The 69,260-nt window shown below is 34.7% G+C and overlaps 10 protein-coding genes and 1 non-coding gene across 15 annotated transcripts; 4 read left to right on the top strand and 7 right to left on the bottom strand.

The window, feature by feature from the left end:
* Positions 1–1,239: 1,239 nt before the first annotated feature.
* LOC133315095 (filament-like plant protein) lies at positions 1,240–4,411 on the top strand. Its single transcript, XM_061516658.1, has 6 exons — positions 1,240–1,350; positions 1,763–1,882; positions 1,964–2,087; positions 2,448–3,150; positions 3,187–3,736; positions 4,025–4,411. Exons 1-6 carry the CDS (start codon positions 1,240–1,242, stop codon positions 4,409–4,411), a joined length of 1,995 nt encoding a protein of 664 aa, XP_061372642.1.
* A 179-nt stretch (positions 4,412–4,590) lies between these two features.
* Positions 4,591–4,675, bottom strand: TRNAM-CAU (transfer RNA methionine (anticodon CAU)). Its single transcript is given in 2 exon segments — positions 4,591–4,626; positions 4,638–4,675. It is a non-coding gene; the product is annotated as a tRNA-Met (tRNA).
* Positions 4,676–5,557: 882 nt separating this feature from the next.
* LOC133315078 (uncharacterized) lies at positions 5,558–7,745 on the bottom strand. Its single transcript, XM_061516631.1, has 3 exons — positions 7,386–7,745; positions 6,400–6,677; positions 5,558–6,191 (listed from the first exon to the last, which is right to left on the bottom strand). Exons 1-3 carry the CDS (start codon positions 7,621–7,623, stop codon positions 5,874–5,876), a joined length of 834 nt encoding a protein of 277 aa, XP_061372615.1. The 5' UTR covers positions 7,624–7,745; the 3' UTR covers positions 5,558–5,873.
* Positions 7,746–13,656: 5,911 nt separating this feature from the next.
* LOC133315065 (uncharacterized) lies at positions 13,657–16,429 on the top strand. The gene is made up of 3 exons (XM_061516609.1): positions 13,657–13,686; positions 14,247–14,483; positions 16,068–16,429. The coding sequence occupies exons 1-3, from the start codon at positions 13,669–13,671 to the stop codon at positions 16,113–16,115; spliced, it is 303 nt and encodes a 100-aa protein (XP_061372593.1). The 5' UTR covers positions 13,657–13,668; the 3' UTR covers positions 16,116–16,429.
* Positions 16,430–17,125: 696 nt separating this feature from the next.
* LOC133315064 (developmentally-regulated G-protein 3) lies at positions 17,126–25,308 on the bottom strand. Its single transcript, XM_061516608.1, has 10 exons — positions 25,114–25,308; positions 24,620–24,673; positions 23,828–24,001; positions 21,970–22,041; positions 21,043–21,102; positions 20,299–20,408; positions 19,177–19,476; positions 18,389–18,580; positions 17,966–18,017; positions 17,126–17,831 (listed from the first exon to the last, which is right to left on the bottom strand). The coding sequence occupies exons 1-10, from the start codon at positions 25,153–25,155 to the stop codon at positions 17,781–17,783; spliced, it is 1,107 nt and encodes a 368-aa protein (XP_061372592.1). The 5' UTR covers positions 25,156–25,308; the 3' UTR covers positions 17,126–17,780.
* A 1,435-nt stretch (positions 25,309–26,743) lies between these two features.
* LOC133315070 (large ribosomal subunit protein eL6z-like) lies at positions 26,744–28,509 on the bottom strand. Its single transcript, XM_061516619.1, has 4 exons — positions 28,217–28,509; positions 27,879–27,985; positions 27,175–27,356; positions 26,744–27,078 (listed from the first exon to the last, which is right to left on the bottom strand). The coding sequence occupies exons 1-4, from the start codon at positions 28,471–28,473 to the stop codon at positions 26,923–26,925; spliced, it is 702 nt and encodes a 233-aa protein (XP_061372603.1). The 5' UTR covers positions 28,474–28,509; the 3' UTR covers positions 26,744–26,922.
* An 11,491-nt stretch (positions 28,510–40,000) lies between these two features.
* Positions 40,001–45,317, top strand: LOC133315069 (shikimate kinase, chloroplastic-like). Of its 5 annotated transcripts, none has more exons than XM_061516617.1 (11): positions 40,001–40,081; positions 40,448–40,690; positions 42,235–42,293; positions 42,463–42,517; positions 42,611–42,683; positions 42,974–43,061; positions 43,603–43,685; positions 43,787–43,916; positions 44,341–44,419; positions 44,818–44,882; positions 45,022–45,317. In XM_061516617.1, the coding sequence occupies exons 2-11, from the start codon at positions 40,465–40,467 to the stop codon at positions 45,067–45,069; spliced, it is 906 nt and encodes a 301-aa protein (XP_061372601.1). In that variant the 5' UTR covers positions 40,001–40,081; positions 40,448–40,464; the 3' UTR covers positions 45,070–45,317. The 5 variants fall into 5 exon arrangements, with proteins under 5 accessions (XP_061372601.1, XP_061372600.1, XP_061372599.1 ...); XM_061516616.1 differs by having other exon boundaries at positions 40,005–40,081; positions 40,445–40,690; XM_061516615.1 differs by having other exon boundaries at positions 40,029–40,081; positions 40,418–40,690.
* A 515-nt stretch (positions 45,318–45,832) lies between these two features.
* On the bottom strand, positions 45,833–46,576 carry LOC133315061 (protein MIZU-KUSSEI 1). The gene has a single exon (XM_061516604.1). It carries the CDS (start codon positions 46,574–46,576, stop codon positions 45,833–45,835), a length of 744 nt encoding a protein of 247 aa, XP_061372588.1.
* Positions 46,577–52,181: 5,605 nt separating this feature from the next.
* On the bottom strand, positions 52,182–54,688 carry LOC133315062 (F-box/kelch-repeat protein SKIP6). Its single transcript, XM_061516605.1, has 2 exons — positions 53,396–54,688; positions 52,182–52,728 (listed from the first exon to the last, which is right to left on the bottom strand). The coding sequence occupies exon 1, from the start codon at positions 54,502–54,504 to the stop codon at positions 53,422–53,424; it is 1,083 nt and encodes a 360-aa protein (XP_061372589.1). The 5' UTR covers positions 54,505–54,688; the 3' UTR covers positions 52,182–52,728; positions 53,396–53,421.
* Positions 54,689–55,169: 481 nt separating this feature from the next.
* On the bottom strand, positions 55,170–60,528 carry LOC133315074 (4-alpha-glucanotransferase, chloroplastic/amyloplastic). Its single transcript, XM_061516626.1, has 16 exons — positions 60,081–60,528; positions 59,930–59,992; positions 59,750–59,838; positions 59,588–59,648; positions 58,716–58,794; positions 57,908–58,044; positions 57,638–57,796; positions 57,475–57,551; positions 56,966–57,105; positions 56,854–56,885; positions 56,702–56,776; positions 56,495–56,567; positions 56,304–56,392; positions 55,981–56,025; positions 55,740–55,892; positions 55,170–55,565 (listed from the first exon to the last, which is right to left on the bottom strand). The coding sequence occupies exons 1-16, from the start codon at positions 60,414–60,416 to the stop codon at positions 55,461–55,463; spliced, it is 1,713 nt and encodes a 570-aa protein (XP_061372610.1). The 5' UTR covers positions 60,417–60,528; the 3' UTR covers positions 55,170–55,460.
* A 4,645-nt stretch (positions 60,529–65,173) lies between these two features.
* Positions 65,174–67,502, top strand: LOC133315087 (uncharacterized). Its single transcript, XM_061516642.1, has 2 exons — positions 65,174–65,611; positions 67,260–67,502. The coding sequence occupies exons 1-2, from the start codon at positions 65,333–65,335 to the stop codon at positions 67,467–67,469; spliced, it is 489 nt and encodes a 162-aa protein (XP_061372626.1). The 5' UTR covers positions 65,174–65,332; the 3' UTR covers positions 67,470–67,502.
* The last annotated feature ends 1,758 nt before the right edge of the window (positions 67,503–69,260 follow it).

Raw genomic sequence — 69,260 nt, forward strand, 5'->3', positions numbered from 1 at the left:
GCTTTTTTTTTTTTTCTTGAACATTGACTGGATTACTTGCAAAAGACTTTGCGTCCTTTGCGCATGAACCCATAAAATTTATCACGTAAACTTGTGTTTTATTCATATCTCTCAATTAATTTATCTTAATTTTAAACATTATTTATTAATCTATATTATTTTTAAAATTATTTACGAATATACTCTATTTTGAGTAGAAAAATTAATTATTTTTGACCATATGAATCCCACAAATATGACACGTATTATTATATAATTGACACATACTATGTTTATGAGTTTCACATAATAAATGATAATAAACTCTGATCATGATAGATTGGTAAATAATTTTGAAACTAGAATAAATTATGATATGTTTAAAAAAAGAATAACTAGGTTAAATGAAATAATGCAGAGCATGTTGATTTTAGAATATAGACAAATGAAACTGGACGGTGACCGGCATTTATGCGTGGCGCATACAATGTCCCCATCCATGGCGGGAATAAAGAGAAGCTCATTTTCAAACTATCAAATAAGATTCAAAATTAATTTTTTTCTCAAAAAGCTGAAAAAAGTGATCGTGGTCATTACTCATTAGCACACAAGACCCTTGACCCTTGAATTCCACAACTCAACATGTACAGTCACATGGCCATCTATTTTTATATTTGAAAAAAGAAAAGAAAAAAAGGCAACAAAAAATACAAGAAATAGAAACCTCCATAACCTGCCACTTGTTTTATTTGTCAGTAGTTATGTTAATGTGGATGCTAACTGGCACTCTACAGATTTTTTGCCGGGTCTTTTTATTACTACTATTTATGTTTTGTTTTATTATTGTCATTTTCTACCTTTGTTTGCTTTTCATTTTATAGTCTTAAACTTTGAGTCTATACTCTGAACTCATTCATTGCTTCCAATTTTTCTTCATTTATTCGCTTCCAGTTATTCAGTAGGTTGTTTACCAAGTCAAAGGTATTCGATCCTTTTTTTTTTCTCTGCATTTTTCTTTTCTGTTTAGAAGAAGTTCATAGAGATATGTAGTTTTGCTATATAAGAAGTAACTTTTTTCTTCCTTTTTTAGATTTTTGGGAATGTTGGGGACATTTTGTGTTCTATCGCTGAAATGAGTCACGCATATTTTACATTGATTAACAGTTACTGTTTCATTACCTATGGCCTGAACAATTAGGTAATGTCTGCAGATGAACTCCCTGAGCTTTTGAAGTTGATGTGAGGTTATTAGACCTGATGATGGAGAAAAAAAGATGGTTATGGAAGCGGAAATCTTCTGAGAAGAGCCCTGGTGAAACTGAAAGTTCAGAGTCTGCATCGTCTCATTCTGAGAGGCACTCTGATGAACAGGTAAGCTGTCCAATGTCATGATAGCAAACTGAAACAAAAAGTAACACCTCTAGAATCCTGGCACATTTCCTGAAAGATAAGAGCTACATTGTTATTCTTGTAACATGAATAAATTTCCTGAAATATAAGAGCTACAAGACTGAACGAGTTTCATGAATTATATGAGTTCATCCAATAGAACCAGGTTCCACAGATATTTCTCCCTAGGATTTGCATATTTTTTTTATTTTTTGTTTCTTGTGAGGAGGAGATCTAGACTTGGATGAGGGTTCTCATTTGCACGGGCAGCATTAGTTTAATTCAAGGATAAATACCATATATTATTAGCCGTTCTTGTCATGGAAGTTGATTTGTTATCCTGGTAGTTTCATCTTTTAGTTTATGATAAGTCTAGTTTTTCTTGTCTCTGCAGCATGAGGCATTGAATGAATCTCCTATTGGACACAATCAGTTACCTGATCTCACCTCGAAAGCTGTGGCAATTGCTGAAGATGTTAACGATATGTCATTTATCAATGCACAATCACCCGAAGTCACCTCACATACAACAGACAATGTAAATGATGGTTTATTGGATGAAGATGCAAATGGAGCAAAAGATAATATAATAAAGGATGGAGATGTAACTGATGGATTGAGGAATATGTCAGAAAAGCTATCTGCAGCGCTTGTGAATGTCAGTGCCAAAGAAGACTTGGTTAAGCAACATGCCAAAGTCGCTGAAGAAGCCATTGCAGGTACATATTATGTTTTCAATGATCAATACATATTTTCCATTATTGCTTCGTACATATTTTGCAATAACCACGGGTTATACTCTATTGGTTGATCACCTCTTCACTCTTCCTTGAATATGCTTGGTTAATGTTGTCATCAACGAAAGGAGTGTTTGGTGAGTTTTTATATAAATTTTTAGAGAAATTGCATGAGTTATGTCATTAGTATATATGTTCAGCGGCTTATAAGTGATCTATCTGAAGGATTACACACTGACCCTTGCATAATAGTTGCCACCTTGTATGATTCTTGAGTATATATTTTTCACTTTCTTCCACTTTTAGATTTTCTCTTGATTGGACCATTTCCATAACTTTTAGGCTGGGAAAAGGCTGAAAATGAAGTGGCACGTTTAAAGAAGCAACTTGAGGCACTGTCTCTCAGAAATTCAGCACTGGAAGATCGAGTGACCCATCTAGACGGTGCACTTAAGGAGTGTGTTAAGCAGCTAAGACAAACCAGAGAAGAGCAAGAGCTAAATATTCATGATGTTGTGCTAAAGAAAACGCACGAGTTGGAATCAGCCAAAATTAAACTTGAGAATCAGCTCATTGAACTCCAGAGCAAATTAGATGCTTCTAATAATAGATCTCCTTTATCAATTGATTTTGATATTTACCATAAGGTCCAATATTTGGAGAAAGAGAACATGGTTCTCAAGCATGAGCTCCAAGCTCAATCAGAAGAGTTGGAAATCAGGACAATAGAGAGAGATTTAAGCACCCAAGCAGCTGAGACGGCCAGTAAGCAACATTTGAAAAGCATCAACAAAGTAGCCAAGCTTGAGGCTGAGTGCAGGAGATTGAAAAGCATGGCTTGTAGAGCTTCCTTACTTAATGATAATAAATCCATTACATCGTCCTCATTTTGTGTTGAATCTCTCACTGATAGTCAATCAGACAGTGGAGAGAAGCTTACTGCAGTGGATATTGATAGCCGCAGGAAGAGTGACTCAGAACCAGACAAGTGTGAACCAAGTTGTTCTGACTCATGGGCATCTGCACTAATTGCTGAGCTTGATCAGTTCAAGAATGAAAAATGTAGACAAATTCCATCCAGTTCTGTTAAAATTGATCTCATGGATGATTTTCTTGAAATGGAACGACTTGCTGCATTGCCCGAGACTAAAAATGGAAGCTTTATCCATGACTCAAGTTTTGTCAACGAATGCATTAGTGCAGACAGAACCCTCAGAGATGACTTTGACATTATGAATCAGCAAATGGACGAATTAAAAGAGAAGTTAGATAAGGCTAAATCAGAGAAAGCTGAACTGGAGATAGCTTTGATGAAAAGTGAGAAGTGCATTGAGGCATCACAACTTCAAATGAAGGAGGCAGAAACGAAATTGGAGGAGTTGCAAAGAGAGGTAGAAAAGGCCTACAAATCAAAGCAAATGTTAGAAAATGAACTAATGAGCATGGAGGCCGAGGCTCAATCAATAACCGCAAAAGTTCACTTATTAGAAGCAGAGGTTGATAAGGAAAGGGCTATGACAGTTGAAATTGCATTCAAGTGTAAGAAATTGGAGGAAGAGCTAGGAAGCAAGAAGCAGGAAGAGAAACTCGGGTCAATAGCTAGCTCATACAATGACATGAAGATAAAGCAGGTTGATCATCATTGACATCTGTATTAAATGTTCTAACTTTCATGAACTAATTCTCCCAAAACTTAAAATGACAAGCAAAAATACATCAACAATTTTACATTATATCTCTATCATGTTTCCTCTATCACGCAAGAATTTTTTAGGCTTAAGGCTTGAATGATACATGAATAGTTTATACCTTGCAATCAACTATTTCTCGTAAAAACTTACATCTCCAACTAACAGTTAGGGATAATTTACACGTTTTCTGCACAAATCATTTAATGCATGTAACATCTTCTATGCCAGGAGGACCTAGCACTAGCTGCAGGAAAGCTTGTTGAGTGCCAGAAAACAGTAGTATCTTTGGGGAATCAATTAAGTTCCCTAGCAACACTAGAAGATTTTCTGATTGACACTGTGAGCATTCCAGAGTTCTGTGCAAGTCCATCACTCATTGCTAGAGTAGGTGGAGAGATGTGGAAGTTGCATTCAACTGACACATTTTCACCTAAAAGTGATTCCAGTTCTTCAAGGTCGGCTGATGGGAGCTCTGTTCCACCCTTAAACAAAAACGAAAAAAGCTCACCACCTTCATCAATCAATTTGCCAAATCATGTCAGTTCTGACAAGAGTGAAAAGGGCTTTGCAAAATTTCTCTCTCAAACTGAGAGTGGGATCCCGCTAGAAATTTAGTGAGGAAATAGCGAACTTACTATGTTTGTGTTGAACTAACGCTCAAATTTTTCATATCTTTGATATGTATCTCTGATCTACCAGTATTGTCAAGGCATTTTAGTTCAATGCCACTTATATTTTCCTTTATTAGTGTGTCCAACGAATGTATGAACCATCTACGTTTAAAAACATCATTTTGGGGTGAGAGAGGCTCGAACTCTCGACCTCAGGATAACTCGGAAGCTATGAGACCTACGCGCTAGCCAACTGCGCCACCACCCCTCAATGAAAGGCAAATCACCGATCTTTTTAAAACTTATTGTCTGAGTAAAGTTTCCAAGAGAGCCAAGAGTCAAGACTGCTATGTTATTTAACATCACCGTTATAATATAGAGAGGATCCACTGCGAAATACTTAAAAGTTCATTTCTTTGTGCTTTTTTTAAAAGAAAAAACAAGTTTCTAATCAAAATATATGTTTTATAAATGAGTTCGATTCTTCTAAAGTCAACGTAGATAACTTATCTATATTGAGCCCAAAACGATATTATTTTGAGGCAAAAATTAAGGTATTTTTATAATTATAATTTATTTTAGGATTGTAATAGTCTTTTTCATTATAATTTTTTAATTTTTCAACCCAAAACAACATCGTTTTGGGAGCGAATGTAGATAACTTATCTACATTTACTGTAAAAATATTAAAGCCTTTATAAATTGTATAATAATTAAATAATTTTTTTGACAATTCAAAAACCTAAAAAAGATAAAACTATTTTAGTACTTTTTCATAAATTAAAAATAATAACTTCTAAAAATAACTTAAAAACTATATTGCAAAATTAATTGGGAGATCATAGATTATAAACAATCTGTGTTGTATTTTAAAAAATATTTAAAAAAAGGTCAGAACTGAGATAATCTCAAGAAAATAAATTCTCATAGCCTATTTATTTGGGCCCTTATTTAAAAAATAATAATATTAAAAACATTTTAAAAAAATTATAACAATTAGATAATTTTTCAAAAATAAAAATTTAAAACCTTAAAAAAGCATTTTAGTGTTTATCTTAAAAATAAAAAATATTGTTATCAAAAAAAAAAAAAAAAAAAAAGAATAACTTCAAAAAATTATATCATAAAAAAAACATTTTTTCGAAGCTCATCCAAATACACCTTATTTATTACATAAGAATGAATTCTCATTACATTTCAGTTTGGAATAATCAAGGAGAACTTGGAAAATGACTAAATTAATCTGTTACATGCTTGCTCTTGATGCTTTAAAATAATTGGGGGAGCGGAGATTATAAATAATCTGTGTTGTATTTTTAAAAAACAAGAAACCGGACCAAATACACATCATTCCCCATGCATTTTGAGTCTTTTTTTTTTTTTTTTTTGGTGAAGGGGGAGGGACAACTTTGTGGTAGTACAATAAAGACGATAACTACAGAGTATTATTATGCTATTCTCTTCTATCATTCACGATGTTGATGAGGATTAGCCTGCTGGGGCTTCCTCTCTCTCTTAAAAGCTTTGAAGAGATCAATGCCAAGACCAATGTTCAGCAAATTCATCCCAGCCATGCCAACCAGAGCCAGTGGTAGCTCAATACCCTTTCCAAATTTGTCAGCATCCCTGATGAGCTTGGCTGTGATGAGAATGTGAGATGCACACCTTGCCACAAAGAAGGTGACCCAATTAAGAAACCATTCCAACTTAACAATAATGCCCTTTGCATTGCGAAAACCGGCCATTCGTCTCACTTTTCTCACATGCAGAAAGATGGAATGCAGCTGTACAATCACAGAAAAGTCCTCCTTAGTATAAATAATAACTGCTAGTCATTATGCAATACGGCTTAACAACACAAACACACAAATACACATTAGAAAAAGGTGTGGGGAACCATAGTGCCAAAATTCTAGTTTGCTTAAGCAAAAACGTTATTAGATGGAACACATACACACAAAAAGGAACACTTTCAAAGTAAGTGACACTTACCTCACAGATAAGAGTGAGAATAAGGTAGTTGATGGTGACATTTCGATACAAGGCAAGAGTGAAGCAAATAAGGAGAACCAGATGATGCACAAGGATAGAAGGGATCCAACCATTATATAAGCCGTAATGAAGCATATCCCACTGATCATATGCAAAGTAACCACATGAAAAGCACAGTGCTTGAAATGCCCATGGCCAAGTACCTTCAACCAACTGTGAGTGATCAAACATTCCACTCGACCCATTACTTAACCACTGTCTGAACAAGACGAAGATCACTGCAAGAGACAGACAATAGCAAGACTCCAATGACAAGATAAAACAAGAAAAATATTAAAAATGACAGGATTTTAGAAATTCATAGTCCAGTACAAAACAAGACTTCTAAACTGCTTGATTAAAGGAGATTATCCAAGCATGATTCCTTGACAGCACTGGTTCTGTACTAGCACCACTTATCGCAATTAGAGAGAATGATAGCTTCAAAATTAGGTGAACCGGTGCAGTGGTAAAATTGTTCTTTCATAACTGAAAGGTCATTCCAATCCAGGAAACAGTCTATTTACAATTATACAAAGATAAGACTGCCTATAAGGATTTCCTCCGCACCACGCACCCTAATAACTGGGAGTGGTTTTTCTTCTCCACTAACTAACAAGAGAAAGAGGCTGAACTGACCATTTTGGCCATCAACCACAACAAGGTGAGGCATAAAATTCAATATAAAGAACTAGGTTTAAATTCAAACACAGGCTTAAATTACTGAAGTTGCTATCACTCAGCTATAGTTCATATAATATTATTTTATTTATTATTTTTTAATTTCATCTAATATACATAAGACCTTGCCACATCGGTCATAGGTAATGATATAGTAAAACGATTACTAGAAATAAAATAATAATAATAATTAAAATAAAAATTATTTTAAACGATTAGTGCACGCTATTAGAGAAATGAAGTGAAAGAAAAGGAGAAAAGAGAACCTGAAGCGGAGGTGATTGTAGAGTGGAGAAGAGAAACGGAGGTGTTAACGAAGAGAGGGTCTGTGGAGAAGAAGAATCGGATAAAACAGTTAGAAATCTGATAGAAGAAGGAACCGGCGATGACATAGAGAAGCTCGGTGCGTTTGTTGAACCCAATCTGGAACACAACAGAACCTAACCACAGAATCAAAGTGCCTAAGAAAAATCCCTCAACCTTGTTCCGCTTTTCACCACCCATCTCACCTGATTATACCCCAATACGATTCCAAGCCATTCGTTTCTTTTCCTTTTTCTTCTTTTACCGATTACATGAGTCATTCACTGCAAACCCCCAACTTCCAACGAATTTGGGGATAAAGGTGACGTACATGTTTACAGTGATGTTTTTCTTTTACCCATTCATATTTTTTTTGAAAAGGCAAAGTTCAAAAAAAATTACTTCTATTTTGTTATTACTTATTTCTTATAATTTTTTTTTATCCAAATCTATTTTTAACATGTGTTTATAAAAAATTTAATTAATCGACCTATTATACTCTTCTCAGAATAAAAGAATATACTTATATGAAAAAATAGAAAAAAAATTAACAATATTTATAAAAACGACAAAAAATTAAAATAGAAGTATGAAAAATAAATAAATAACAACAATAGATTTATAATTTGAGCATTTTTATTTATAATTTACACCGAGAAATTAAATTATTAGTGTCAAATTAAAAAGTTTGACATCAAATTTTAATAATTGATTTTCGTAAAGTAAATGATTATAAATTATAATTTATTAAAAATTTATAATTAATTGATAAATGTAACCTAATAAATTATAACAGTTAAATTCACGAAAATTAACGATTAAGATTTGATATTAAATTGGTATAAAGAATCTTACCCCACTTAATATAAGTTTTGAATATTCAAAAATGAAATATTTGAGCATTGACTCCCTGAAATGTCATAAAACCAATAAATTTTTATGTTGGATTGTAAAATACGATAACAAAATTTTATTAAATTATTTTTCAATCATATATTGTCACATTATTAAAAGTCTTACTTGTTTCCGTTATTATACTCCTATTCGGCATTCGCGTCCAAGGCATCGGTTTCTTCTCCTTTTTTCAGATTCTAAAGTTTATATCATGCGTGAAGTTTTTCTTTTATTAAAAAACAAGTTGAGGCAGTCTGTCTCATGAACGATTGAAAATAACCGATTGATGAACAACAATTCAATCTGTAGGCATCTTGGTTTTGGCGCTTATGAAATGATCCGTGTGAACTTCTCACGACTCATGAAGAATTTTAAGTTGGGAATAACTTTTCTCAGCTACTCAATTTTATTTTAGCTAATGAACGGCTCAATGTGAGACTTATTTAATACACAAATTCTGTGCTTGGACAATATGTCAACACCCCGTACAGTCTGGACAAAACTGCTAACCGTAATTTAGGGGAAATCATGTTACTGTCGCAAACGAAGAAATTGCCTCAAATCAACCACGCACAACACTGTCTGGTTCATTTTGAAGGGGCATTCGCTTTAGTGCTTTTCATTACTCAACATGAAAGACTAATATCTAATGGCTAGGGGCCTTGGCCCAAGTCTAGCTAAATAAAGATTCATACATGCCCATTGCAATTTGGTATGAAAATTCTTAATAACATTTGACTAAAAATGGTATAAAATATTTGCATAAGAGTAAAGTCGTTAACACAAATTCTTTTGGATAATATAATTTAAAAAAGTATTATATATATATAAAAAAAAAAAAACTTCAATGCATAATGTCAATGGCAAAATAAAATTGTTTAATGTTACGTCAAATCAATTTTTTATTTAGAAAGTTGCATACGCATATAATAATTAGGAAATATAAGTCTCCAAACTTGTTCTCTCATGTGGCATAAATAATAACTATGGGCCCATTGTTTTTATTTAAAAAAAAAACAAAGAGACAAAGAATTTTCGAACAGGAGAAAAATATATTCCATAATAATTTTATTGAAAAATGTTTGATGAATTGATTTGGACCTATATTAAACGACATGGAAGGTTTAGTGCAATAGCAATTCAAAAGCTCAAAGGTAAAGACTTAGTCAATAACAAAATGCATTTATAACATATAAATGCAATCCAGACATAAATAACTAAGATTGTAAGAGTATAGAACTCATAGGCCTCCTCAATAGCTCATGACTAAAGGACAAGCACGATATTTCAGATAAGTCTATATATCATTAGCTCATTAAGAAGTATCTCACAAGCAAGATAAATTAATAAGGTGACATAATAAGGCAATAAACATGTCATATCGATATTATGAAAAAAAAAGCTCAAAGTTTAAGTATGATCATCTTCTTCTAATATACTTAAACTCATTAATCAAATACTAATTCGAATATCAAAGTGTCTTGCATATACTTATCCACTCCTATTCCAGCCAAATCACACTTTAACAACATTAGAGTTACCATCCCGCTAGAGTTATCCCACCTAACAAAGCAGATGATCCCTTCATATCCACCCATGAAATCATCACCTTGAATCACGATCATTTATTGGGTTAAAGAAAAAAAAATTGTGCTCTAAACCTTAACGGATCTTAGTGTCACTTTACCTCTTACTCAAAACACTATCTCTTTCAATAAGTAGTTGGTCATTTATTGGGTTGGATCACACATGGTTAAACTTGAATTGCTGGATGTTTGGATCTTGGTTGGGATTAGTTTTGCGGGATAAACTTCTGTGAGATGCATGTCTGGGTTGCAAGATGGGTTACGAGATGATTGGTCTGACTCTAGTTTTTCTTATTGATTGTGGAGACTAAGGGAACTACTTACAAGGCACTTCGACACTTGGGGCATGTTTGCTGCATAGTATAGGATAAAGCCTGATAATATAAGATCTGATTAGATGTTAATACTATCTAATGTTTGGCATGATATTTTATAAGATAATGTATTGTATAAGATAACATCATCCAGTATTTGGTAATGTAGTATAATACTATATAGGATACAAATAAACATTTTTGAAAAAAACACTCTTTAATAAAGAATTTATATAATTCTTCCCAATATGTTATATGATATTAATTTTTATAAAAATCTATTGATTAGTGTGACCAAAAAATATATTAACTTTTATAAAATAAAAATCTCCAATATTTTAAAAATAAATATATTGAAAAATTATTTTTTATTTTAATATATTAGTTTTTGAGAATTGCATTGGTCAACGATTAAATACATCAATCCCTTATTAGGCTAATCTCACTCTCTTAGGCCTGATTAAGTTATACATTATTTTGATGTATTAAGAGATTATGTTGTGTAAGCTAATACTATACAAAGTCAAACCAAATAATTAAAAATGTCATATGTATAGTATAAGTTTATATTATCAGGCTTTATACATCGCGCAAAACAGACCCTTAAGTCAGGAGATATTTAAAATTGTTAAGTCTAAATGGGAAAATGATTATATCTCGATTGTATATATAATTGATGAGCGACCTAGTTATGCCGCCTTGGTGTGGCAATGTTTATTCTTATTAGTGGGCACAAGCTATATCCTGTAGGTGTAATTATAACTACGTACCTGTCCTTTAACCATTGGATATTAAAAGAATAATAGAATTCTAAGTGGTTGATATCGCGTGGCTACAATTGACTAAGCATTTGATCAAAAAGGTCACGAGATTATCAAGATACGTGGGATGATTGTATTTTCTTCTCCCAGAAGTAATAATCATTGGGTCTTTCACTAGTTGGGCCTGTAATCGTATATAAGATATAAATAATTAGGAATAGTTGAATCAAAATACCTCCTAACTGTATAAACAAAATAATAATAAAAAACTTGTACATAATATAGTTTTCATTGCACACTTATCAGTATATAATTGTGTAAAAGAAAAGGATCTTCTCATATGAAAAAAAAATGGCATGGTCATGTAAAAAAATCATAACCATAGAAAAGTAAATCAACGGTTATGCTTTTGTAACTATCTATTATAATATTTTTTCTCTTTCTGTATTATTATTTATCCATCTTTATATGGTTATGATTTTTCACATGCTTATGTCATTTTTTTTTCACATGAGAGAATATAGATTTTTGTGTAAATAGTATAATCTTGGTATAATAATTGAAGATTTCAAATAATTGAAACCAAAGAAGTTCAAGAAAAAAAATCTTAAAAGTTAATGTTCTTTACACCATTGTTCCCTTACCTTTCATTTTTTGGTCAAGAATGTTCCTTTAGGGGGCGTTTGGTTGAGGAGAAATTTTTTGAATACTAGGGAAATATAATTGATAGGGAAATGGTTGGAAAGTGAGTTTGGTAGGAAAGTTAAAAAAAAATTGTTTGGTTGGATAAAATTTTACCGGGGAAATTAAATAAAATTTTGGAATGTGTGTTTGGTTGAAGTTAAAATATTGATGGGTAAATTTAGTTAAATTACCCAATAACCCTTATTTCAAACAACCCTTTATTCAACAAGCTTGAAAAGGGAAACTGCAACCTTTACAATAAACTTCTGCATAAAGACAACTCAGAGGCTTAACTTATACATTAACAAGGAAATTGACTTCAACAGATCACCAACTACGATAAAATCTCCTTTTGTTTGCATATATAGTGCTAGGATGTGTCCAGGATGTCCACATTCAGACTGTAATTCATGGGTACCATCATCCCGGAGCACCCACTTGTACAGCTGAATTTTTTGATTAATAGCAGCAAGCAATTTACCATTAAACGAGTTCAAGCAGTAAACTGTTCCTTCTGTCTCCTTCTCAGCAATTAGCTGTAGCTTTCCGTCTTCAACAACAATCTTTTTTGATTAATACATGGTGATGTCTCAGTTCACGTATACAAACACGAATAAAAATTTCGTTCAAAACCTTTACCATTACCTGACCAACAAGCGCATGTGGCTTGTCTTCGCTCTTTCTTCTTCGGTCGGTCTCAAAAAATGAGATGCAAGATGAATGACTGATGTATCAGTTTGGACAAAAAATGGTGACGTGTGAGGGGCAAATTAGTCACTCATTATTCCTCTTTTTCACTTATCCGAATTTTCTCCCACAATACGACCCGCCAAGAAACAATGTTCAATAGTGTTTTTGGAGAGAAATCACATGCAATCCTAAAAAGATGAGGCACTCACTTAGATGGAGAAATTTCAGCAATCAGCCGAACCAAACGTGAAGATACAGAATTCAAGCATCACTTCTCTATCAAACTTGAGAGAAGTCCCGAAACAAACGCCCCTTAATGTATTTAAAAAAAAAAGTGTGCCTTTTTTTTATTATCTGTCATTGTCGAGGCATGAATGTACTGTCCATTTAATTTTGAAACAGTTGATATAAAATTTCCTGTTCCGATTGAAGAGTCAAATATGCCAATTTCATTGACCAATCATTCCATATGACGATCATCTTCTTGTTCATTCATCCTTCAAAAATTGAAAAATGGCAATAATTTTTAAAAGGTTGAGCTATTTTTCTTCGTTCTCAAGGATAATATTGAAAAAAGGAAGACGTCGTAACATAACATACGGTTGTTGGCACTGAGACTTGAGAGGGCAAAAAGGGGAAGAATATTTAGTGCTGGAAAGAGTAATGACAGCTAGAAAACCAAAAGCAAGGGGCGGGCACCACAACACAACAATAAATGTTTTTGGTATACTGTATATACTTTGTACTACAAGCAGACAACTCCAACTACGCAACTACCAGCGCGTAAAAGAGTGGCATTCTCGTAATTAAATCCAATAAAAGTAAGGACATCGATCCTTCCTGACATACATATATCATTTACGAATTTTTTTGTTTACAAACTACACTATGTTTTCCCGGGAAAACACTTGTTACACTATATTCTCTTTAGAAAACATAGTGTAATTTGTAAAAAAATTTAAAAAAAATTTGTAAACGAATCTTTCTTTTTTATATATATATATATATATATATATATGAGTTATGTTTATCTCATTTTTAAAGAGATAAAGTAACTGTTATTTAAAGAAAAATTATGATATGAATAAAACTTTATTCACCATTAAGTTTTAATAAACTAACTACTTTACATTATATAAAATCTTAAAACATTCATCATTACCCACTTTATAGTCACCATAGTTTTTTGCGTTTGTTTTTTCCGTCTATAAATTGACATGCTGAACTCACCCCCAGCTGTTCATATTATCACATAAGAATCGTAGAGTCGAAAACCTCTGCCATATTTCTCAACTCTCAAGATCTGAAATAACTCTCATGGAGCAAAGTAAGGAGGTATCTTCCCCTCCCTCTCTCTCTCTCTCTCTCTCTCTCTCTAAACGTGTGCGCTATTTCCTTGCACGATACTGTGTGTTTGCTTGCTAAGAAAGACGAGGAAAAAATAATCAAGTGGAATTTCATGATTATGGTGTTTATTTGGAATTGATGTTTCTGTGTGTTTGGTTGCAATTCCACTCCGAGAGAATTTCAAGCTTCGATTTCTTGGAGTTGATGAACCTGAACTGAGAAACAAAGAGAACAGAGTCCTCTTATTAATTTTCAATCTAATCATATTTCTATGAAAATATATAGGCAGATGGAGATTCCTAGCGCCTAGTTCCTGTTACTCGATCTTTTGATTTTGTTTTACTTCGTAAGTGGACGCGATTATGATGATGATGATACTCTTTCCTTTCTAGCTCCGTTTAATTTAATTAACCAATTTGATTTGTGTTCAAACTTTGATACGATTACGTCACTGTTGCAGTTTATTCATAAATCCAATTCTAAAGCGAATCGATAACCGAATTCCTCATTGTGATAAGCTGTCTAACCTATAAATATTTTCAATGTAGAAAAATGCTCCGTGGTTATCAGTGCCACAGTTTGGGGACTGGGATCAGAAGGGCCAAGTACCAGATTACTCACTGGATTTCTCAAAAATTCGAGAAACGAGGAAGCAAAACAAAACAAATATTTCGAGGGCAAGTCTTGGCAATGAAGAGGAACTGATGGCTTCTACCAATAACAATGTAAACACTGGCCACAATGATCACCAGCACCCCCATTACCACCAAACCAACTCTCCAACTGTAAGATTCCTGGCTAGCTTTGTTATTCTGTATTTTGTTTGCTGCTATTTAAAGGCACTCAAGAATACTATTATAATTTATGCAAAAAAAAATCTTTTGTTATCAGTTAATATGGTGGACTGGTCAGCATGGTTATTACTTGATAGTTGTTGCTGTTAGTGAAAATTGATGAGTGATTTTTCTTTTGGTTTGTTGTTATGAGAAAAGTTAATTCAAATTGATTCATACAATAGTTAACAGGCTGGGAAGATGAGTCTGTACATGCATCTTTTACTTAATAGGTGCATTTAAACATTGACATGAGGTCTTCTCTTTGTCTCTTTTCTTGAGCATTTTTGCAACAGTGGACAATTTCAAATAACACTAATCACCCGTCTCTACCCACCTAGCAAAGGCACTGATCAAACCACAATTTGGATTAAAACAACTTTTAATCACCATGTGAGTTGACAGTGAGATTTCCTTATCAAAATTTTCATTACTCGTTCATTAAAAATCATTTATATCAATCTCATTATTTCTTTGATTATCTAGTGTTTGGAGGAACCTAGCCTCACATTTCCTCATCAGGATGGATTAAACACAAATAAGGAATAAATTAAACTTTACATATACAATCTTCTGTCTGCCCAGACCCAGTACGAACTAAAAAAATTTGGAAGGAGGAAAAACGGAAAATTGAATAATATTTTAAGCAAGTAAAGCACATAAATCTGTAGTTGACACTTTCTAGGAACCGCACCATATATTTATATAATAATGAACGATTTGAAGGGAAGCTAGCGAGAAGAATAATGTAGTGGAAAAATTGGCCAAGTCGAAAACAAAGAGACAATCTAACACGTCAGGAAACCTCTTGGACAGGAGGTTCTAGTAGCATAAAAAATCAACAAAGCCGAACTAAGGTCGGGGCAGCCGTTAATGTTTTACAACCCAAAAAAGTATTGAAAATCGACAACCAAACACAAATCACAAATCACAAATGAAGAGAGAAAGAGAGAAGTGACATACTGATTTACCCTAGTTAGTTCACCATCCGGCTTGTCTGCACTATATTTATTTCACCGTCATTAGTTATAAGTCACTTAGTTTATAAAGAGAATATAAATAGAATTAAAAAATCCTAACAATAACTATTTATGAACTCAAACTCAAATTATTAAAAAAAAAAAAAATATTACAATAAATCAGAAAGTCACAATTATACCTATGAAAAGTATGAGTCATGCATATTTATTAGATTATACTTTACAGTGAATTATATCGTGGGACCCATGCAAATTCTGGCGAGGACGGTGGTTAGGCTGAAGGATTTAGAATTTATTATTTTATATGTAACACTACTTACCAAGGCAACACGCAATTCTAGTTGCTGCACATGCAATGAATGTTTGGGGCAATTACATTCATTTCATTGGTAAGAGGGCCATAAAATATGGTGATCGGTTGTACTAATTAAAATAATAATAATCTTTAATTGAACTTAGAAGTCATATTCATTCTCTAGATCCACAAAAATATTGGACGAGGATATTTGTGGTGCCTGAAGTATTGCTTTTTGGTTTTATTTTTATTCCCTGGCAGACTAGGAGGAGCTTCCTCAGTTACTTCAACTGTTGTGCAAAGGCCTGATTTTCAAGGGAGTCCAACGTTTTTCTTGTGTGCTGAAGATCGAGGACAGGGACAATAATGCTTTTGCGCTTGGTGATATTTACTTTCCCCTTATTACTGATTTAGAAAATCAAACCTTTTTTAAGCCCTAATCTTCAATTACTTATTCTATGGATGTTGTAGTTTGAAATTCGTGTATTTAAGTAGAGGTAAAGATCGTAAACATGTAAATGGCGCTCAGGACTAATGAGGTGCACACCAGCTCCAAAATATGATGATTTTTCTTTGATTCTTCAATAAATTATTCAGTCTGGAATTGAATACTTACAAATTAGTTTGGATTTGTAATTTTCTTTTACTGTTTCATTCTTTTACAATTTTAGAGGTGATTGATTTCTGTTGTTCAAAAAGTAACCGCAGAATCCCATTTCTCACAAAGAACCTTGTTTGCTGTCTAGTTATTAGCAATTTGTGTTTCATTTATTCGACCTTTCATTCATACCAAACTTCGGTTTCATTTATTAGACGGCTTTCCGCTGGTTATTGGACCATACACATTAGGTCCACCACTATCGTGGCCGATGTTACTGAGATTCAGTTGTGTAACAGATGAGAGTGATGACGCCGTTGGTTGCTTGTTACCCCTGCCAAGCATACAGTTCCGCTTTAGCTGAGACATCAACTAAACCTGGGTTAATGGCTTACATTTTTTGGGGACTTGAGGTAACTAGCAATTCTCTCAATTAGCAATTCAGGTTGCAGAGTGCTTGATTTCAAAGATTGATTTTAAAACCATCAAACAAGGAGTAGGTAATGGTAAGATTTTCCCCGCACGTTTCCGTAATTGTTATCAAACCCAAATGGCATCATTGACTCAAGATATTCTGGCTAACCTCTTCTGTTTGTTACAGCAACAGAGTACTGATTTATAGTTCTAAAATGTATCAAAACAAAAGCACTGATCTAACTTCATCTAAGCATTGTAGGTCGTTTGGATTGTATTTTTTTCTCTCTCTTCAATACTACGAGCCTTTGATTAAAAAAAAAAAAAAAAAAATCCTCATCTAAGCATTCTTATTCAATTGAAGACTTGCCCGCCGCTTGGCTTCCAATGCTAAACGAGGAAATCAATTGGTCTGTCAGCTAACGCTTCTACCTGCAACTTATCAGTTGTATCAACCAAAATCACAGTAGTCCAGGCTGCCAAGCGGAACTGTTAGGACAACCAAGAGGATTTTATTTAAGATAATTTTAGCATATCAATAAATTTTATGTAAATGCTGTACCAAACCCATGCCATTATTTTGTTAAGATGTCCAGCATAGGCATACCAACATATCCACCTGAATTGTATATATCTAGCAAACCCTACTAATGCTTACAAGAACAACCCTGATTATCATCCATTAATTCTTTTAGACATGTATACCCCACAAGACACATCATTTCCAAATCTAACGTGACAAACAGTGTCCCTTGACAATAAATTGTTTAACTACGAATAGAACTTTAATATCTTCTACGTAACCCCCAACCGTAAAAAGACAAGTAATTGGAGTATGATCTAGTCATCCAACAACCCTGGAGATCTTTGATTCTACTCAAAAAACATCCTCTAGTATCTCGGGCAGGCATTCTGATCGGTTTTCACAAGATATCATCTTCGATCCTCCTTACTACAACAAATTATACTTTTTTGATAATCTGAACGACGTCTTCATCTTCAAGTTCATGCTCCTGGTGTGTAACAATGTATTCCACTTAGTACATCACAACTTCACTAATGAGGGAGAAGAAAAAATAAAAGTCGAAATACAGAACTAGGAAGGAGGATGAAGAAGAGAATAGAGTAAATTGAGTACAGCATCAACCTTTCCAACTCTTTGAGGCTTGTGTTTTGCACTTGAACCCCAGACCAGAGCACTGCATAATTTGGTAAATGTAAGCCTTGAATGAAGGTAAGGAAAAAAAAAAAAAAATTGTTGGGTGCGGGAGAGCAGGGGAATTTATTAACTCTAAGCTTCTTCTTTTTTCAAAGAACAAAATGCCACTTTGCCCCAAACTAAGTTCAGTCATCAAACTAGAGATCCATTCTATAAGTTTATACAGTAAGTTCAGATGAGCACAGACCACAGAGCAAGAGATAATTGCCTTAAAACTAACAGCAATTCAGAGCTTACAGTTGAAAAACCAAAGTTAATCTTCATATATATTGCTCCTCATTAATGCAAACATGGATAAACTGCTCAACATTATGAAGGAATTAAGGTTAAGTTTTGGGAGAAGGTACTCACTACTTAAACTGTTTAAGCATGTCCTTGTGAATGCGAGTGCAGAAGTCCTCAACTGTTGTCTTCTTAGACGACAATATTACTGGATCTTCATAATCAGGATTCATACCTTTAGGTTTAGTATAAATACGTGTTAAACTGAGATATTCCCAAATTTTCTCCAGAAGACCATCAAGGTTCCACTCCAGGTGCGCACTGAAGAATAGTTAGAAAATTACACAATTTTACATATAAAACAACTTTGTAAATTCATTATTACAAAAGTCACGACAAACAATGGAAATGGGAGAAAATATGACGGGTGCAAGTCATACAGTGACTTTCCCCTTTTATTTGCACAGCCTAAATAAATTTGCTCTCAAACATAGATACTTCGTACAGTATCTGTGTGACAACTTTGGACTAAAATATACTAAATGCAATGCAAAAGGACGATCATCCAACAGAAAAAAAAAAAAAAAAAACACTATTGAGTTTCTGTGCATGGGTACGAAGGATTAATTGGAGCCTATCCAGCAACTATAGTCAACGGAACCAAAGCAAAGGCAATAAAAGATACTAGAAAAAACAACACAACAATAATACAGTAGAAATCTCCAGTTCTTTTTGTCAAGTGGGAGATGCAAGAAAATACCCCAAAATGAAATCCCTCAAAACAACTGAGAAAAAAATAAATAATAACCTCTAAGTGCCTTCACAAGGATCTCAAAAATTATGATGATGATTTTCTTTTGTTTAAAAGGGTGGAAAAGGATTGAGGTAATAGTAAGACCAATGATTGGAAGAATCACCTGATTGGGCAGTAATGAGGTAGCTTATCCAAGATCTCCAGTTCCTCAAGTGTGATCTGATCAATCTTGTTCACAACGTAGATGCAAGGAATGTATACTCTACTGCCCTCAATGACATCTATAAGGTCATCCGCAGTGGCATCATACCTGAGAGTAATATCTGCGTTGTGAATTCTGTACTCACTACATATAGCCTTCACAGTGTCAAGATCCAAATTTGTGTTGGTAGCAGTCGAGGTGAGATTGATTCCACCCTTATCTTTCCTCCTAAAAGTCAGATTTGGTGGCTCTTTGTTTAACCTGCGGTCAGAAAATAAATTTAATTGATAAAAGAAACAAATTGCTACAAAGAAAAGAAAATAAAAGCCAGATTGAAATACATCAAAATATATACATATAATTTTGATTATCTGAATGGCATAACAGCCAAAGAAAATAAAGCCCATAACATATATAACCAAATTTTCTCCATAACCAAATTCCTCTCCCTGCAGATCCTGGCCAACCTGCCACAGAAGCAGGTGGTTACATGCAGTCACTTTCCTCTTTGCTTATGTGGGTATATGATCCCTTCCTTCTCTTCCATCCCAACAGAGTAGGATGCCCAACAGATTCTATGAGACTACTAACAAGTTCACCAGTGTTGGTAACACTACAATTTTGGTTAATATGTTTTCTATAAAACAGACAAGGTTATTGAAACTTGAAATAATAAGTCTGATTCATAAGGGGCTGCTTCCACAAAGACCCAGGAAGAAGCAAGCTTCCCCAAGATTGAATTATCCCTCAGAATCATACTTCATTGCATGATCCCCACTTCACCAAAACCCAAATCAAGTCAAAGTTGCTCCAGACCTATAGGTGCTACTGCTGCCATCAACCAATAGCAAGAAATACTCACTTTTAGAGTCAAGAGCCTAACCACTATAATCTTCATTCATCATATTCATGCTACATTGAGAAGTATATTTTAAACAGGGCATGAAAAAGTTGAACTATTTATTCAAGTGTAGACTACTGCATACAGTGAGAAAAAAAAATGCAAGTGGAGATTCCTACACATGGCCAGACAATTGGCAACACGACATACAAACATAGCAAATAAACAATATTACATCTTACCTTATACCAAATCCCTCTAGCTCTTTTTCTATAAGACGCTTATGGGTTATTGGTTTTATTGCATCCAGAACAATTAAAATGCAATTGCATGTCCTTGCAGTACTAATAACCTGCATTTGCAAAACAGTATATAAAACAAAATATATAAGTGGTTGTCTGTGGGTGAATAAGGTATGAAAGAAGAAAGTGCATTGTGAATATTTACAGAACTTCAAAGCTATAGCATTATCATGTAAGGTTCTTTTTATAAGTAAATATTAAATATATTACAAGGAAGATAGCATATAGCTCTAACAGAAACTTGATGGAACAAAAATTAAAGAGTAGAACCTGCGTGTCAAACTCCCAAACACTTAATAATCATGTATAAAGCGAATGTAAGTTTTCTTTGAGGAATCCACAACCACCCCCAAAAAACAAAAAACAAAAACCCACCTGATTATGACAAAACAAGAAACCATAATTTCTCTACATATGCATGGATCTCATTTCAGCAGCACAAGATGGAGAGAAACATTTTTTAAAATTCACAAGGAACTTTTCTCTCTTTTTAAAAAAAAATTGATAAAAGATTCACAAGGAACTTTGATTGCATAGCTGACTTTATATACAAAAGACATGCTTGACACAAATGATCCAAATGTAGTTACACAATGACATTAAAGTTATATTCAATTTTCTTGACACAAATGATTCCAAATGTAGTTACACAATGATAAGAGCTTATTATATTTTTTTTGTTACCTGTCTTCCTCTACCCTTTCCATCCTTAGCACCCTCTATAATTCCAGGGAGATCCAGTAACTGCCAAACAAAATTGAATATAACTTAAATATGCATCAAGTTATAACATCATAAATTGTATGATGATTAATTGCAACTGCAGAAAATTATTCATACAGTCCTACCTAATTTAATACAAATTTTACGGGATGAATTTTTCATTTTGAAGCAAACAATATAAATGGGACAATCTTGTCGCACGTGATATATTTAGAGAATAAAGTTAATATTAATCCTTTAATGCCTAAATTAGAAAAAAAATATCTGCAAAAGAAATACCTGTACATAGTTGTAGAGACTTAATCTAGAAAATATTTTTTTGTTCAACTTGACAATAAAAACAGGACTAGATTGTGTAAACATTAGGAACCTTAAAGAGATATTCCCAAATTTTTAATTTGGACAATCAAAATAAAACTACAAATATATTCATCTTTAATGTGGACAAAACTATCAACAGAAACAACCAAGTGACACAAAACAAAGCTTTAATCAATTTTAGGTGTTTATCTCTTTTGTTTAAGTCATCTAGGGATTGCCAGTACAACAACCAACATAATGTTGCAACTCAATTTAATAAGCCAATTCTAAAGGAGAAAAATGAAAAAAATGACGAAGATAAATAAAATGCACTAAAACCCATATATCAATTTCCAAAAGATACTCCTTAAAAACTGAGAACACGTGCAGCTGATAGTTGGAAGATATCAACATTGAACGGAAGCATTTACATATCGTTCAATCTTCTCTCAACTATCATCATCAGAAAGAGGTACAATTAAATTTAGCTTTAAGTATACCAAGTTTTTCCATCCACGAGCAGAATATCTTGCCCATAGTAAGAAGGTGATAAATTCATCAACATATAGCTTGCGTACGTGGTGGTACCTGAATTTTAGCTCCACGATATGTGATCACACCTGGGATGCAAGTTAAGGTAGTAAACTCATAGGAAGCAACCTACAAACCAAAATAAGTAAAAATCAAATTAGATAGTTCAGAATAGAAAATTGTTATGTTGCCCACCAACCAAACCAAATGCAAACGGAAAATTATCCTTTATGCACAAGATGGTTGATTACTTAATAAACACAATGAATAACCTCTGTTGCATTATCTAAAAGAAAAATAGTGAGCTTGAACTTCTGTTGTTAATCTCCCTTCCAAGAAGGTGGGAAAAAAGAAACTAAAGAAAGAAATACTGCATAAAAAAAATGTAAAGGTTGATAGCTTCATCCTATATCAAAAGGATATTTTATGCAATCCATCATCCTTATCAACTAAACCAAAAAGATAATCAAAACCACATAGATCAGGTGGTACCATAACATGAGAAAAAATACATCCAGCACAAGGTATAAATCTGTAGACAACAAATTCTTCACATAGTCAAGCCAAGAACCCAAGACATGCTTTGAAAGCCCAAGGTTTACAAATATAACTTTTGATCTACGAGCAGTAGGGAGGGAGCCAGATATTGTTTCACTATGAACCAGAAAACCCACAAAAAAAGAATAATATCACTAATTCAGAGTACGTTCACTTGCTATCCAAACAAATAAAATACTGTCCACATGGACAATGATGCAAAATACAAGAGCAGTTCAAATAAACATTAATTCTAGTTGTTCATGTATACAAATCTACTAGAATGCTTGTTTTCCGGCAGTATATAACATTTTAATTTACCTAGAACTCAAGAAAAATATTAAATAACTAATTTTTGTACATAATGATCAGAAATAACATGTAGGAGTGAAATTGATGATAGAATTGATGGACAGAATGGTAGAAATGCTACTTCTAAATGTAGTAATAGTAATGAAGTTTCCTTCCACAAAGAGAAATTATGGTAAGAAGTTAGAGGCCTCACAATGTTATCCTTACTGCTCTGGAGTCTGGGTAATAGAAATTGGATCAGATACCAATTGTAAAGGTGAATTGTAGGAAGCATCATAGGACATTCACACCTCTCAATTGCTGACTCAGCAAAACAGTTAGTTAGGAGAGAATATTCCAGAAGTGGGTGTAGAGGAAAATTGGTTACGGAGGCATGGGAAAGGTGAAGCTGAAGAAGGATGATAAGTAGAGATGAAAGGAAGGCAGAAAGCAGGCAATTAGTAGGGATTGTGCTAGGAACTTGGGAGAGAAGGGTGCCTCTAGAATTGCATCCATTATCTATAATTTCCTTCTTGTGTTATTCTTTTATTTTTCTGTCATTCTATTTGGGATGTAATCTGTAGTTGAATTCTGTTACCCCATGTAGTTTGGCTGAATCCATTTCTGGTTCAGTGATTATCAATATCAATTGTCTGTTTCTTCCAACTTCTATCATTTTGGGTTGATTATTGTTCACTACTTCAGGAGATGGTTATTCCTAAGAAGGATTTAGCACTATAGTACTTCAATATTTTAGCCACATGTCCAGTGGCCTTTTTAATTTCTCACAAGCTTTTTCCTACTATCGCCATAGCCTTATCTTCTTTCTAACTTAACTTAATAGGTACTAGTAGCCGACTCGGATTGTATAGCTGCTGGGAAGCATAAAGATCGATCAATGTCCAGATTGCAACGCATTAAGTATCTCTTTAGGTTCACATTTGCTTTTTCTTGTTCAAATGCTGCACTTCCTCGGGCTCCACTGAATCAAATTCACTTTATAAAACACAGAAAGGATATAAAAGATTGGCCTAGAATATATCTATATTAAAGAAGAAAATGCATGAGACCTGGAATACTTCCATACCTCTGAAAATGTCCCAGTCAACTTATTCAGCAGAGTAGATTTTCCAACTGAAGGGAAGCCCACGAGACCAACTCTTGAATCCCCACTTTTAGTAACATCAAAACCTTCACCAGCACCTCCACCTCCTTTTGATGAAGGTGTAAGGAGTTCCCTCCGCAGCTTTGCAAGTTTAGCCTGGAACCACAGAGTTGCTAATAATGAACAACTCCTCAACAAAATAGCAACAGAAAAGAGTAAACGAAAGAGGAACTGAAAAAAACTCAAAAAAGCGGGGCAACAACGAACGAAGTTCTAATAAGAAAATATATACGAATGGAAGGTTGATTCCACATAGAAGCAGAATAACAAAACACCCATTTTTCTATAAGATTTAACATTAAAATATATGTATATAGGGTTTATCGTTTTTCCGAGATCAAATTATCTCCAGTAACCCCAAAACTACGTTGTTTTAAGGGTTGGGGGAATTAATGAAGGGTGTTTTGGTAAAATTCATAAAACAAAGAAACAAACAATTTTTTTAAAATATCCTTCATTAATTCTCCCAACCCGAAAAACGACATAGTTTTGGGGTTTGGGATTAAGAGAGAGAACTATATGTCTTATTATAGGAAAAACATTTTTTCCATATATATATATATATATATATACACCCATTGTCTTCAAGAAATAACCTCAAATAAAGCTGAAACACTTGCAATCAACCAACCAAAAAAAAAATAACACACCGGTTATTAATATAATTGACCTCTTTTTTTACCCCCAATAATCAAACAAAATGTATAAGTTTACCTTCAGCAGGCCCAAATGATGAGCTGTAGCCTTGTTCTTTTGAGTCCTTGCCATCTGCAAAATACAAATTACCATGATCATGCTGAAAAAAATAACTAAATGACAGAAAAAAAGTTTGCAGATACTGCATCAAAACAATCAGTATATAACATATAATGTTTTGGCTACGTATCAAACACCATATGTCCTGAGATACGGAAAAGAACTACACAAAAAGAAGTAAATGAAGCATTTCTCATTATAGATAAGAACATATGGAAATAATAATTGAAGAAATAGTTAAAGAGAGGGAGAGAGAAATCGTCAGTCGTAATCAAATGCTAGTAAATTGAGAATTACAAGAAATGAAATGAAATGAAAAAAAAAAAAAAACTGATGTCGAAAAGGTTAATGTTTCAGTTGAATAAATCGCATGTCTACAACAATTCCTCTATATTATATTCATAATAGAATTGAATGAAGCAGCATTTGATTTTGAGGCAAAGCATGTATACCTCGTCTTCGATGTCTTTGATTTTCTGCATCACCGTCGACATTGTTAAAGAAAGATAAGCTCAGACGAAACGAAAAATATATTCCGATCACTCCTGTGGGGAAGTGAAGTGAGAATGAACTTGGAGAACTTTGCAGCTGTTAATTGTTACAGCGTTGCCTTGTCGAACTCTGGGGAAGCGAAAGACAGGGAAGAAGGTGCTAGAAGAAATATGCAGAAAAGCTTACGGTGGGACCTAGGGTAGAGTATTCGATTCTCGAGTTATAACAGATATGGGCCATTCCTTATTATGGGTTGGCTAGGCCCGAAATAACCGAGCTTGAAAGTTCTTTGGGCTTTAGTCTTCTTTTGACCCAAAACATTACCAGCTGCCTGATGACATTAAATCAATTTGAGCGAACAAAAACAGAACAAAAAAGTACACGTCCCACATATTTGATTCTACTCTTATTTTTTTCCTAAAAAACACATTTCACAAAAATGAAACCAAAAAAAAAATATTTGATTTGAGACTAAATTTTGCATGTGGCACCACCATCCCAAGCATGTGGATTGACCCGTAAGAAATTGTTCCAACTTAATTAGTGATTTCGAGTTTGAATTACTGCAATGCAGTTGGGTTAAATCTCCGTAAGAAAACCCCCAAGGGTAGCTCATTGGCAGCTGAGCTCCCAAGGGATTGTTTGGTACAGGGATCAAACCCTGCCTCAAGCAGTTTCTTCGAAAATCTTTGGAGGCCAGAGGATAAGCTAAAAAATCTTCGGTTGGGGGATTAGTCTCGTCCTTTCTCCGCTTGCGAAGCTTAGTGCACCCACTGTTACAATGAGGGGCTAGCCCAAACGGGCCGTACCCCGAGGGCATGGTGCCCGGAGAAGGTTGAATGGGGATACCTCCTGGCAATGTACCAAAAAAAAAAAATCTTGGTAAGAAAAGCTTTACTGCTCATATGATCCTACGACCTTGAATCAGATTAGCTTGTAATCAATAAATTGATGTATAATATCCAAAAACAAAAACAAAAAGTTAACAATAATTATGGTGTCGCAATGGTAATTGAAGTGGCAGCAGTTGTAGTGGTTTGAAATTAAGAGTCAAAAATATATAAAACAAGTTAATCGGACTAGTCATATTATGAAAAACAGGTTTTAAAAATAATCAAATAAAAAATAGACATCTAAACAAAAGAATTAATTTTAATTTTAAAAAATTCAAAATCGATAGACACGAGTCCCAACAATTATAAGGACCGTGAGTAACGTTAATGTGTGCAAGGCCAAATAAATCTTGTATAGAAGTAAATTTTAATTTCATTAGTGTATTGATAAAGGTCATGTCACTATTAATCCTTCAATATATGGCCTAAGGTTCATATATACAATATTATTGTTATCAGTTGGCGTCCACTCGAATGTTTTGATAGTAAAACATTGAAGTATATTGTGTTGATCAGGAAACCAACCAGCACAAATCACCTCCATCTGTTAAAACAATTCTTTATTATAGCATGATTCATTATACTTACTCCGCAACAAGAAAATGAAAACATATTGCAACCACCAAAAGGAAGATCCTCTATCCTTTTTTCGGTTTGCAACTACTCTTCACTTGTTATTAAAGCCTCAAAATCATAAAATCAATTAGTTCACAAGAGCAAAATTGAAGGAAGGAAAAACCCTGGAGCAATTTGGCAAAAAATAAATCACGTTCTTCAGATGTCTATCACCAAGAAAGGTAGATGAATACAACTATTAGGTCCAAGTTCAAAAAAAAAAAAACAATATAGAAAAAGATTCGAAGACTCTTATTTCCTCTAGAAGACTAGCTCGTGAGGCTTCATGCCCCCCTTCAATGAAAACCTTGCACCAAGGTAAGCCTTCAATTCTGGAACACTCTCAATGGCTTTGATCAAAGCGGAATCCACAGTCTTTTGGTCATCTTTCTTCTGCTGCGGGAGCTCTTTTTTCTCCTACAATGGGAACAAATAGCACAGGTCAGCAAACATGAGCAGCTGATACAACAACAAAAGTTAAATCAACAAAACAAGAAAATTTGACAAACTAACCTCCTTCTCTGCCTCAAAGAACTCGCCTTCTCCCTTCTTGTTCTTTTTCTGGACTTCCTTTGAGAAGTACTTGTCATCGAATTTATCCACATTAACTGCAGAAACATCTACTTTGGTTGACGTGCCAATAACATATGACTGATTCAGTCGTCTCAAAGGAACTCCATTGACCTTGAAAGGACCTGAAATGGAGAGAAAGAAGCATATGAAGACCGGCCAGAGATGAGTGGAGAGTGAAGTACATCTTAAAAAGGAAGAGTCTCGTGCCTTCAAAATCAAAATCAATAGGTATCTAAAGCTAAAGTGAAAGTAGACTTCAAACACACCCTCTAGCATTTCCACACACACAGAAACACAATCATTATTGAGCATGTATTGAAACAGCAGCATAATCCATTCAAGCAATAAAACGTGAGGCAGCATTTCGATACCAATTATTTATCACAGGTCAAAAGAGAACAACATAGCAATAAAATTCAATCAATCGTTCATCAACAATGATTATCATGCAAAAAAACTCATTTAAACCTACCAATAACAAGAAGCAACATAACAAGAGGCAATATTGCGTATAAGTTGAAACAGCACAATATCTACTATACACCTCAAGCAATAACATAAAAGGAAATTTGAACAACAATGGTTATTTAAAAAAACAACAATTCAAAAAAATCTCATTAAACAGAAAGATTGACAAGAGTTACCGGTTACGAGAAGCAACCCAGAAGGAAGCTGCTTCAGAAAGACAACTCTTTTTCCCTTAAACCTGCCAGCAAGAATAATCAGCACTGTCCCGGGAGTAATGCTAGCCCTGAAAACAAAAACAGACACCATATAAAATCAATTCATTCACATAAGCTCTATATTAACAATAAGTCAAGATACAATGTAAAATGAAATAAATGGGACTAAATACTATCTAACATCGACAATCTAGATCATCTATTTTTCAGATCAATGTAAAGACATTAATACGCACCACCATTGTTCACATTTAATAAATATGGAAAAACTCATACAAAAATGTGGGATTGGTAGTGACCTGAGCTTAGTGGGTTTGGGCTTGTGCTTGTTGACAAGAGGCTTCTTGACATCATCAGCAGGGTAGAACTTGGAGGGTTTCTCAGGTGGAGCTTGAGGCTTAGGGTTGGGATCGTGGCGAGGGAAAACGCCGCCGTTCTTAGCCTTAATGGCCCAGATACCTCTCTTATGGTACATCTTCGACCTTGAGTATTTTCCAATTCCCCTTATCAATTCGGGGTTTCTGCTTACTCTCGCTGTTCTCTGCTTCGGCGCCATTGCTATTGCCACAAAACCAAAACCTACTCTTGCTTCCACTTCTATCTATTATACCCCTTCAAGTTCAATCTCGCTGGCCCTTCCTCTCGCACTCCGGGCTGGGCTTCCTTAAGGTGCCAAACTTAATTGCAGGCCCACGTCTCGTTACTATTTGTTTGTGTCACTCCACTACCTTAACATAAACATATACATTTGAGTAGTTGATATATGAACTTGCCAAAAATACATTACAATTTAAGTAGTAAGTGTCTTAAGTTTTCAGGTTAAATGTTGTATCCGAGTCCACTTATTGTGGTGGAATTGTCGCTTAGTCTATTTGATGAGAGTTCTCCTCTTATTATGGGTTTTATTAGATCACTGCTTAATAGTGGTATCAAAGTCCATGATTTATTGACTTATGTGAATCGAGTATTTGGATATAGTGGTTAACTTTCAAGTTTGATAGACCAGCTAAACGTATGATGTGGAGCCAAAGACTTGATAAGTGTAGTCAAGTCTTCATAAAAACCTATGTCATGTTAGCCAAGAACTTAACGAGTATAGTCAAGTGTTGATGTTTGGTACATCATTTTTTGAAGTTAATCGTTACTTTTAAGTTAAAGTTACAAAAAAATAGCTTAAAAAGTAAAGCTAAAAGTTGTTTCATAATTGTATAAAGTTCTTATTAGGATTTTGAAAGGAGAAAAATGAAATAATTTGTTAATTGAGTTAATTATAAGTGTAAATCATAAACTTCATAAATAAAAGTTTAGAATAAGGATATAATTAAAAAATAAATATGAGAATTCCAAAAAATTGTCATATATTTTTTTTTAAAAAAAAACTCTTTTTGGAAGCTTTTAGCTTTTTTTTCATTAAAAAAAACTCTTTTTAAAATAAGTGCTTTTGTAAAATTATATTTAGCTTAACTTATGCTTAAATGAAGCCAAAAAATGAAGCTAAAATGAGAGTTCTCAAATGAGCATATGACCTCATTAATACTTGAAGAAGTTTTCGCTTGAGGGGGAGCGAATGTGGGCTTGAGACTCATTTGAAGGGGATAATGTTGGGATTCCAAATGTGAGTTATAAAGCCCCGCATTGATTTGAAATGAACTATAACTGAGAACCATATAAGTGAAAGAACCCATAAATCTAACGCCTTAAAATTTTTGGTTAAGATTTTGAGCCCGCTTATTGTGGTGGGTTTGTTGCTTAGCCCATTTGATGGTTGTTCTCACCCTACCATAGGCTCCCCAGACTACTGCCCAACAATAGCATTGATAATTCAAGCGTGAGTGATAGAGTTTTGAATCGGTTGAGAATGGAGTAAGCAACAAGGGCATGTTTGGTGCATAGTATAGAATAAGAACTGATAGTATAAGGCCAAGGCCTGATTAGATTTTAACACTATCTAGCGTTTGGCATGATATTGTATAAGATAATACATTGTATAAGATAATATGATCCAAAGTTTGGTAATGTACTATATAATACTAGATAGGATAAAAATAAATATTTTTAACAAAAATACCTTTTAATAAAGAATTTATATAATTCTTCCAAATATGTCATATGATATTAATTTTTATAAAAATCAATTGATCAGCATGTCTAAAAAATATTACTTTTTATAAAAATAAAAAAAAAACAATATTTTAAAAATTAGTATATTGAAAAATATTTTGTTTTAATATATTAATAATAAAATAATATATTAATTTTTGAGAATTGCACCAGTTAGCGATGTTAATACATTAACTCTTTATCAGGCCTAATTCCACCTCCTCAGACTTGATTAAGTTATACATTATTTTGATGTATTAAGGACTCTGTTGTATAAGCTTATATTATACGATGGTCACACCAAACAACTAAAAATATCATAACGTATAGTATAAGCTTGTATTATCAAGTCTTATACATCACACCAAACAGGCCCTAAATATATAAGTGAAAGAGACCCATTAGAATAACCACTTAGAATAACAAAATAGATTATATTTATCGAGAAGTGTAAAAAAGTATGAATATGTTCTTCGTTGTGCTTCTTGATTAATTGGATGGGACAAATGTGATGATTTTGATGCCCTATTACTCATCTCACTATTTTATTGTGATTGCTCTATTTGATTTTGGGAATGAATTATCTCACATGATATGAGGTTATGTGAAAGGATCTCAGTCATGCAAATATAAATCAACAATTATTCTTTTATCACATTTTATCTTAATGCATTCTACCATACCGTTGATATATTTGAGCAGTTAAGATCATCTCACATGATCTCATGTTACCTAAGAGAATCAATTATCATTTGGTTTTCGCTCGAATCCATCACATGCCAATTTGAGTATACGAAATATTCCCACACGACCTCGTGTTACCTAAAAGAACCAATTATCATTTGAATTTGACTCCAATCTGTCACATGCAAAAAGGAAAAAATGCACGCATGTACATATTGCATGTAAACATTCACTTACACTCTTTTTTTGTGTGGATACATTCAGGAATTTTAAAATGACAGCTTACATGCACATCCTAGGAGTAGCGACAACCAATGTTGTAAAAACGGACCGGCCGGTTCAACCCGAAAATCGGTAAATCGGTCATGTGACCAATCCAGGTAGCATATTGGATCTGATTGCAAGTGAACCGGTTTGACTTGTGCGACCCTGTCGAGTTTTGCTAAAATCGGTGACCTACCGGTTCAAAAAACACTCGGGATATTCCCTTATCAATAACATAAGTAGTGACAGCTATGTATTTTTTTGACACAGATCGAAGGCACAACCTTAAGAAACAAAAAAAATCAGTAACGAAGCCAGAAACGAAACCAAGAGAGAGAAAACCAGAAAACAGACAAGAGGACTAATAAAAAAAACCATATCAGGGTTTATGAGACAGAGGCGGCTGGATTTCGCGAGTTAGTGACATGCGAAAACCATTTATATGCTAGTTTCGTTTATAGTTTTGGCTAAAACTAGCGAAAAATCAACAGAGGCGGATACTGTTTTTTTCTAACTGAGATTGGAAGGAAATGTTAAATGTGAATATTAGGGTTTAGAGGTGGCAATATGGGTTGAACCCGACGGGTCAACCCGCTAACCCGCCAAAACGGGGCGGGTTGGGTTACATATTTCAACTCACCAACCCGCCTCAATCCGCCCCGTTGGATTGTGGGTAAAATCGGGTTGGCGGCGGGTCGGGTTGGCCCGCCGGGTCAATTTTTTTATTTTTTATTTTACTATTAAGTAGTGTTTTATTTGTTTTTAAGCTTTTGTGATATCTAATTTTTTGTTATCTTAGTACTCTATAGAAAAAAATATAGAAGAAAAACTTTATTTATGACAAAGGTAATTTATGTATGGAGATAAAAATAAGTTTGTAAAGAATATCTGACTAAATATTAGCGTACATTTAGACTTAAGATTAGAAAAAAACTAAGAAAAATGTGATATGAAAATAAGTAATATTATAATATTAATAAAATATAATTTATTTTTTATTTTTAATTATTTTTATTTTTTAAACAGGTTGACCCGCCAACCCATCAACCCACAATAAAACGGGGCGGGTTGGGGTTTTCAACCTAATTTCAAGAAGCGGGGCGGAGCGGGTCAACCCACTTTTGGCGGGTTGGGAGCGGGTCGGGGCGGGCCGACCCGTTTTGCCACCCCTATTAGGGTTTTGGAAATATGGGTCGGTTCAATCTTTTTTGAACTCAACGGGTCAAATCTAACTTCACTCTTCTTGCAGTCCCAAAAGAAAAATTTAATAATTTTGAAATCTTTTATGTATCATTTTTTCATGTATCATTTTTTCTTCTATTCACATGTGTGCACCTTTATTTTTATTTATTAATGGTATTATGTTCATGTTTATTTTAATTTAAAATAAGAAATTATAACTTGTATCCCAAATTAAAATTTAAAAGTATATATATATGTATATATATATATATATATATTCGGATCATGCGGTTGAACCAGTGACCCAATAACCTAACATTCCAACCGATTTGATAACCAAGTCGATTTTTATAACATTGGTGACAGCTTACGCTCTCTTTCTCTGTCTCTTTTTATTTGATAATAAGAGTTTGTTATAGTACTAAACTTGCAGGACTTTAGAAAGAGGATTAATTAATAATCAAATATAATATGTTTGGAGAACTAATTTCATAGCAAAATTTATAAAAATACCATGTCAAAGTTTTTTTTTTTTAAGTGCCTTTTTTTTTATTGATACGGAAATTTTCAAGTAATGAACACTTGGACTATAATTAAGCCTCGGTGTCTTCTACTGTATCCCTTTCATCTTTATTTTCTAATAAGAAAGTAAGGTGAGAAAAGTTCTATTTTAAAGACAAAATAAACTCATAAACTTTAATGAAAATTTACGTTAGCATAACAATTTTTTTACTAATAAAAAATTCTTAAGTTAGCTTACCAAAAAAATAAAATATATTCTTAAGTTCAAATTTAAGTTATACAATTTTTATAACCAAAATATCAACCTAGTCCTTTCTTAATTACTAATATGATTTTTTAAGACTTAGAATTAAATATACTCTTTCAAAGCTAGTTGGTCATATTCTAATATCTCGAGACGTGTGAGATGTGTTTACATATTCTAATACGCTGACATGTGAGAGACTCATATTTTTTAGTATTCGAGATCTTACCTTAACTAATCAAGAGATGCATCACATGATGTGATTCACATTTTTTTTCTTGACATGTTTTTTGGAGTCAAGTCAAATCTACCATGATTTTGTCTTTATATATCCCTATATAAAATGGCTAAAAGTAAGCAAAAAAAAGGAATTATTTATTTTTTTAATTAATTCTTTAATAGATGTTTTAATATATTTGTTGATTAATGGATTTATAATAAATAAAAAAACAAAAAATATAATTGGTTAAATTACTAATAAATAGCCTCTGGGCCAAAACTAGGGTAAAACTCGATGCTGTCGAGTTTGACCTCTTTTGATTTCTCCCATTGCGTTATCCTCGATTCCCTGATCAGCGCCTCCAAGGAAGAATTTTTTAATTCTTCCATACATTAGGAGGAAGAATTTTCTTCCTTGAACATAATTTTTTGCCCTTTGATTTATGTGAGTGTGTCATATTTAAATTGTAAGATTAAAATATATAAATAGTTTAATATTTTAATAATTAGTAAGTTATTGCAAAATTGTTTCAGGCAAAAGCAAAACCATTCCAAACCTAACTATGCACTAAATAAATTGAGTTTCATAAGTTTACCGGGAAAAAAAAGTGAGCTTCATAATACAATTAATACATCTTTAAAAAGTTCATAAATCTGACATAAACAAGAGTAAAATTTTACTATTTTAAAATATATAATAAAATGTTTAAATTTTTAAGTAAAAACTTTCTAATTGTGCATACTATGGTCAAAAGTTTATTAAATTAAACAAAGAAAATATTATATTTATAAGTTTTATAAATTACACAATATCTTATTTATAAGACATTCTTAAGTGAAGTTTTATCGATAAAATATAATGTAATTTGTAAAAAAAATTTATCAATATAACTCTCTTTTAAACTAAATCTTAGATCCAATATGAAAGTACAGAATAATATAATTAAAAAAATATAATTTATGCTTAAAATTATTAAAAAGTACCTTATAAATAAATTTTTAAGGTCAATTAATATATCTTGTTTGTTTGGACAAGAGACCCAACTCTATGGCGGGCTCAGAAATTTTTCTTTATGTCTGCACATTTAGGATTGGATTTGAGGGCGCTGCCTCCAAATTTATTTTTTAAAGATCATGATCATGGTCCAATTTTTGCTTCTACTTCAAAAGTAAAGCTTTGTGAATCAACCAAAGTTTTAAGTAAATAATCGATAATTAAAAAAAATAAACACCACAAAAAGACATTGGTAAAATATAGTATAATTGAAGAGGTTAATCGATCAAAAACTCACATTTGTCGATACTATTTGATCCAAAGTTGACCACTTTTGTTTCTAAAAAAAGATGAAAAATCTCGTACGATTCTCATCCACTTGATAAAGATTGAATTTCAGGAATTGTTGATGTCTATTAAAATTTAGATCTAATAAAATTTATGTAAAAAAAAACAATGAGTTAAGATTTAAGCTTTTAATTGCAGAGATTGATTGGACTAGGCCTATCTTTATCTTTTTTTCTTTTAATTTTTTTATTTCTTTTTTTTTTTACACTTGACTTGAATCACATATCTCATGTAAAAAAAAATTCACATAACTGTAACTCTGTAAGTGCAGATACCTGCAACAACTTCGCTACGCTATTGTCTCCTACAATGATTCCTTTCCTTACCCACCACTGCCGCACGTGATTGGAAGCCTTAAATCGCTCGAATTTGTGGTTGGAGAGCATGCTGTGATGTGGCAGTGCCAGTGACCACTCAGCCAGTTTTACCCACCCGTGACAAGATGACTACAGTCCAATGAACAAGCGTACTTCCCTGCAACAACAATCCTCATATTTGCTATTTTTTTTTTTGGTAAAATATATTTGCTATTAATATATACTTATATTTGTTTCATTTCATATAAGAGAAATCAAGTTCTTATACACACATAATAAAAGTGAGTTTCATTTTTTTCTCTCCAATTATTTATGATTTTTTTATAATTTTATTTCACTAACATAAAATAACTTATCTCCATAAAAAAATATTTTCCAATAAAATTATACATTAATAGCTATTAATGTACTTCCCTGCAACAGCAAATATTTTTTTATTTCCAAATAATAATAAAAATAAAAATATTTTCTAATTTTATTAAAATAAAAAATGAAATACATTTTATATTTATACAATATTAATTTTTGTGTGTGGTTAATATTTAATATTGCTTACCAAAAAAAATAATATTAAATATTTATTACTGATAATATTTATTTTTAACATCTTTTGCTTTATGGACACACGATAAAATAAATAAATCAACCAAAAATTAAAATTTACAGTTATACACGCCTCTTGTTATTTTCAGAAGATTTTTGGTGGACAGTGCACATTTTAATCTTATCTTAAAAATTTGTTTTTAAACTAATATTCGAGTAGTTATTATTTCCGATTGTAATTTAAATATGGAATTATGAAAAATAATTATAATTAGCCATTAAAGAAATATTTTTCTATATAGTTTAACAGAAGTTGCTGTCATTCGCAGCTTGATGATATATCAAATTGGGTCTATTATATAGACCAAGATTTACAATTGGTTACATCAGGAAATCAGCTAAACTTAAGGAACAGAAAGCATAAATCAAGCTAATCTATTTACATCAGGAAATCAGCTAAACTTAAGGAACAGAAAGCATAAATCAAGCTAATCTATTTTAATATACAAGGTAACAAACCGTGATAGTTACAATCAGGATCCTAACAAATTAATGCTACTCTAATACTCCCCCTCAAGGTGGAGCATGGAGGGAGGAGATGCCCAACTTGGAAGTCAAAAAATCGAATTGTTTGGATCCAAGTGCTTTGGTCATAATATCTGCGGGTTGAGAACTAGTGGGGATATGTTGAGTAGAAATAGTCTTGCTGAGAAGATAGTCCCGAACAAAATGGCAATCTAACTCGATATGCTTGGTACGCTCATGGAACACTGGATTAGAAGCAATATGAATAGCAGACTGACTGTCACAAAACAGTTGCATAGGGGCTGCATGAGGAATATCAAGAGAGCTGAGAAAAGACTTTAACCAAATAAGCTCAGAAGTCGCAGCTGCCATGGCACGGTATTCAGCTTCAGCAGAGGAGCGGGATATTGTGTTTTGCTTCTTGGTTTTCCAAGAAATAGGAGAATGTCCAAGAGTAACAAAATAACCAGTGACTGATTTTCGAGTCAAGGGACAACTAGCCCAATCCGAATCACAATAGGCACGAAGAAGAAGATCACTGTCAGATCGAAGAAGGAGTCCTTGGCCAGGATTGGACTTAATGTACCGAAGAACACGAATAGCCGCATCGTAATGTATCTGCATAGGATGCTGCAAAAACTGAGAAAGTGTGTGAACTGCATAACTAAGTTCTGGTCGTGTAATCGTGAGATATACAAGACGGCCAACAATACGTCTATAACGTTTAGGATCATCAAACGGAGGTCCTTCAGCAAGAGCAAGCTTGTGATTGGGATCCATAGGATAAGCAACCGGTTTACAACTTTGAAGTCCACATTCCTTAAGAATATCCAAAGCAAATTTGCGTTGAGTAAGAAACAAACCGGTCTTGCTTCGAGCAAATTCAATGCCAAGAAAATACTTGAGGGGACCAAGATCTTTGATTTTAAACCAGGTTTGTAAATGAGCTTTGACACGGTCACAGAGAGAAGGATCACTACCTGCCAACAAAATATCATCTACATAGACAAGTATAGCAACATAATGGGAACCAGTCGAGTAAGTGAACAACGTATAATCAGCACGAGACTGAACAAAGCCGAAACTGAGGAGAGAACTACGAAGCTTAGCAAACCAATTTCGTGGGGATTGCTTGAGACCATAAAGTGAACGTTGAAGCTTACAGGCGTGACCAGACTTGGTTTGGGAGAAACCGGGAGGAAAACGCATAAAGACTTCTTCATCCAAATCGCCATGGAGAAAGGCATTTTGAACATCCAGCTGAAAAATGCTCCATTTTCGAGCTACAGCTACAGATAAAAATGTACGCACACTTGTCATTTTAGCCACCGGTGCAAAAGTCTCAGTGTAATCTTCTCCTTCGATCTGATTGTTCCCAGCAATAACCAGACGCGCTTTATAGCGTTCAATGGTTCCATCAGAATTGTACTTGATGCGGTACACCCACTTACATGGAATAGCTTTCTTACCAGAAGGGAGAGGTTGAATTTGCCAAGTATGATTGGCTTCCAATGCATCAATTTCGGCTTGCATGGCTTTCTGCCAATGAGGATATTGCATAGCCTCTTTAAATGATTTGGGTTCCAGGTTACTATCCACGGCGGCAAGAAAAATCTGATGGTGCGAAGAAAATAATGCATTAGAAACATAATGATCAATGGAATATTGAATACCTGAGTCGATTGGAGAAGTGGAGAGACGAGGAAATGGTGTAGTCATTGTGTTGCATACATAATCCTTTAAATGAGATGGGGGACGTCTGGCACGCTGTTCACGAATATCTGCCACAGATGCAGTGTTGGGTTCTGTCAACGGAACCGGTGAACCAGGGACATCCGTGGATGAAGTAATAGAACCCGGAACTGGGGAGGACGAACTCCCCCTGTCATCAAGCTCCGCTGTGGGAGTATCAATAGCAGTAACAGGTGCCACATCATAATCGGTGAAGACAGCTTGTGGTGACGGTACATGGACAGAAGGTGCAGATGAAGTTGCAGCCAATGGAAAAATAGTTTCATGAAATAAAACATCACGAGAAACAAATATTTCATGAGTGGAGATATCCATGACCTTCCATCCTTTTTTGTTGAAAGGGTAGCCAACAAACACACACTTACGGGAGCGAGGAGCGAACTTGTCATGTGGTTTGGGTAAAACAGTAGTGTAACATAAACTCCCAAAGACCCGTAAGTGATCATACTTTGGTGGAGTGCCATGCAAAACTTCATAGGGACACTGACCACCAAGGAGTGGAGTCGGTGTCCTGTTGATGAGGTGAGCAGCGGTCAAGATGCATTCTCCCCAAAGAGATATAGGTAAGTGACCATCAAAACGCAAAGCACGAGCCACGTTGAGGATGTGACGATGACGACGTTCAACGCGTCCATTTTGCTGTGGGGTGTAAGTGCATGATAATTGATGATGAATACCGTAGGATGAGAGAGCCTCTTGGACTACAGATGACAAAAATTCAGTCCCATTATCACTCTGAATTCGCTTAACAGATGCATCATATTGGGTGCGAACCAAGTGGAGAAACCGAAGTAAACATGTGGAAGTTTCAGTTTTATTGCGCATCAAAAAAATCCAAACATGTCTACTAAAATCATCGACTACAGTTAAAAAATAGCGGGCACCAGTTGTAGATGCCATATGATATGGCCCCCATATATCACAGTGAAGTAAATCAAAAGGATGTAAACAACGTTTATTATTAATAGGAAAAGGACTTCGTGGTTGTTTGGCTTTACAACAAACGTCACAAGGAGCCAAATTGTTTGCATTGGAAATAAAAGGTAACAAAGATAAATAACGGGAAGATGGATGTCCTAGACGACGATGCCATAGTGCTGCAGAATCTGACGTACTGGTAACATGAGCAGAAGCTGATGATGCACACAATATATACACCCCTTCTCGTTCAACACCCGTTCCAATCGTCCTCTTCTGCTTTAGGTCCTGTATCAAACAAACAGAATTAACAAACAATGCCAAGCAAGACTGGCGCAGAAGCTGAGATACAGAAATCAAATTACAAGCCAACGAAGGGACATAAAGAACATTGGAGAGATGAAGAGAAGAGCCCAAAGTAATGCTGCCACATTGCGTAGCAATATCATGAACTCCATTCGGCAGTCCCACAGAACAAGGAGAAATAGAATGCACATTGGATAGATAGGAGAGTGTGCCCGTCATGTGTTGGGATGCACCACTGTCGATGATCCAAGATGGGTGTAAAATCTTACCCGTAAGTTTATCAACTGGAGGGGCAGAAGAGACAGCCAAGGACATGAGATGTTGTAGAACTTCTGGTGTAAAATCTGCCATGGAGATGGATGCTGATGACGGCTCAGAAGGAACCGAAGGCAGAGAAGTATGAGCAGCCCAATTTTCATAATTGGATTGTCCACGGAGGATGACCGTGGTGAGAACAGCACCAGGATTGTCGGATGGGTGCAGGTAAAAGGGTGACTTAGAATCAGAAACCTTGAAGGTTTTAGGTGCGGAAGTCATGATGAAAAAAAAAAAAATGAAGGCTTGTTGATCGTCAAGCTCTTGATACCATAACAGAAGTTGCTGTCATTCGCAGCTTGATGATATATCAAATTGGGTCTATTATATAGACCAAGATTTACAATTGGTTACATCAGGAAATCAGCTAAACTTAAGGAACAGAAAGCATAAATCAAGCTAATCTATTTACATCAGGAAATCAGCTAAACTTAAGGAACAGAAAGCATAAATCAAGCTAATCTATTTTAATATACAAGGTAACAAACCGTGATAGTTACAATCAGGATCCTAACAAATTAATGCTACTCTAATATAGTTAATTCAATTTATTAGCTGTATAATTTTTTGTTGTAAATTATAAATACTGTTTAAGATTAAGAAAAGTGTTTGTACTTTTAAATGATATAATTTTGTGTTATTTCATTTTCACAAAGAGATGAAACTTACACCTTTATATTATTTTTGTCCACATTCTCTCATCCTTTATCTATCTCTTTATTTCGATTAAAATGATACAACTTTATATTTTTTTAAAATTAGGTATAACAGAATGATTACTGGATAATAATAACTTTTATTATTTTTATTAAAAGAAGCAATAATTGCCTGAGTGTGTATTTTGTCGTGCATAGGATGCTTGCATCTTCCGGAACTCAATTCTATTGACCGGGTAGCAGCTTCGTTTTTCTGTGTGAAAGCCTTTCTCCAGGTAAGAAATACGAGGTTAGATTTTAAGGTTTCGGAATCTCTCTCTTTTTACACGTTTTTTTTTTTGGTAACTGTCTGTGTACTCTTTATTTTTATTAATATTCAAACGAACTAATTCAAGTCAAAGTCATACAAAAGTGTGATATTAAATTTCGGAATTTTTATATATAATTGTTTATGTTTTATTCTGGATTCTTTCTCTCCATTCCACATTTCCACCTATTAATTTTGTCGTCTTGTTCAATTTTCATTCATCAACTTGGATATAGAAATTTTAAAATGGGTCTGCGTTATTCATAACGGCTTAAAATTGCGCTGAATCCATTTACGATTGTAGTATCGATTGGGTTATTGGTGAATTCAGCAGTTTCAAAGTGAAGTGCCATGGATGCTAAAGCGGTTCAAAGCTTGCAATTTTCAACTATGGTGTATTGCGAGAAGCTTGGAAGAACAGGACCAAGTGGTTCTCTGAGAATGTCTGGGAGTTTTATGGAGCCGAAGAAGCTTCAGGTTTTTGTTTCGGGAAGGTTGCAGCCCGCAAAACCTTCAAAGATGAGTCGGCGCAGGATGTTCCCTTTGGAGGTTGCATGTTCGGCTAACAATGTTCCAGGTTGTTATGAAAACTACTCCTACTTTGGCAATTTTATAATTATGATTTTCCTTTTTTTGGTTTCTTTTTTTTTTTTTACCATTTCTTTCAAATGTACAGTATATATCTTATATATCTGTTATATGAGTGAAGATATTCTAACTATTAAAAATTCTTACTACTAGCTTACTACTCATCACATCACTATTGGATCAAAGAGAAAATGTTAAAAAGTTTTTTAGGAGAGGGAAAATATTAATCTAATGGTGATTAGACAGATGGTAAGTTGGTAGTTGGTAGTGAGAATATCCCCCTCCTGTTATATATATTATTAGTAAGTTGTAACTTGTTATCAAAAAAAAAAAAAAAGTTGTAACTGTTAATTTATCATAGTCAATATTATGGTTTCAAATGGCGATGCTGGATTATTAGTGTGTGATTTTTTTTTACCAAAAGGGATACTAATTTTGAATTAACCGTCTTGCAAACCAAAAGGTTGTGTTTCTAACTACAGGAAGAAGAATTCTTGTAAATTGTCAGTTAATTCAATTGGGATGAAAGAACTTTGTCGTAATTCTTAATCGTACGGAAATTGCAAATATGCCCCCCTTCCCCCAAGATACCTAACCTTCGCATAAGTTTTTTTTTTTAATATCAAATTCGTTGCTTCCCCCATTGAATTGTGTGAAATGTTGTACGAAAAAAAAAGTATTGGAAGTCTTTTTCTTTTAATTTACAAAAAATAATGTTAATGTTTAAAAAAATGGGGTACGGATATTTGAGACTAAATATGTTGGGACTACCCTATTCCTCAGCATAGACCTGCTACACCTTTTCCACTAGCCAATAAGAATGAAGAATCCGGATTTTCAGCCAATCAAAATGCAATGGGTGGGAATACCCTATCCCTTTCTAGAACATTTTGAGATATATAAAACAATTAATGTAATCTCATTTAATAGCTTAATTTTTTGGGTTGAAGTGTTTCTTTACATGGTATCAGAGCCTCGGTGTACCGAGTTCGATCCTCACCGCCCCTCACTTTCTTTCTAGTGGAATTTCTTTCTTTGCACAGGTAGATGAGCCTGTCCATCGTCCACCCTTCAAGCCCAGTAAGCTCTAGTGTGAGGGGGCGTATTGACATATATAAAATCATTAATATAACTTCATCCAATAACTTAAACTTTTGGGTTGAAGTGATTCTTTACCCTCAATGTATAAAATGACCTAGTACTTTAACCGTTACTGGACCAAGTTTTAAAAACTGCACGTGACTTATGAGAAAGGGCAACAGTCTTATCAGCTGGATCCTTGAGATCAGTTTCTATCAAGGTAGCTAGACGTGGACTACATATCTCAAGTCTTAGCTAGCTTTCATTGTCTGCATCTTCAATCACAATTTCCTTTATTGATTGGTGAAATTAACTTGCTATATTTTTTAAGGGCATGCTTTTGAGGAAATGTAGTATATAAATGTGCATGGATGAGATCTATTTCGTTATTGACCGTAATGAATGCTGGCCATTTTGTGTATTGACATTTTGTTTCAAATGTCACTCTTGTAGCGTCAATAATGGAATCTGGAAGCTTTCATGCTCCTCTTGATGAAGAGTTGACTTTGAAGGTAAAGTATAATGCCCTTTGTCTTTTTCGATTAATTTAAGCCCTTTGACTGCAGTGATGCTACATCAATCTATTGTTGTAAGGCATCAATAAATGGTAATCCGAGCTCAGTTTGTTGCTTGTATAAGCATCTACGTGGCATTATCTTACTTGAATCAATAAAATTGCAGAGTAAATCACAAGAGATCGAGCCATATTTAAATGGACGCTGTATATACCTTGTTGGTCAGTTTCTTGGTAGAAGTACTTGTGCTTACGTGGTACACATTGGAAGTGTTATTACTCTGTTATTGAAAATATTTTGAATTTGACATGCAGGAATGATGGGCTCTGGGAAGACAACTGTGGGCAAGATTTTGTCACAAGTGCTTTGTTATTCGTTTTATGACAGGTTTGAATATTGACTAGCAGGATAAGAAAGAAGGAGCTTTAATTAATTGGTGATTATATTCAATTAATATGAAATGACTTTAAGGAGATGCAACAAATGTATATTTGTATCCAATAAATTAAAAAAAAAGGGTCTCAGTTCTGCTGAGGAATATGGTTTACTTTGGTATACAAGGTTCCTGGAGAGTAGAGAGATTATTGTTTATATGTTTGTCTATCACAATAACAAATGCTTTATTTCATGAGCACATCAAAGTTCCTGCTAAAAAATTTCTGCATTTATGGGAGCAGTGATGCATTGGTGGAGGAGGAGGTTGATGGAACATCGGTAGCTGATATATTCAAGCACTATGGAGAGTATTTTTTCCGTAATAAGGAGGTCAGTTAAAAAACACAATGTCTACGTGCTCCTCTCAGTGTACGGAAAATTTTTGTTAAGGTTTTTGGACTTTTGGGTTTTTCTATTTCTTCGATCCTATCCAATCCCTTCATTTCCCATGTTGGCCTTTGATCAGCCTGGTAGTAAGGAGTGGATTCTCCTTTGAAGTAGTTTTTTAACAGCATTCCAAGCTAAGGGAGGGACATGTGTTTACTCTTTTAAGTTCTACAGTTAGTTAGGTCTCATACTACATGCTTGATCATTTGATGTAACAGTTAGTTTGATACCAGCCTAAGTTAAACTTTAGTTAATCTGTTAAATAACTAATTGTTAAGGCTCATGGAATACAACGTTAGATGAAAGTAGACAGTTTAATATCTAATGACAACAAGTGCTAACAAGCGACTACAAAATCTCCCAATTACTATTCTCCTGTCTTACAATAAAAACACCAGGGGGTATTGTGAATTGTTCTGTTTTTCCTCCGTGGTTTTATTATCACATTCACTGTTCATTTTCCATGCTTGTTTTACTGTTGCAGACTGAGGTATTGCATAAGACGTCAATGATGCATAGACATGTTATTTCTACTGGTGGAGGTGCTGTTGTGAGGCCCATCAATTGGTATAATCGATAACATACTAATGAGAAAAGTTTTACCTTAATTTTTACGGTTAACTTTTTCTCAAGTCAGTCTTCACACATTTTTGTATGTGGGTTGCCAGGAAATATATGCACCAGGGGATTAGCGTTTGGCTGGATGTACCTGTAGAAGCCTTGGCTCGGAGAATAACAGCTGTAGGAACAATTTCTCGCCCACTTCTACATTATGAAGCAGGAGATGCATACACCAAGGTAGACTATTTTTATTCCATGATTGGTGTATTTTCATGTTAGAGAATAATATAAAGTATTAAAAAGACTATCACCTAACACCTTAAGGTTTTGGGTTGAATTGGTTCTTTGTCATAGTATCAGAGCTTCAGGGACCACGAGGTCACAAGTTCATTCTCACCGCCCCCACTTTCAGGTGGAATTAAGAAAAGCACAAGGTAGACCAAAAAAATGGGCTTGTGCAGCACAAGGCAGACCAACGATGAGCTTGTGCCATATCCACGCTTCAAGCTCAAAGGGCTCTTACGTGAGGGGGTGTGTTAGAGAATAATATAAAGTATTAAAAAGACTATCACCTAACACCTTAAGGCTGATCTTAGTAGGGAATTTGCATCAAAATTGTTTTTTCTACTAAATAATTTTAACCTTTGGAATTCACCTGCAGACTTTCATGCGTTTGTCAGCTCTTTTTGAAGAAAGAAGCGAAGCATATGCAAATGCCAATGCCAGGGTCTCCTTGGAAAGTATGCCTGCAAATGCTATTTCATTTATTTATTTTTTAAATAAGAATTGTTGTTCTGTCCAGAATATGTGGGAATACAACATGAAAAGGACTTGGTATTTATTTATAGACTCCTCCCACCGAGATGTGATGATTTTGAATTTAGAAAACAATCTCTTAAAGGATAACGCTACATTAAAGGATTTTCGTCACTCCTATCCTCGCAAGTCAGGTTCTACCGGAAGTGGTTACTTTAGTGTTATAGATAGATTAGTCTTTAAAGATTGTCCAATAGTAAAGCATGAATATTCAGATAACTTTATATTATAGATTTCTATGAAGCTCATAAGGGTACTTTTTCTTCATGACATGCATGCTAGATAGTATCCGGTCATGATTGTGTCATGTTCTTTTGTGCAGATATAGCAGCAAAACTGGGTCGAAGAGATGTGTCGAATGTATCTCCAATTGCTATTGCATTGGAGGTCCGTCCCTTTCTGCCCCATTTCTTTACTTCATATTAGTTTACTCTTCTTGGCCAACTGAATTATTCCTGAGAGATAAAATTGGATCTAAATTTTGTATCATTGATACTTGTCTAATTTGTGCCTATGTATTTTTCAGGCGCTAGAACAAATCAAAGGCTTTTTAAAGGGTGAAGATGGCTGTTAAGCAAGATGCTAGCACAAACTTCGACACAAGCATGTTTTTTAATTTTTTATATTTTCTCTTTAGATTACAGTTAGAGCATGGCAGTGTGCTGTATCGTTTTGTTTGGAAAATAAATTATGTAATGCAACATCAACAGGGCTCATATTTAATGTTTATACGTAATTTATTTGCTTTTTTGTATATATACTGGTAGATCCGATGTTTGTTGTAATCCGAATTCGATTAAGTAGGCCTTCTTGTCTGTTTGTTGTAAAGTAATCCTAACTTATTGTAGTAATTATACATGTTTTATGCTTGTTTCCAACACGTAAGATCTCTCTGGGAAACCAATTATGCAAGTAATATATTTTTCTTTATTGAAGCTGTTATCTCCTTTTAATGGTCATTACAAGAATCATGTCATAATTATAATACAAATCAAGTGGAAAGTGTTTTGAAATCCAAAAATCTAATTTTGATACCTTCTCAATTTCAACGTATTCAATCAAAACTTCCATTAATCTAGCTTCATATACCATTTATTCCAAGACAAGAGCTAATTAAACGTAACAAGAAAAAGCATAATTAAACATTAGTTATGCAACAATGCTTGACTAAAAGGATAAAAAGAAAAAAGGTCATATAACATTAATGCATCAATACACAATAATGTTCACTACCCTAGTTCTGGATCATCATGTTCTCTAACTCACACACCCACAAACCTCTGAAACTCATCAAACAAACTTGAAAGACCATTCTACTGAATATTAATTGTTGAATCTTAAATTCTCACAAAAAATACAGTAAGCTCAGGCCCTGGCCCACTATTTCCCTCAGGGCTCAACATGTAGAGAGTCTCAGAATCCTTAGACCCCACAACGTGCTCGAAAGGTGCACGCATGTAAACCAACTCTCCATCAACCTCATCAACGTCAGGTTTACCTGGAAGAACACCAGCACCCATTGACACAGCCCTTAGAAGCTCCATCACATTAAGGTCCTCCTCTTTAGCTTCCCTTCTCACACCATAACCAATTTTTTTCCCATTGCAATACATTGTCCATAAAGGTTCTTCAATCAACGTGGTCTTGTCCTTTTCTGGACGCTTTTCACATTCAAGTGCAATCCTTACCATCCCTGCAGCCATCTCCTTCTGCAACGAGTTAGTTTGCATGGATAATTCAAGCACCAACGAAGGGAAGCACCTTGGGTTTTCTTGAACAGAGAGGCTAACACGTCCTTTGTGGTAACCAAACAAGGTCCCAGATACCTTAGAGTTAACGTTCTTGTGGTGACCGTCTGGGACTCCCATTGGGAGCGATGGGAATTTGCATGAAGGGGTTATAATGGGTAAAGATCGAAAAACGGAGCGAAAGACACGAACGACTTTGGGTTTGTGTTTCTTTCTTTGTGATGGTTGGACGAGGGAGATTTTCTGGGGAGATGGAAGAGGTGGTGGTGAGGGAGGTAGTGTTGTTGTTGTTGAAGAACCTTGAGATGATGATGCAGATCTTGGCTCCCCCATTGGTTGATGTTGATGAACGAGGAAGAGAAGATCAGTGCCATCAGAGAAAGAGAGAGAGAGAGAGAGAATGACTAGGTTTCAAGTTTGAAGCGTAGAAGCTTGGTCAATAGTTTTGCGGCTTAAGATGGATCTTCGGACGTTAAATTGTCGATGATCCTATTTCTCTGCCTTGTTTTCCCTAGTGCTCCTAATTCAGCGTGTGCGTGTGTGTTGTACATGCTTTAAATAGCATAAACTATATATTATTTGGGAGTGAATCTCTCACGTGAAAAAGTGGTCATGTGATAATGTTATTTGATCAGAACCACTCATTGATGATGAGATAAGAGATAGAAAAGTGTATAATTTTTAAATGAGTGATTATGATCAAATAACATGACTACATGACCACTTTTACACCTGAGAGAATCCACTCCCATATATTTAGGTTTTGTTGGGTCTCTGAATCTCTCTTTTTATCCTTTTTTTTGTGTGTGGTAACTGTATGTTTAGTCTTTATTTTTTTCAACATTCAAACGAACTAATTCAAGTCAAAGTCATACAATATTGTGATATTGAATTTCGGATTTTTTATATATATATTTGTTGGGATAAATTATTGTGCCTACTCCCATTTTGTCTACCCTTTCGTTGCCGTTCGGTTACCATCTAATCCAACGATTCATATTTGCGATCTAAAATAAACATTTTTTTCCCTTTTTTTTCCTTCACTTTCTCACATGCCTTTTCTCTCTCCTCTCCTTTCTCTCTTCCTCTGTCGTATACTTTTTTTTTTTCTTTATCGTTAATCTCTGCCCAGGTGAAATCAATTATCACAGCATTTGAAATCATGTCCTTATCATCTTGTTTTGTTTCTTATCATCATATATTCATGCTTTTAGGTTATGTACTAATTTTTTTTTGAACAATATAATTAGTCCTTCTGGTTTTCTTTAATATGCATCTTTGTAGTTGCTACCTAGGGTCTCATAAATCATAACTCAATTTTCTTTATCAACCAAAACAGGATATTTATAAAGATCTGGTGACAATGACTTGATGTTGTCAATTAATCCATTAAGTTGATCCCAGTAATGAGATAAGACTCGGCTGTTGTTGTTGAGTAAGTTGAATGCTATTGTGTGATTATATGTAAGCATGAGTATTCTTGTATAGACTTTTGAAATTGGTTATTTTTGCTGGCTTTCCAGATTTCTTGTTAACTTGGACAGAGATTAACGATAAAGGAAAAAAAAATAGGTATACGGCAGTCTAACAAAAGGTTTATGAATATCTATCTGGAAAGAGAATTGTATACATCGTCACATCGTATTACTACCGACATCGTATTCATGAGTATTCTCCCTTTTTTTAATTCTCATGAATACGACGTATTACTACCTTCCTCTGCCGACGTATTCATGAGTAATTTTTTTGTGGGTGGAAAAATTAATTCATGGTATAACAAAGAAATAAACCTCATCGTATTCACGAGTATTATCTCTTTTGTGGGTGGAAAAATTGGTTTTCCCAAAACGTATACATCGTATTCATGAGTATTCTCCCTTTTTTTAATTATTATCTCTAAAAAAAATAATCCGGCCGAGAAAGAGAGAAAGAGTATGGGAGGAAGTGAGGAGAAAGAAAAGAAAAAATGTTTATTTTATATCGCAAATATGGACCGTTGAATTAGATGGTAATCGAACGGTAACGAAAGGGCAGGCAAATAGACAAAATGGGAGTAAGCACAATAACATATCCCATATTTGTTTATGTTTCATTATGGGTTCTTTCGCTCCATTCCACCCATTAATTTTGTGGTCTTGTTCCATTTTCATTCATCAACTTGGATATAGAAATTTTAAAATGGGTCTGCGTTATTCATGACGGCTTAAAATCCCGCTAAAACAATCTTTGATTCTAGTTTCGATTGGGTTATTGTTGAATTCAGCAGTTTCGAGGTGAAGTGCCATGGATGCTAAAGCGGTTCAAAGCTTGCAATTTTCAACTATGGTGTACCGCGAGAAGCTTGGGTGAACAGGACAAAATGGTTCTCTAAAAATGTGAGGGGGGTTTTATTACTTTTATATATGGAGCCGGAGAAGCTTAAGGTTTTTGTTTCGAGTAGGTTGCAGCCCGCAAGATCCTCAACGATGATTTGCCGCAGGATGTTCCCTTCAAAGGTTACATGTTCGGCTAATAATGTTCAAGGTCGTTACGAAAACTGCTCCTTTTCTTTGGGAAATAGTTGTGTTATGGGAGATTATTATCTTATGTACTTATAAACACTTTGATAATTGGGCAGTTATTTTTTTTTTTTAGTGATGAGCTCCATCATTTTATATCTTAGGAGATAACACAAGATAGGTTATAGAAGGGTGTAAATAGGTTAGGCTTTGGTTTAAATAAACTAGCCCTATGTAAAAAATATTTGGTTTGCCTTGACCTGTTAGCTTGTGTATGCCCATAATTACAAGTCTGAGCTCACCTATATTTAAAAAATAAAAGTCTTCACCTAAGTCTATTAGTCTGTTTAAGCATATTAAAAATTCAACATTTAAAAGAATAACTAAATAATATTACTTTTTATTATTCAAAATTATTAAAATAATGTTTTTATTTATTTTATTTAAAATAAATAATATGATATGGGCCGTTATGTAGGCTTATATGCCCGACAAGTATAAAAAAACCTAAGCCTGTTTTCTAAATAGATTTTTTTAAAAGTCTGAACTTATTCTATTTTACTATTATAATAGGCCAAGTCTGGCCTAATATAGGCTAGGCCACAGGTCCATGTAGGCCGGCTTAGCCCATTTACACCTCTAATATTATCTCCTACAATATGAGAGTAGACAATCCATTTTTTTTGGTTTCCTATTTTTTTCTCTTTCTTTCAAATGGACCGTATATATATCTTATAAATAAGTAGTGGCAGACCCAAAAAAAAATTTGCCGGGCGACGAAAATAAAATTTTTTATATGATAAACAAAAGTAAATACAATAAAAGATGAACCTAATATAAAAACCTTGAAATAATTCTATTACAAAATTCAAGGTCAATTCACTTAAATCTTGCTCTATTACGTGTTTTCATGTGATTAAACTCTCCTATAATTGAATATGTACTAAAATTCAAAACAATTTATTTTTTCATATATGTAAACAAAGAATCATCAAGAAATTAGTTATCCTAAAGTTGACATTTGGACAAACAAATTGTGGAAAAATAAAATAACTCGTAAACTCAATCCTTAATTTCAATAAGAGTAAATACCATTTTTGGTCCTCAACAAATTTCACGATGCCCGCTTCAGTCCCTAGCAAATAAAAAGGATATTTGTGGTCCCTAAGAAATTCAAAATGGACCCATTTAGTTGAAATCGTGGTCCATCACAAATTCAAAAAAGACCTACATTAGTCCATCAAAAGGACTAAAATGGGTCCACTTTGAATTTCTTAAGTACCACGAATATCCTTTTTATTTGCTAGGGACTAAAGCGGGTATCGTAAAATTTACTGAGGACCGAAAAGTGTATTTACTCTTTCAATAAACACATCTATTAAGTAACACAAAAATTATGGGAGCAGCTAAACACACCTAATATGATTTGTTTGCAGTCAGCAATATTTTTTTTTTGTAATTATGAATATTTAATAATATTTAATTTTTTTTTACCAAATTTTAAATAATAATTATTTCGAAATAAGAAATTTTCTGTGCTATACTAGTGCAAATAAATTTTGTGTAAACTAGCAAAAGCTATTATCCGCATAAGACAACTCTCCGCTTTTGGGAGTTATCACACACAAAAAGCTCCAAGTAGTTCAACAAGTTATGAATTATTGTATGGTTTTGGTTATGTGGAAGGACAATTACTTGATAAGTCAAGTATTATCTAAGAAGGAAAAAGTGTCTATCATTTAAAATTGCACAACTTACATCCTTTCACTCTCACAAAGAGGTGAGACTCACACCTTTATTTTTTTTTGTCAACTCTCTCTCCTCATTTATCTATCTCTTTCTCTCTCTTAAAATGACACAACTTTACATCCTTTAAAATTATACACACTTTTCCTATCTAAGAATGTTGCAAGTGGGATCATGTCTTCCAAATTTTTCCAATAGAGTAAGTACTTGGAGAATAATTTAGGCCGAGCATCTTGATGGCCTATAAATGTCTCTTAAGGTTAAGATTGATGCATATGATGCCCTTAAATGATATTATTTCATTTGCTAATTAAACATGACCTACTAGACTTACATTTATCACATGCATGTAAATTAATGACTAAATTAAGTGTAATATTTTTTATTTATTTATACAAATATTAACTAATCGTCACACACACACATATATATCTCATGCATATTTCAACTTTTCGCGGTTTGAATCGGTTGATGAACACTCCTAATATTAATTGTTTTTTGATACGATTTCCTTATTTATTTTTTCTTTACTGTGTTTTGAATTTATTTATTTTTTTATAACAATGTTTTGATTTATTTAATTGATAAAATAAGATTTGAAAAAAATGATGAGCTAAGGGAAGGAAATGAATTTTGCTTGTTTAGAAGGTTAATAAAGAAATAACACGATACTCTAAACCTACTTCTCTCATTTCAACCTAATTATGTGAGATGCAAAACTTATGTCTTTAAGGAAAAAGAAAAACTATAAGAAGTGGTCCCTTGTTTCCCACTTATTTATTTTTAAAATCTTAGGCGAAAATTAGTTTTCCCTTTTTTCTCCTTTTTTTTCTTCTAGTTCTTAAAAGGAATGTTAACATTATTTTCTTTAGCATATTCTTGATAATATTTTTTTAATATCATTTAAATTTTATGTGGGTTTCAATGAATAAAAAATAAACATCAATTATTTAGTAAGATAAATATAAAAATCATATAATATTAAAAATTAGGTTGATTGACTCTTTTACCCTTATTTTTAAAAATAATTATCACTTTACTCCTCTTTTCATATGATACTAATATTCAATACATATCAAGACTCCCTTATCCTCATACATTACCCGTCTCCCCTAACTTAGACAACGTATATAATATGTTGAATACAACTATAAAATTGTTAAGAATAATAAAATTGACTAACTATTATAAATATTTTTTAGAGATAACTCTAATATTATTTTATAGATATAATAATAGAATAATCAAAATTTAAGGAAAGGCGCCATTGTTTGTAACTGTCAATTTATCAAAATCAAATATTATGGCTCCATATGGCTTATTAGCGTGTGATTTTAACACTAAATTATTAAGATGAAACAAATTTTAACACTTGAGTCATCAGCTTATAATATAATTATAATAGCTCTCTACCAATCCAAAATGATGGACATGGTACTCTACTTATTTGATTTCGTTTCAGCTCTACCTTGAACTTATCCGGGGCTAGTTGACCCATTTTTAGTTTGTGGGTTGAGGGACCAATTTTTGTCAACATCCATTCACACCTTATAAATTTATATGTAACTAGACTAGACTACGATACTGCCACTCATGCATGTATGAAAGCATGTAAGTGGAAGATATGTGGATCAAGCTTTGCTATGTAGAGCCAATGCATCCTTGCATAGCGAGATCAATTATTACGATGAAACAAATACAAAGTCACGTGACATTACTCTCAACTTAAAACACACACATTCACCACACATTGTGCAGAAGCACTTGTTCAGTATCGGTCATCACAACCAACAATCTTGATAGTCATAAGCTAAGGCTATCCACTAGTTGTTCTCCAATTTGCCCGAATAAATTAAGCCTCACAACTTCCTTGAAAAGGGCCTAACCTAGTAAAGTGAAATAGCATAAACCTCAAAACAAACTTCAATTTATTTGGTGTGAGATTTAGTACCAACTCCGCGCAAATTACAAACTCACCCAGATAGAAAGATGACGTGGTGGAACTATGGAGTGCTAAACTATACACGCTAATTATACAGTTGTAAAGAAGCACTACATTTTGTAGCAGCTCCTGTTTATTCGTACGACAATGGAGTTACAAATGTCACCTGATCAAACTAGAAAGGAACTTGTTAGATCAAGTGACAGCAATTTAATGTAACATGACATCACGGGACGCTCTAGTTACATCAATTTCAGGATCTTGATCCTGCAAGACATGTGTTGATAGAAACAGATGACCTGAAAGAAAACAGAATTTTTTTACCATAACGACAACTATAAATCAGAGAACATCTTGCTTATCAAGAAGAAAAAGAAAGAAAGTATAACATCTAAACATTAGACTGAATACGAAGAAGATAATATGTAGAATTTACTGAAGAAAATTCTCAAACGCAAAAGCTAGATGCCAATCACGAGTCAAACCCAATTCACAAAATTAAGCCCATTACCAAATTTTTCCCCACGGCTATTCCATCATTTCCATCCTGGTCATCGTTGGAAGCTTTGAACTAGCTACCTAGACATACTGCATAATTTAAAGTTTAAACTCCACATTGCACCCACCCATCCAATGTTTGATGGAACGGAACATATTGAAAACAATATATTGAATCATTAAGATTGACAACTAATAATTCATGGTAACTTTCCTATACGAAGCCTTCCTCGTGCAAATTACATTATTAACCCCATGGCCATTCTTTTAACCAAGACACAACAGATATTCCACAAAAAACTGCCACCGGATAAGTTCATGTCAATTATATTTACAAACTACAAGTAGGAATACAAGAAAAAGAAAAGTCGATGGAAACTGAAGAGTTCATCAATCCAATCCATCCACTTCTAAATCAATTCAACCAGAATCATAAAATAAAGGCAATGAAATAAGAGAGTTCAATACCTCAAAAGGGTTTCTCATCAGCAACGTCACAAGGAAACAGAAGAACAGTGCACAATGGAGGACCCTTTTGGAACAGAAAGAACCTTATCGAACCAACCAACTTCACCCCACAATTCCCCATCAATATTCTTGTTTACCACAATCTCAGCGCACCAAATCTCCATTTCTTTGCCACTCCCTTGGCACTCCCAAACCACAACCAACTTTCCACCAAAATCAGCCATGGTGGCCCCACACAGAAACCTCGGCAAACCCTTCTCCAACCCCTTCAACTCCTTCCACACCCCTCCCTTCACATCGAATCCCTTGATTTTACCCAAATAGTCATAGCAATACAGAATCCCATCCACCACGCACGCCCTCCCCCGCCACCCGAGATCCAGTTCGGTTCCCACGCTCTCCCACGCGCCGCTCCGAGGGTCGAACACGATGCCGCCCCGATCCGCCATCGCGAAAACCTTGTTCTCCACGACGGCGCTCGCGTGCATCCACTTCTCGCGCACGTCGACGGGACTCGCCACCCTCTCCCACCGACCGACGGCGGGGTCCAGCACCTCAGCCCAGTTGGCGGACCTGGCCCAGGTGTCGGCGACGCATCCGCCGATCACGTAAATCTTGCCGTCGACGACGCCGGCGGCGGCGAACTCGCGGCCGACGCGCATGGCGGGGCCTGGGAGCCAGCGGTGGAAGCGGCAGTCGAGGAGCCAGACGTGCGGGGAGGGGATGTCGTTGATGGAGCCGCCGATGACGTAGATGGTGTGGCCGAGGACGGCGTAGGCGGAGCCGATTGCGGGGGAGGGGATGGGGGGAATGGGGACGAGGAGGTTGAGGTTGAGGTTGGGATTGTGGTGGAGCGTGAACCATTGGAGGGTGGGAGCGCGTGAGTGGAGGGATAGGTAGAGGAGGTGCTGGGTGGATTGGAGGAGGGAGCGAGTGTTGAAGAAGAGTGGGGAAGAGAGGATGTTGCGGATTGGTTTGGAAACAAGTGATAAGGTTGGGTGGTGGTGACGAGGGAGCCGAGCTAGGCAGTTCAAAGCGACGTCGTCTGGGAGGGAGGGGATGAGGTTGTAGTTGACGGTTGTTGCTTCTGATGAAGACGACGACGACATGCTTGTTGGTTGCGCTTCTGGGTGTGACTCACAGCTCGGGGATTATATTAATTCATTCAGTTGTAATTAAATACCATGTAAATCATACAAGTGTTTAAAATCTTCTTGTTATTTCCATTCCTTACTACGGTTGGGAATAATTTATGAATACTATTGTGATATAAGATTTTTTTTCACCAATTTTGAAAGAGCACTTCAAAAGCTTATTACATAGAGAGAACTAAGTAAGTGGTCTGCCACGCCAGATTTAAATACTGTTACTCCATTTTGTAAATTTAACATTTTATATTATTTGCAAAAGAATTCAATGCGCTTCATTTTTAGTGTTTTATAATAGCAAAAAATAGATCTGACATTAATACAAAAATAAAATAAAAATAGAACTGATGAAAAAGCCATAATGATTGATAATATTTTCATTTTTTCCCCCCTTATTTTTAAGGAACAAGTTATGCATTACACGGTGAAAAAGCTTGGCTTTGTCACTGTACGAACGACGCTCAGATGCCGAATTTTTTGGGTTCTTATCCTTTGAATCACAAACAAAACAATGCTTGAACTCATACAATAATTTGAGAAAATTGCTCCACACCATTTTTCTGAACTCGTCATTTGTACAATTAAAAGTTCTTTCTGAACTTTCAGGATTCAAATTTTGTGGCCATGGCAGGGTTGCTTCTTTCTGAAACAATCTAAAACGGTTCGGGTGATGGTGTCAATTCACCAAGGGTCAATCATACAAGCAAGTCCTATAAATTCGCATTATCATTACAAATTTCCATAGAAGCATTTAACTTTCTCAAATTTGTTGACAAACAAAAAGCAACCAGCTTTGATCGATCATCATCGTATATACTCCTCTAGTAACTTGGGAATAAACACTTTAGGCTCAGCATTTTCCACTTAAGCTGCCGTTACAAAAAAACTCTTCAACTTTACACTAAAAAACTACATATTCAAAGCCGGCCATAGACTGAAAGCATCTCTTTAAGTCTTGCTGCCTCTCTCTCCAGGCTGTCAAAGCTCACAGAACTTGCAATCCTCCAACCCCAGTTTCCAAACTACATTGGTCATGAGATCAACAGTTTCATAATTTTATTCTCTTTTCTTTTTTTTGGAGGAGGGGGCTAAAAAAATTCTCCAGAGTTTACAAGTCATCTGAAAGATTTTTATTTTCTTTTTTGTGGTTGAATAAACAAAAATGTTGCTAGAACAAACTATGCATAAACTTTTACCTGAGTTGCAGGAATATTCATCCTGGCAGAACTCCCCAGTCCAAGAACATCTTGCATAGGTATTATTGCTGTTTGAGCAACAGAAGCCAGTGCTGTCCGGATTAGCGCCCAGGAAATGCCATCTTCCTTGGTTAACGAAAGATAACTTAATACCTGAAACATAAAAATAAAGGAGATTAAGTCTCATCCAACTTGATTAAAAAATAATATTCCACTACAACATATCGGCTGTAGCACCCACATTTGATTTCTCTTCTTGATTCAAAGCTTCCCACCAACCTTCAATCTGTAGTAGAAAAACATTTCTTGTCAAGCGTTATAAGTATTGACACATAATATTGTTTACAACAAGAGGAAAATAGGGAAATAAAAAAATTAAGGTATGATAAGCTATACATGTTGATCAAGTGCATCTGTCTCAACAAGTAAAACATTTTTTTTTTTTAAAATAATGTCGGTAGCCCGTATTGCAAGTCATTGAGTGACTTCTACAGTGCATACTCATGTCCTTTCTAGGAAGATGGATATGCGTCTAGGTAAATGTAGCGCAAAAGATATTCTTACCGTGTCATTGTCATGGGTCCCTGTATAGACAACCTGATTGCCCTCGTGATTGTGAGGCAAATGAGGATTATCAGCATCACCACCAAACCCTGGACAAAAAGGAAAATAGATAAGAAAATATTCAGGCACTCAGAATTATTTGAGAGTACGACACTGAAGGATGGTAAACAAAATTAGCAAATAATCATTACCAAACTGGAGAACAGCCATTCCAGGTGCTCCAATGGATTTTCTTAGTTGGACTACATCCTCGGTGATAACTCCCTGCCAAAATTCACAAACCCAAAAAAATTACAAGGGCTTGCCTCAGCAAGAGTCACGTATGAATGAAAAGCAGTGGTCCTCGTGAGACTAATTATGCAATAATGATTTTCAGAATTTGTTTTGATAATACGTACCAAGTCTTCTGCTATAATATTAATCCTTCCAACAGCTCTGAAAATGGCATCAAAGAAGGATAATCCAGGTCCTACCTATCATTTAAATGATAAGGAGCAGATTATAAATTGACCAAATATATCCACAGTAGAACAAAATGACAGGATCTAACCTTCCACTTTCCAACCATAGCTACTTTTGCTTCTGCATATTTAAAGAGCATACACGTGTTACAAAAACATCACACCAAGCAAAAGGGTGAAATAAGCTTAGTAGAGACTCACCAGCTGGAACAGCCCAAAATCCAGCTAATCCTCTAAAGTGGTCAATCCTAAATTCGTCATATAAATTCTGTGCACGTCGTATGCGACGTATCCACCACGAGTATCCTTCTTTCTCCATGGCTTTCCAATCATACAGAGGGCTTTTTCATTAAAATGTGAAAATATTAAAACTAAGAAATCAGTAATCTAAATGAGACAGGGGACCTACTACAATGTGCATCATTATAATATGTTACCAATTATTACAATAAAAAAGTAAAGAAAAAAAGGTGGGGGTGGGGGGAAGGGTTTTATAGAAATAATCAGGCAGGATATAATGTCATGGATGGTTAAAGCATAGAACGATGAAAGATACTAAAATAACACAAGTCAGGCAAGATGTATTGCTGACCATGATTACAGAATAAGTAGATATCTTTAAGAAAAATAGAAGATCATTTTATGTTGGAATCAGGACATGAAAAATTAAGATTTATGGCAAAACATTTATCATGGTATTAACATCAAACCTGCCCCACAGCTGACCGGTTTCGCTGAATGCATCAGGAGGAACACCACTAACTAAAAGAGGAAAGCCTTTCCTGTTCTGCCAGATAAATGGAGATTATTTATGATCTCAAGGTACAAAATGCTCTGGGAAAAAGTTTAAATCAGACATAAGAGACTACTAACCAGTGAAAACTGGTTCTTATTTGCCCAAACATCTGCACTATGATAACCAACATATATGGGCATGTCTCCCATGATCCTGATTCCCCTACTTTGTGCATAGTTGCGCACTTTCTGCCATTGCCTTTGGAACAAGAACTGTTGGGCAATAAATACATTTATCTGCATGCAAAAGTATAAATGACTCACCAAAACCACTTCTGGTTATAAGTATGCATACAATGAGAAAGTGTTAATGATAATTATAGCAAGAACAATTCTTTATGATCTTACAAAATCTTGTTCTTGTTGGTAAATATTTTCTAGAGCTACAAGATGGCGGTTTCTTAAAGGTTCAGGCCAATGGTACCAACTGAATGTGTTTAAACTGTTGTCAATAGCAGCAAAATAAGCTGCATCTTCAAGCCAACCTACAACATTGAAAAGATATTACAACCTTACAAAAGAAAATCCTCTAATGAGTTTGTATAAGCCTCGCAAGGAAAGCCATAGAAAGAAAGAATGTAAGTAATGTTTGGACAAATGAATGCATCCTAATGTATAATCTCCAGAAAAGAAATGCATAAGCAATTTCTCAATGTTCAAGTCTTCTGTCCCCTCAGTATTTTATTTATTACTACCACCAATCCTAATGTTCCTTTCCTTCCAACTTCTGTATCGCATAATCTTAAAAACCCCAAGTCATCTGCACCATGCAAGCATCCATAAGAAATACTCACAGTACTCAGTTATAAACTCGTTTCTATCTTGAATTGATTATCTTGGCCCAATCATTGAGCAGGGAATATGGAGAATTTCAAGATGTTATTGCATTGTGTTTGATTGGATATTCCCATCACAAGTTTCTAGAATTTATTTAAATATTTTCCCAGTTGAATAATTCTTAGATGCATGAAGAATGCATTAAGAGAGAAAACGGTCAAAAAAAGGAGGAACACGAATCCCCCACAAGCTGCAAAAGAAAAGAGGCATCTAAGCTTATAATGCATTTATATGTGACATTAATCTCTAAAGCAAAGCACTAACACTAATAGGCATGCATAGATATAAAATTATCATTGCAATTAAATGAGTGTCTCACTTGATATGTTAGGGTCCCTACGAAAAGTCTCAAGCTGTGTTTTGAGTTCCCCTTCACTTGAAATGAGCCTCTCTGCAGCCTATAGTTACAAATAAGGTTTCAATAAAAGGAAAGTTAACATAAAGTAACAAAATACCAGACACACACAAGGCGCTGAAATACTCAAATGATGTAAAGAAAATAGAGTAAGGCTAGTTTGACAAAGGAAGAGCCACAAAAATTGCATAAAGCTTAAATAGACCACTAACTGACTAATTATAGAGCAGTTTTGGATTTTTGTGACTCATCATTGAGATACTAGACTTTTCCAAGAAAATACATAATATTTGTAGGCTATTACTCAATCAAAAACTCTAGGTATCTGATGAGACTAGTGTGGCTGATGAAATGACCAGAAAACTTCTTAAGTCAAACACTACCATTCTTTGATTGACTCAAAATCTTATTTCATTTCCATTCTATATGTTACACGGTCTTTTGATCTCCATCCCCTCGGAAATGCTAATCCAGCTAAACTAATTAAAGAGTTTTATATAAAGGTTGAGCAGCAGCAGGTAGTTGTAGTATATGTGGATGCATAAGCCACAAATGCTATTGCTATGGTGAACAGTAGCACTGTGAACGTTAATGCTATTTGAATTTGGATGTGTAATGTGAATGAGTGAACACATAGCCAGAGAGAACAGTGAAGTCTGGAGGTTGTGTTAATGCATGCAAGGGTATTGTTAAAATGACATGATCTCTATATTTCATAATTAAAGCATCAAATTACCAGTGGATGGAAAACAGTTGATTAGTTCATTATTCCACCCAATTTCAACACCTTGTTACATTTTGAATGAGGTGCACAACAAATGCTCAAAATATCTTACTTTAGCTATCAAAGGATCCTTAAGGTCAGCAACAACTGAAAAATCCACGCGCTCCGCATCACTGCACTCATAGAATAACAACTATTAAGATAGGCAAACAGGGAAGACTAGAAAGAAAAGAGCTCAAAACTAGGTGGCTCACATATATAAAAAAATTCTCACATTGGTTTTGGAAGCTCGTCTTTTTGCAACAATCCATCCTTAACAAGCTCTTCAAGAGAGATTAAGAGGGTGTTTCCACAATTTGCATCCTGAAAAAGCAAAATGTCAAAGTCAAACCTAATTGACTTGAAAGGGTCAATTGAGTCTAAATCTTAGAAGAGAAGACAAAAAATTGATAACCTGGCCCGAGTAAGGGGATCCCTCTTCGTTAGCCTTTCTGCCAGGAGGCACAAGAGGAAGCACCTGCAAATATTGCACATTCAGATTCAAATAATTTGAGGAAAACAAATTTTTTTGTTCTATGAGAAGGAAAGTAAAAGAAAAAGCGAACCTGCCAAACGGAGCAACCTGAGTGATGGAGCCAATCGAGGAAACGAAAGGCCTCGTCTCCGAGATCGCCAATCCCGTAGGGTCCTCGAAACGACGTCGGATGGAGCAGAATACCGGCTCTTCTGCGAAGGTGAGGGTGAGGCTTGGGAAGCCAATCACCGTAATGTGCAGGTAAATCTTCACCCACGCTGAGTTCAGTTAACGAATATGAAGTAGAAGCAGAAGCAGAAGTAGCAGTCGTGAAGGAAAGGGTTGCTTTGCGTTTGAAGAGAGTGTGCGATGAGGTCCAACGCTGTTCATTTACTTGTGTGAAAGACACTGAGATGCTCAAAGCCATCTCTATCTCTATCTCTATATCTATTTCGAGTTCCACACACGAGAGCTCTCAATTTCTCTTTCAAATTCTTTCTCTTCTTCAAGAGTGAGGATTGTAGTAGAGTGGAAGCAGGAAGCACGTTACGAGTGAGCAATAACCAGTCTGTAATTATTGTTTGATCCGAGGCAAACCCAATTCAACGTACCTGCTTGTTTTGTCGCTTTTCATTCCTATTCAACGTTTTTTTTTTTTTTTTTAACTCAATTATAAACTAGGTATAAACACTATATAGCTTAATAAACACCTAGCGGAACATTTGTACACAGTATTTTTCAGATTTTCGAAAAATTAATTTTTTTTAAATTTTCAGATATTATTATAAACTGAATGTAAAAATTATATTTTTGAAAATCAAAATTCTTGAATAAAAAAAAAATTCTCCGCTAACAAAAGCATGTTAAAGAATCGCTTAAAATCATCCAATGTTAGGTCGAGGACAATTTTTGAGATATTTTCGAATAATACGCAGTTGTTTGTATTTATTATAATTTATTATTTTTTGGAGAAGTACTAAGATAAGCAACTGAGGAGCCTGGTAATGTTTTTGTATTTTTATTTTTTTTTTAATTTTGACATATAAAATTAGATGACAATTGCTTATAATTTGACATCAAGAAAAGGCTAAGGCTTCTTTGAAGTTCTTGTTATTATCCTTCTCTCTTACTTTTTTGGGAATTATACATGTTATATTACAGGCAAAATTGAATCCATTCCTGCACTAACAAGAACTTGTGGATCCCATTAGTTAAAAGAAATAAAAAAACAAAATAAAAAACCACGACAATCGATTTATCAGCAGGATGAATGTTGTTTTTTCCTATAACAGGATAAAAACAACACCCTACTTTTTTAGTCTTGTTACCAAAGAAAGAAGAAACAAAAAAAGGGGAAAGAGAAGAACGAAAGTATTATGTATAATTCTCTTAATGAATTAATTGAATTAATACAGTTCAGAAAATAGTTATATATGATACATTGATATAATTGTCATAACAGAAACAGAAAAGTAACTAACACAAAGTTGAGCTAATGGACTAACTATAGTTAAGCATAACTAACTAGTAAACGTGTCTGCTGATTGATGTTTGGTTGAGATGGGAAGGAGATGAAGAAGACCAGCTTGAATCTTTTCTCTAGTAAAATGACAACCCAACTCGATGTGTTTACTTCTCTCATGAAATGTGGGATTATGAGCCAGATATATGGCTGCTTGGTTATCACACAAAAATTGATGCAGGTTGGGATGTGGGAATGTGAATATCAGAAAGTATGAATTAAAGCCACTGAAGTTCACAAGTGAGATGTGCAAGGGCCCTGTATTCTGCCTCTGAATAAGATCTAGAAACTGTGGTTTGCTTCTTTGATTTATAGGATATCATAGATGAACCCAGAAATATACAGAAACCAGAAATGGATCTTCATGTGTCAGGGCAACATGCCCAATCAGAATCTGCAAATGCTGATATACGAAGATCATTTATGGCAAGGAAAAATAAACCTTTCAATGGTGACACTTATATGTAACACAGAACATGACAGGCAGTTTTGTAATGAATGTCTATAGGTGTAGAAACATATTGACTCAATTGTTCGACAACATGTGATATATCTGGACGAGTAGTGGTGAGGTATAGAAGTCTTCCAATAATTTTGCGATATTCAAAGACACTAGGGTAAGGTGTGTAACATCCCGAGCGCTGACGAGGGCGGGGAGTGATCACCTGTGCAAAGAGGCACAGACAAGGAGCGGCTTCTGACAGGCTTCTAGCGAGGGGTTACATGCATGAATGAATCGAATCGACATCCGAAAGAGAGGGATTCCAAAGACTGTGCAGGTATGAGACTGCACAGTTTGGGATAACTTATAAGAATTAATTTGTACTACCTATACTAACAAGATGCATCTACTTTTTGGTAGCCCGAAACGGAAGAACTCAATAGTTAAGTGTGCTTGACTTGGAGCAATTCTGGGATGGGTGACCTCCTGGAAAGTGTGCGAGTGAGGAAAACACACACTGAAAAGTCTCGTGTTAGTATATGGCGATAGTCATTGATTCTTGAAGCGGCCAGGCGTTACTAGTGGTATCAGAGCAGGGCCTCTATTCCATTACGGTGCGGTTTGAGGAAAAAACAGGCGGAAGCTGGTGGGCACATAACATCCCGAGCGCTGACGAGGGCGGGGAGTGATCGCTGGTGCAAAGAGGCACGGATAAGGAGCGGCTTCTGACAGGCTTCCAGCGGGGGATTGCGTGCATGAATGAATCGAATCGACATCCGAAAGAGAGGGATTCCAAAGACTGTGCAGGTATGAGACTGCACAATTTGGGATAGCATATAACAATTAATTGGTACTACCTATACTAACAAGATGTATCTACTTTTCGGTAGCCCGGAACGGAAGAACTCCATAGTTAAGCGTGCTTGACTTGGAGTAATTCTGGGATGGGTGACCTACTGAGAAGTTTTCCAGGGAAGTGTGCGAGTGAGGAAAAAGCACACTGAGAAGTCTCGTGTTAGTATGTGACGATAGTCATTGATTCTTGAAGCGGCCAGGCGTTACAAGGTGTGCCTTGTGTCAGATAACAATTCAAGAGCATATTTTTTTGGTTGATAATCATACCACGCTTGGAACGGGCAGGGAATGAACTTCCCGTGTTCTTTACAAAAAGTGAATAGTCAGCAAGAGATTGTGTGTAACCTAAAGCAAATAGTGTGCTTTAAGTTTGGCATTCCACTACCTACTAGCCTGTTTTAAACCATACGACGATTTTTGTGATTTAAAAACTTGTGAGGAAGAAGAGTTAAGACCTAGAGGAACTACCATGTAAACTTCTTCGTTCAAGTCTCCATGAAGAAAAGCATTGTTCACATCTAGTTGTTCAATGATCCAGCTTCGGGCAGTTGCAATTGCAAGAAGAGTTCTTACTGTTGAGATTTTAACAACAGGTGAAAAGGTATCAAAATAGTGCATACCTTTCAATTGAGTGAAACCTTTAGCTACTAATATAGCTTTGCATCGACCTATGATTCATCAGCTTTATGTTTGATTTTTGTAAACCCATTTACAATCAATAGGTTGTTTTCCAGATGGTAAATCAACTAAAATTCATTTTTTGTTCCTTTCTAGAGCCTACAATTCATCCTTCATAGCTTGCTGCCAATTTGGATTAGAAGCAGCTTGCTTGTATGTATGAGGTTTGGAGTTGGAGGAAATATTATGACAAAAAGAGGTACGAGAAGAAGAGCAGTGAGCATAAGATAATACTGATGATAAAGGGTAAGAAGGAGACTGAGAGATACCTGAGGATGAAGTGATTGCAGCATGTGCAATGGGTAGATTGCAGTGAAAGTCTTTGAGGTACTGCGGTGGATTCCTCATTCGGGTTGATCTCCTTGGAGAATTTTGTATCTGGGTATTGTTATGTGTAGTAGATAGATGATGTTGAATGGTTATATCAGAAACTGGATTTTGGAGCTGAGGTAAATTTGATTGTGTTGAACAAGGTATGTTATCATCATATGTGGGTTGTCTTTGATGAGGGAAAGTTATGGAATGGGATGGTCTTTGTTGATCTGATTGGAAAAAGGGAAAAACAAATTCATAAAAGATAACATTTATGGAAACAAAAGTGTTATGGGTGATCAGGTCATATAATAGGTAGCCCTTGGTTCCATCTTTATATCCAAGGAAGATGGCTTTTATGGCTCTAGGCTCGAATTTAGTATGATTAGCAGAAAGAGTAGAAGCATAACAAAGGCATCCAAAGACTCTAAGATGAATTAACAAAGGAGGTTTATTGTGCAATAATTCATATGGAGTCTTGTTTTTAAGATTTGGAGTGGATAACCTATTTATAACGTGAACTACATGTGTGATGCATTATGTCCAGAAAGTAAGGGGATTTTTTGATTGAAATAAAAGGGATTTGTGTTGATGTTTTCTTTCAATAACACTATTCTGCTGTGGGGATTCAACACAAGATGTTTGATGCACAATACCCTTTTCATTGAAGAAATTTGGACATCAAAAAATTGGACATCAGAAATTCTGGTCCATTGTCCTAGCGAATAGTTTAACAAAGTTCTGAATATACACGAGTTTCATATTTGGTTTTCATTAAGATGATCGATGACCAGAATTAGAGTTACAAATTTGTAACTATATTTCTCTTAAAAAAATTTATGATAATTTTCTAATTCTTTTACACAAATTATTAGAAAATCGGATCTAACTAATTGGTAGCCGGTATTTTTCAGGATTCTCGGGAAATTGAATTTTTCTAAATTTTTAATTTTCAGATATTATCGTAAACTGAATATTTTCATCATATTTTTTAAAATCGAGATTCTCGGATAAAAAAAAATCTAGCCTATACCAAATGTCCCGTAAGAGAAAATAGTTATCTTATGTTGTAGAGAGAAAATAGGTGAGTCCCACCATTATAAGAAAAAAAAAAAAGGTGAGAAACGAAAATTGAAGTGAGAGAAAATGAGAGATGATATCTCATATGAAAGGTAAATAATATTTTCCTAATAATAAATCTATAATTAATCGCAAGGACGCGTAGCGGCGCGTGAAGCATCCCTCGTGTTATCGTTATTTCCAAAAGTACTACTATTTAAAACCTTTATCGGATGTTTGTCAGTGCCCCCGTGTCCTTTTTTATATATATTTTTCTTACCTTGGCCTCTAAGTCTGTAACGTCTATTGCACTTCAACTTCAACGCACCCACCCCCCCAGTACTTTTCTTGTTCTTCTCTCCTCCTCACCTTATACATTCTCTCTCTCTCTTCTCTGCTCATAATAATAATAATAATAATTATTATTATTATTACTATCATAATTTTTAAACCCCATCTATGTCCACAGATTAACATGTTCAATATAGGGGACGAGTTCACCCTAGACAGCTATAGAATTCCATGGCTGATTTGGATTCAACTCATAGTCTTGCTTCTCCTCCTTGCACTCCTCTTTTTCCTCACCGTCTTTCCTTTAGATCCCGACGTCGGCGACGGTGACGCCGCCTCTCCGGTCACTGCTTCTACCACTGCCAATGGGTTCCGTTTCGATGATATTCAGCAGATTGACATACCACTCACCAACCATGATTCAACGGCCACTGTTGTAACTAACCGTCGACAGCATACGCAGGTTACCCACTTTTTCCTTCTTGCAAATGTTACTATTTCAGTTAAGGTTATCATCTCCAATTTCAAAGGAATGCGTTTTTTTTTTAGTTCTTATTTTCCTTTCTCTAGTAATCAACAGATCACCCTTACTCGAAGAAATCGAAGTTATTTGGCCTTGTTTTTCTTTTACTCTTCTTTTGTTCTCTCTGTCTTTTGAAGATATATCTTGTCCATTTCTTAAAGTTCAAAACATCACGGAACATTTTTTATTTTATTTTTTAAAAAAAAACTTTGTTTTTTAGGGGCTCATTTTCTGACAATTTAGATGGCGTTTTAAGAATGTTGTAGAGAAGGTACAACGTAGATCAGTGTTTCTTTCTTAAATTGGACAAGTGTTACGCGTCGCTTCTCTTCTTCCCCAAAAGACAACAAGGTGTAAACTGACGAAACTAATGCATAAATTAAATCCTTATTCATCCAACCCTTCTTCGATTGGATTTGCCTTTTTCTGAGGCTGGTGGTATCTGAATTAGAAAATGGATATGGAGTCATCACACTGGCCCCTCTTGTCCTAATCATGCTGCATTTGATATTGCTTATTTGGGCATGCATGTTTGATTTTGGGTCTTATTTAAGGTAAGGAAAGTTTGTGCGAAGAAATATTTCTAATTAGAGGAAGAAAGACAGTGTCTGATAATTTTTTTTATTTTTTTAAATATTTCAATCGATGAATCGCTCCACTACTGATTCGATTCAGATGGGTCCAGAATTAAAGTTTTAAACTCCTCTCATCCAGAATTAAGCCTTTCACCCTCACCTGTTCAACTCTTGTGCGCCAACTGCCCTATTGCATGAGAATTTCTAACTGTCTTAGTGTCTTATATGCTCAAATTAATTCTTCTCATACTTCAAATTATTGTACCACCCCCACACCTTTTTTAAGTTGGAGGATAACCACGACCAGTATTATTAACTATCATTTTTGAACTACCCAAAATTACCTGGTTCATTTAGATTGAATATACATATTGTTCTTAGCTATGTAGCTGATGATATTTGGTGAAGCCTGAACTTTTCCAACCCGATTTCCTGATCATCATACGGCTGGACATTCGACTCTATCGTTAACTAATAATAAATCCAAAATGATAACTGAAATTAATGATCATGTCTGTTTTCAGTCATGTTTTTGCTATCCCTTTTGAATTCTTATTTTGAGAAAATAAAAAGAAAACCCTTTTTGATGAGTTTATATTGACTCACATGATAGATTGTGCCAGCATCATTGCTGTGCCAAAATAAGATTTCACCTTATACGTGTCTTGGTACTGTTTCTCCTTCATTACTTGCCTTACTCGCTTCCAAAGGTTGGTGGTGGACCTGGTGGTTGAGTTACAATGTGTTGAGTATGAAAATAAGAACAAAATGTAATTGTTTTTACTCAATTTATCTTAATTTAGAAGCTGTACTCTTTCCTGTTGTTGTATATAGCCAAACATTGATGAATTCCTTCAAATATGAATTCTTAAATCCTAACAAGTCTATGAAAATAAGAACAAATCATACAAGGGTAATTTCTACAAATAATTTGTACTTATTAAAACTTATGCATTGTACTTAGAAGTAGGTGAATTAATGAGGCATTTGCACTGCTGAAAGTATTTTAGCAGGGTGGACAGAACCAAAGTATAAAAGGCGAGGTAGCAACAAGTTCAAGCCCGAGAAGGGAAGAGATTACAGAGGGGGAGGCTTCATCACTAAATTTCCATCCTTGTCAATATTTCCAATTAGCCACAGTAGCATTTCTCAAATGTCTAGGCCTGGATTCTGCATCTGACAGTCCCTCAAACCGAAAACATAGGAAAAGAAAAGAAAGCTGATTATGAAAATTATGTTATTATCATTTATGGAAAAGGGTGGAAAGAAAGAAAGAAAAGAAAGTTCTCATCGTTCTGAACAGTTTCCTCATTAATTTTAGTATTTCCACTGATTCGATGGCATAGAAGAAAAGCTTCTGTCCTTATCACATAGTGGTTCTAGCATGATTTAAAATATTAACACCATGGAAAGTGAAACCCTGAATATAAAATTAATAACCGATATGATATAGACACCACCCCTTTATTTTATTTTTCAAAAAAAAAAAGTATGACAGCGATTGGTGGAATGTTGGCGTTTAGGCTAAGATAGCCGTCCAATAGATCCTACCACTTGACACTAATGAGGAGAATAATGCATGAAAAATATTTTCTACTAGATAATGATGCAATTTACAAAACCATTGCATTCTTATTTGTTAATACACACTATTGGTATCCATTGAGTTAATAGTTTTTAATTTACCAATCAGGTTTTTTAACAATTAACGAGTGACAAAAATAAACATGTCAAGTCAATTAAGTGGCATACGCAATTGAACATATTGTAAAATCATAAACTTTAAGGGTGTGTTTGGTACAGGAGAAATTTTTTGGTGACCGGGAATCATGATTAATGGGAATTCAGTAGAAATTGAGTTTACTTGGAATCTTACGAAAGATGTGTTTGGTTCGCCAAAATATTACCGGGAATACTGGGTAAAAATTACTGATTCCATATTTGGTTTAGAACGAAATATGACTTGGAATATGAGGTTATTTTACAAAAATAACCCCAAACTATTTTTACTTTTGTAATTGATAGATTGGGTCTAGATTTTTATGTGTATTGGGGTATTTTTGTCTCAAAATTTATTGTTGTGCTTTCCCTTTACTTGGTATTCTGATTGGTATTCCGAATTACCATATTATTTTTGGTAATCTGAATAGTAACTTTTCTTTATAAATCAAATTACCGGTAATCCTTGGATATCCGGGAATCGTAATTTATTCCTTCTACCAAACGTGGTAATTACATTTACCAAAGAAAGATTACCGGTAATCCTTTCCAAAAACTTGAACCAAACACCCCCTAAGAATAGGAGTGTCTATTTTTGAGCAGGGGGTTTAATTGACTTCGTGGGGACAAAAGGAGTCATGAAGAAAGAAGGGTCAGGTCCAGGCTGCCATAATTGACAGGGTGCTAGTGAAGTGATTCTTTCTAGCAAAACATTCCTAATCCGTATGCTTTCCATTTTTCTGAATTGCGTGTGTAGTAAATCAGAGTGCCTAGAATTAGAGGGAACTCATTAGAGGAAGTAGGTGAATCCCCATAGCTTAGGTTCCCTGATGTGCATTGTGGACCCACAGTGCACTCGAATAATACATCTTGAAGCTGCCGGGTTTCTAATCCCCCGAGGTCTCTTAAAAGAAGTGCTGAACAAGGACTTATCCTTGGGAAAGTAAGAGACACTGTGTAGTCACTCATTACTCATAAGATTAACACTATTGCATGGGAGTGACTTTTGTTAATTATTTATATCATTCTAGATTTTAGAACTATAGATAGTTGAGTGACAGTCAAAATAATTTTACATTAGTGTAAATTACAAAAGTTGCTAAATTAGTGATTTTCTTAAAATTACAATTTAAAATTATGATATAAACTGAAATCTTAAACCGATATATATACACATAATCATACGCACTACGCATTAAGTTTTTGAGAAATTGTATAAGGAAAGATATTGGTTCACTCATATTACTTTTTTTTTTATTTGATAAATTATATATATATTCCACGAAAAATAATTT

The sequence above is a fragment of the Gastrolobium bilobum genome, unplaced genomic scaffold (genome assembly GCF_033153095.1).
Source record: "Gastrolobium bilobum isolate Gb01-03AN ecotype WA unplaced genomic scaffold, APGP_CSIRO_Gbil_v1 utg3760, whole genome shotgun sequence".
In the NCBI taxonomy this organism is placed as follows: Eukaryota; Viridiplantae; Streptophyta; class Magnoliopsida; order Fabales; family Fabaceae; genus Gastrolobium; species Gastrolobium bilobum.

Excerpts from the sequence above, each read along its gene's own strand:
- LOC133315095 (XM_061516658.1), top strand. The coding sequence starts at position 1,240 with ATGGAGAAAAAAAGATGGTTATGGAAGCGGAAATCTTCTGAGAAGAGC. Across the intron at positions 1,883-1,963 it reads TCAATGCACAATCACCCGAA|GATGGAGATGTAACTGATGG; the intron begins GTCACCTCACAT and ends AATATAATAAAG. Across the intron at positions 2,088-2,447 it reads CGCTGAAGAAGCCATTGCAG|GCTGGGAAAAGGCTGAAAAT; the intron begins GTACATATTATG and ends CATAACTTTTAG.
- LOC133315078 (XM_061516631.1), bottom strand. The coding sequence starts at position 7,623 with ATGGGTGGTGAAAAGCGGAACAAGGTTGAGGGATTTTTCTTAGGCACT. Across the intron at positions 6,678-7,385 it reads TACAATCACCTCCGCTTCAG|TGATCTTCGTCTTGTTCAGA; the intron begins GTTCTCTTTTCT and ends TGTCTCTTGCAG. Across the intron at positions 6,192-6,399 it reads TTCTCACTCTTATCTGTGAG|CTGCATTCCATCTTTCTGCA; the intron begins GTAAGTGTCACT and ends GTGATTGTACAG.
- LOC133315065 (XM_061516609.1), top strand. Across the intron at positions 14,484-16,067 it reads ACCAAACCAACTCTCCAACT|ACTAGGAGGAGCTTCCTCAG; the intron begins GTAAGATTCCTG and ends ATTCCCTGGCAG.
- LOC133315064 (XM_061516608.1), bottom strand. The coding sequence starts at position 25,155 with ATGTCGACGGTGATGCAGAAAATCAAAGACATCGAAGACGAG. Across the intron at positions 22,042-23,827 it reads TGACTGGGACATTTTCAGAG|GTTGCTTCCTATGAGTTTAC; the intron begins GTATGGAAGTAT and ends TTTGGTTTGTAG. Across the intron at positions 21,103-21,969 it reads ATCGTGGAGCTAAAATTCAG|TTACTGGATCTCCCTGGAAT; the intron begins GTACCACCACGT and ends TTTGTTTGGCAG.
- LOC133315070 (XM_061516619.1), bottom strand. The coding sequence starts at position 28,473 with ATGGCGCCGAAGCAGAGAACAGCGAGAGTAAGCAGAAACCCCGAATTG. Across the intron at positions 27,986-28,216 it reads CCCAAACCCACTAAGCTCAG|GGCTAGCATTACTCCCGGGA; the intron begins GTCACTACCAAT and ends TTTTGTTTTCAG. Across the intron at positions 27,357-27,878 it reads TGGGTTGCTTCTCGTAACCG|GTCCTTTCAAGGTCAATGGA; the intron begins GTAACTCTTGTC and ends TCTCCATTTCAG.
- LOC133315069 (XM_061516617.1), top strand. The coding sequence starts at position 40,465 with ATGGATGCTAAAGCGGTTCAAAGCTTGCAATTTTCAACTATGGTGTAT. Across the intron at positions 43,686-43,786 it reads GTTGTGAGGCCCATCAATTG|GAAATATATGCACCAGGGGA; the intron begins GTATAATCGATA and ends GTGGGTTGCCAG. Across the intron at positions 44,420-44,817 it reads TGCCAGGGTCTCCTTGGAAA|ATATAGCAGCAAAACTGGGT; the intron begins GTATGCCTGCAA and ends TCTTTTGTGCAG.
- LOC133315061 (XM_061516604.1), bottom strand. The coding sequence starts at position 46,576 with ATGGGGGAGCCAAGATCTGCATCATCATCTCAAGGTTCTTCAACAACA.
- LOC133315062 (XM_061516605.1), bottom strand. The coding sequence starts at position 54,504 with ATGTCGTCGTCGTCTTCATCAGAAGCAACAACCGTCAACTACAACCTC.
- LOC133315074 (XM_061516626.1), bottom strand. The coding sequence starts at position 60,416 with ATGGCTTTGAGCATCTCAGTGTCTTTCACACAAGTAAATGAACAGCGT. Across the intron at positions 56,886-56,965 it reads ATTTTGGGCTGTTCCAGCTG|AAGCAAAAGTAGCTATGGTT; the intron begins GTGAGTCTCTAC and ends TTAAATATGCAG. Across the intron at positions 56,777-56,853 it reads CTATGGTTGGAAAGTGGAAG|GTAGGACCTGGATTATCCTT; the intron begins GTTAGATCCTGT and ends TTTAAATGATAG.
- LOC133315087 (XM_061516642.1), top strand. The coding sequence starts at position 65,333 with ATGTTCAATATAGGGGACGAGTTCACCCTAGACAGCTATAGAATTCCA. Across the intron at positions 65,612-67,259 it reads ACCGTCGACAGCATACGCAG|GGTGGACAGAACCAAAGTAT; the intron begins GTTACCCACTTT and ends GTATTTTAGCAG.